The sequence below is a fragment of the Varroa jacobsoni genome, unplaced genomic scaffold, assembly GCF_002532875.2.
Source record: "Varroa jacobsoni isolate VJ856 unplaced genomic scaffold, vjacob_1.0 scaffold_759, whole genome shotgun sequence".
Taxonomy (NCBI): domain Eukaryota; kingdom Metazoa; phylum Arthropoda; class Arachnida; order Mesostigmata; family Varroidae; genus Varroa; species Varroa jacobsoni.
In genome coordinates this window covers 664,835-724,872 of record NW_019213661.1, presented here as the reverse complement: position 1 = coordinate 724,872, position 60,038 = coordinate 664,835, and the positions used below count along the sequence as shown (strand labels likewise).

The window sequence follows — 60,038 nt, the reverse complement described above, 5'->3', positions numbered from 1 at the left end:
ATACGCCTCGTTCTTACTGGTCATTGACAATGAAAGATTTTGATGAGTTAATATTCGCTTCCGTCAACTACCGCACTTTAGTTTGGATGGCATACGTTATTTTTCCGTACATTAATTTTCCTTTTAAATTTTCCGGGTTGATCTCGCCTAGCAATCCAGCTTACTATTCATAATCACTGTGTCAATGCGTACTTCGGGATGAGCACAGTACTTTGGATTTACCTAAATGCTTCTAAATAAGACGCGCAGAAGTCATGGAAACCGCTTTTCACCGATATTTGACGCGCTACAACGACTGGCTTGGGGATTTGCAGTTCGTTCTACAATCATATCTTAAAAAAGGAATCTCAGAATTGTATTGCGGTGTATATTCGCACAAGAATAATGGCGATTCATTTTAAACTGGTTTCCAGTGGCATTTGTTAGGCTTTTACGTGACCTCGTGCTGCTTGGAGTGATGGATTCTTTGATGGGATTGTGGCCACAATGAAGGAGGTGTTAAATGCGTAGGAAAACGCCGAATTGAACCATCGTTTATTTGGAAAAGCTATGCACAGTAGTCTGAGTTTAGAGGGGTTATCAACGAGATACCACTGCTATACGTGAAACGGTGAATTTAGTTAAACCCCGTCCGCTAACCTCAGCTCGTTTTTTAAGAGGCTGATGTTTTAAGACAGATGAGAAAAAAGTCCCTCCATTTCTCTTGATAATTGTGACAGACGAAGGATTGCGTTATGGCCTAGAGGAAAGACCAAGTTATTTCATACTCTTATTAACGCATTGGTACAGAGAATACATTCGGTTAACGTATAGTGCTGTCGCAGTTGTTTAGGTCATAAGTAAGCACACAATGTATACTGTCAAATGAAAACGGCAGAATGGAGCTTTTTGGCTTATATATATATATATATATATATATATATACGCTGGTCGTATATGACTGCGTCTGCCTACCTCAAGATAAGTGTCCGTGAATGATTCCTCTCTCTCATCAGCTAATCCGCCCATGCAGATTTCGTCAATAATGTGAGACCGCACCAGATGTTTCGCTGCTTTGGCGTCGACTTTGAAGGCATAGTATCATCTACTTTGCCGCCAATTTGGACAAAGAGCAACCTTGACTAACTTCTATTATTAACATCTATCTACTGATACGTCGTGCTGTTCCCCTCGTCGAGTGCAAGTTGGTCCACGTAACTGGATATCATCCTTGGATTACTTCCAGCTTTTACTCTTTGGATATTGAATCGTACTGGATCTTAATAGTGAAGTATTACTGCAGCGATCATCTAAAAAGGGGCCCACGGTAAAACTGGGTCGACTGCAGTTTCCTCCCGAAACGCGCGAAAGGCAGGCTTACTTTGCGAAGTGTGAGGCACTTCGCAATGTGAAGTACTATATACCATGTTATTTCCTTTGCTTTTTGACTTCTAGCCGGGGAATTAGTTACCTAATCCTAGTCATCATATTTATACACTAGGCCGTTCGCTACAAAACGTGACAAACACTGCTTTAATCTCAAGATAGTATAAAATTTCGTGACACTTTTTGTTGTATTCATGATGTGCCTTTACTCTAAGATCTCGGAATATTCACTGGACTTGTCATTCGGGCTCTTAACAGTCGAGTTGTAGTGAGCCATGAAAACTTTGACAATTTGGGTGGTTTTGAATTCCATTTTAAAACTACAGCGGTGAAGAAAACCTTGTATTCAGTAAATATACTTCTAGAGACACTGAGCCCTTGGTTCAAAAAATTCCAGAAAAAGAAATTAAACTCGAAAATGAGTCTTGTCAAAAACTCTCCGCAAAGGTTGAGAACTGTGGTTGTGGCTAACCCATCCCAAAATGCACTGAAGTTAGCATTGAGGTTTAGCGTATATGAAGGTACCATATTGGTTTACCTCAGTCAAATTATTATGGGAAAAAATAATTGGGTGCCGTGTAATTCGAGCGAGGATCATAAATAGAAGCAGGGGCGCTTACTCCTCATTTCTCTCACCTTACAACAGTAACTCATTCTTTGAGTTCTGATTCATCGATTTCGGTTGACGTTTACTGTCAGTAGTTGAAAATGGTAATGAAAAAAATCCGCACTAAGCCGTCAAGATTAGTGGAAAGAGCTAAATGAGATCTATTGCATGACGACACTCGATCTCGCACTGCGACAGTTACAGTGGCAAAAATACAGGTGTTATAATTGGAGACTTTTTGTCGTCCATTGTACTTGCCAGAAACTGATCCCACAGATAGCTATTTTCAAAATCCCAGTAATTTTCTTATAGGAAAATTATTAGAGTTGCAATATGATGTCAAAATTCCCTTTCAAGAGGATTAGACTTTCGTACCCCAAACTTCTATAGCAGCAAAAGCTTACAAATAATAATGGCACGTACATCGACTAAAATTAAAGGAGCTGTGCCTGTGAATGAAAATTAAAAAAAAAGTTCAATATGCCACGTTACATACTAAACAACCCAATATATTGTACATTGAACCGATTATAATATAAGATGGGTCATTCAAATTCCGGGGAATTTTAGTGGTCTATTTCTCATAGCCCATAAGTATTTATTTGCTTGCTATTATTAAAACCGCAAAGAAGCTAGTTCTTCCTAGAATAAAATATCAAACCCACCATATTGAAAAGCGGTGCGGTGTTTTCAGTATTTGAGCGAGATAAACCTCAACAAAAATTGTAAACTTTTTTTTTGTCTGCAACCGATACTCTTCATTAACAACGGTTTTCATGCGGCTTCTAAAAAATCCGACAACGATTTCTAGGAAGCAAATCGAAAGGTTCCCAATAGAGTTTAAATTAAAAAGGCTCGAATTTTTTCATTTTATTTTATATTATATAGGATTTTATTAAATAACTTGAATAGTAATTTTTGATACCTTTGAATTTTTTATATAGGAATTTTCGACTTAATTTTTGCGGCTTTAAAATCTGCGATTATTTCGAAGAGCAGGATATCAATAGCCGATTGAACCTTTAACGCTTAGTGACTAATTTTAAATTTTCTGCGCTTTTTTGCATTTTTTATACTTAGCTGTTTTAGATACCTGTATTTTGTAAAATATTTGTTCGTGCTTAGATCCATTCAAATAGCTCATAAGAAAAATCCTATATGTATATATGTAAGCTAGTAGTCGAAAGCTAGTAATTAATTTATCGGTTAGCCGCTAGGGCTTTACCGCGTCCGCTGCTAGCCTTTAAACTACTCACATAAATTCTGCATATCAACAACCGGGATTCTGTATGCATTTTATTTATTTAATCAGCTATCGCAGAGATTACAGGTACAATGCCACAAAAGTCTAACATCTTATTCTGGAGAAACATGAGTATCGTACCGGTTGGATTTGTGATTGTCACCGCTAAATTGCTAACTCCCCACTACTTTTTTTACACATTTGTTACCTAAAAGCTGTCAATGCTTCCATACATTTTTTTCTAGCTTGGCATATCTTAAGATAATCGAGAGTTACTTGATCCGTTATATAACTGATTGACTTTTCATGCCGCATATTGTTACTAACTCATGGCGTACGCATAAATCCAGACTATGTGCAACATGATCGTAAATCACGATCATAAGTAAGCAACATCTAGCAATCCAAAGACCAAGTTACTTCTGTTCAGGGTGAATTGCTTGCGGCATCTGCCTGCTCGTGATAGAATCGCGGAGCGCATGCTTATTTTTACGCCGTCGACCTGCAGCATTGTTTTCTTAGGGGAGATTAAATAAATGAGGATAGTCCGAAGCATAGGGAACGACCCCGCTATATCCAGCGTTAGTAGCTGAAAACTTACGGCATCGATACATTCTGAGTAGAACTTCCTCAGCCATGGTGGCTCACAATTCTGCGATTATGGCACATTGAGTTTGCAAGACAAGGCAAGTTTAAAATCGCAATTTGATTATTGATTAAGTATCCGATGACATTATGCTGGCTAATGCTATCTATAGATCGTTGAGCGCTTAAAAGACAGAGAAGACCTAAAAGCTAAAGAGGCGACACCTCCGGATTGTGCCTTGCTGTAATATATCGCTAATTAACGTGGTGACTATATCTGCTGGTTTAAGGAAAACAACTATTCGAACGTCGCATAGAGTGGATCAAGACAGTTAATGATGGGACCTACCCAACGTCTTTAAACCGGATGTCTGATATTTGAGTCAACCAACCTTGTTTATAATTCGTCTGCATAGGCGCTCTTCTCCTCGGCGTTTGCCCTAAAACACTAGCAACACTATACTGTGATATGTGATACTAAAGAAATGTTCGGATTTAGCGCTCTTAGTTTTAAAATATTATTTCAAGAATTGTTTAATCCCTTTATACTTTGTTCTTAAGAATAATTCACGAGAATATCAACTACATAGCTTAGAACAAATGTTAAATCAACTTTATTTTACTGGATGGGACAGACAGTCGTCTGTCTGACCCTGTTTATTTTCTGACCTTCATCTAGCTTATTAATAGTTGGAGCAATTTTATTCGATTGTTTTAGGCCATATAGTAAGCGTATAAGTCGCAGGACCTTTCCAGGCCTGAAAGTGTACGTGCCCGGCGATTTAATATACAGTCTTTCTTATAATGATACTGTTAAAAATCCGTTTTAACTTGTTTTAGAGGCAGATAATGTGCTGCTGTAATAATTAAAAGAGCCCTTAGTAACCCATAGGTAGACACAGAAACAAATGTATTTAAATATCTTGCACCGGTTTTCTAAGTTTAGCTTTAGGCAACTCATCATATTTTGAATAGATATGTTGCGACTTTTGTAACTTGGAGGTCCGCTTTGTCTTGGCAACTTTTTTACTTAGTGACAACTTTGCCAAACTCCATTTTAATTTTGCTCCATCGACTCTATTTGAGATCTATGGCTTTGTACCATTCATTGACCTTTGGGAACTTATGGCATATTGTACAAGCCTATTTGTGGCTTAGCAACTTTATTCCCCAACTTCCATCAATCTGTGATTCATACCGGCAGTCTCACCCACCTGACGGCCCGCATTGCTTTATCCTTGTTTGTCTCATTTACTTAAAGATTTAGGCCGTACACGTTTTCGTTTGATTAAGTGTTAATGCCCTACCGTGTTGTCAAGTTACTTTGGTGAACATTATTTTACTGAATGAAACTTGAGTTGCATCAGTTGGTCGCTACGCTCATGTTCTGAATTGTTAAATGGTCTTAGATTCAATGGCAGTCAAGTAGAAAAACTACATCAGTAGTTGTTAAGGGGATACCAACGTCGTCCAACGTTTTTCTAGGTTTGGAGTTTTTTCATTTTTCTTCTATTTGCTTTAAATGGCTGTAAATAGTTGACGTGAGGTTCTTAACCGTAAAGTACCTCAAACGGTGATTTAGCAATATCGGGATGTAAGATCGGTTTGTATTTGAGGATGGTAATTTTCCAAGTTCACTATCTCTGTTCAGAGGCATACCAATAAATCTACAGCAATCCGGCTCGTATCAAATTAAAAATTGCTTCACTGATTCGTTTTCTGATTCTGTTTTGTAGCGGTGCATAGGGAGGTGTAATAATAATATTAGCATCTATCTCACTCCGTTTTGTGACGATTTGTGCTTCAGATCTGCCGCACTGGATCATAAGCAATTTTGTGGTTTTCCTTCGCGACTCGAATAATTATGTCATATTTACTAATGGTATTAGCTGTTGCTTCGCATCTCATCTTCCAGCATGATGCGAGAGATCAAAATGAAATAATTTCTCATTCATAACGCGTATTGTACGCCGTTCCTACTTTTTATGCGCAAAGTAAGCTTTTCGACGCCATTTTCTGATAGCCATTAGTTACCATAAATTGTATGTGATCTGTGCTTGGGCACTTAATGTTTAATTTTTTCACAATATCCTAAACCCATTACCCATTTTGAGGGCAATTCTTTAGTTTCTCAGTTAGAGATGCTTCAAAGATCTCAATATTGAGTCTGTTTCGCGTTTATCGCTGGCATATAACATGTAACTTTCATAGGGGAATTAACAGTGACGGGTTTTTTTTGCGATGAAAAAAGATATGTTTTACTTTTTCCTTAGGATACTTCTTGGTGTCTCGTTCGGTCTTTGTTTTCAAATTCTAGTTGGCATCTGTTAGTTTTAGCTTCAAGTATTTTTCATTTCTCGAAATCGTCATTTGGTAAAAAAATCACGCGCTCATTTCTGAGATATTGTCTTAATACTTCTAGGGTGTCTGACCTAAAGAGCGATCGCCAGCCTAATAAACTAAATGCAGGTATCGATTTCTTGAATGGGTCCTAGCTGTTAAAGAGTCCTTTTGGCATTACGCTTACGATAAAATCGTTTGGGAATTCCATATTTAACAAGATCACGTTGTCGACTGTTACCTCGAATCATTTCGATCGAAAGATCAAAAACGTAAGTATAGTTTACTAGATAGTCGTGTGTAGTTTGTGCTAATCCACCTGTTTTAGTTAAGCTCTAGAACTTGATCTTCTCTCAAGTTCTTTGATGAATGGCTCATCAAAATCTGTGTCCTCGTCCACCGTTTGGATAATTGTGGTTACTGGTAATTGAGCCTACCGACCTCTTCTGTGAATTTCTCGGTCTGTTTTTTCTGTTCTGCTGTCAATGTTTGGCCCTTAAGAACGACTTATTTCATCAGTTTGCCTATAAGTATTTTATAAACGTAGGACAGAGTTACCATTATTTTCTTCTATGGAATGTATTATGGTTTCGACCATTTGGCTTAAGTGCAGCAATACAACTGTACCGACCTGTTTGTTACGTGACTTTGTCACTCGGTATCTCTGTCCTGCTGTGTTCCTTGAATAAGCTCGATTGTAGAAGCAATGTCGTTGTACTGAAGGGTAGATTAAACTTGTTGGCGGATGGTCGTAGGCTTAGTTGACTGTTCTACCTCTGATCTTCGCAAAGTCTTTAAACTGATCGGCAGTACTCTAAATGATAACAGAAAGGTGTGCGGTCGGAACCAATAAAAACAACGACTATGCTCTACTAGGTAGGAGTTATATATAAATGGACTGAACAACATTTTATTGTTTTTGTGAGCTCTTGCTGTCTTTTTTGTTTCACCTTTTTTTCTGCTTGTTCAACGCTCATGTGTGTTTTTCGTGTCTTCGGACATGTCTCCTGCCACGTCACCGGTTGCTTTTTTTTTTGACCTTAACGGTTCACATAGTTAATTCAACGCACTCAATTGTCGTGAGCTCATAATGGTAGATGGCAAGAAATAGCAAGTAGCAGAAAAAAGTGAGAATATGTAAATAGGGTTAAACCAATGTGTAAACGCAAAAAATAAGTATCAAGCAAAATAAATATCTTGGCATAATTGTCACCCGGCACCATTATATGTTAGCACACTCTGCACACAAGTAAATTATCAGAAAGGGTTTTTCACCTGTACGGATATCCATAAATATTTACGCAATTCGAAATAATATAAGTTGTAGCGTAATAGTGGAACAGAATACATACCGCCTTATAAATAAATAAAAGAATATAATGTTAAATTAATTTTAATGATTTGCGTCTGCTTATCCCTTTCGTGCGTAATTTTGTTTAAACCTACTTGCTTGCCACTTCTGCGTCAGTTCAGTAAGTTAGCACCTATTTAAAAAAGTCGATTTCTTCGCTTTTCAACTTCAACAATAAGCCTACTCCTTCAAAACCTTAAATGAAAAACCTTAAACTATTTTAGCTTTTACCTCCATGTCTATTTGGCTAGGTCTAGATCTGACAGATTCTAATTCAAAGGCTGGAGCATTTAGTAGCTAAAAAAGGGCCATTAGCAACACAAGTGTTAGCATAGAAGCGCAAAAATCTAACCAGGCAGGTAGAATAAAATCACGTCACAACTACTTTCACAATATTAAACAATAATCAAAATACTTATTCATTTTTTGACACAGTCAGGATCGGAATGAGATCTACAATCTGAGTCAAAAACTGCACATTATTAAGGTATAAACTTATTTCGCGGCGACAGTGGGCGTACAAAAGCAGACAATCTACAGTAGACCGCCTTCGTGATTTTTTGAATGTGATTCCACGTACCATAAATGATAATTTTTCCTTCGGTCTGGTACACACGGATTTCAAGAGTGTTTAAAGCTATGCAGCATAAAACCTTTTTCTCGGTTCTCTTCGATAAGCGTTGGTCCCAAGTTGTAAATTAGATTTTCAACTTCCTTAATAAAAGAGTTTTTAAATTAAAAGTCGACTGATCACTTTCCAATACAACGTTAATAAATTCGGTGTCAACAGGGCAGAGGGCCGATCTACGTTCTTTTAGCTATAAAAATCAGTAATATAACAGAGGGATGAATGCCGTTTGGATAAGCTTATGCTAAATTGGTTAGAATTCCCAAAAACATCACGAATAGCTGCATTCAGTTTGAAATCTTTTTAATAAAATCGCATAAAACCTACATATATAGCTGCTTCTTTATGTATGCGTAATTTGAAATTATTTCTAGTAACTTGCATTTACTCAAAAAAATGTGACAATGGCTTCCCTAAAAGGTTGTACATAGACGTCGTATCGATGGTTATAGGCTTAAAATTGCCCATCTCATAAAAAACGAAGAAAATTTTAAAGAGTTTTTCGAACAATCTTGTGCAAACACACGAAAGGAGTTTAGATCTTACCCTAAACTTGTGATCACGTCAAAATGACCAACCGGTTTTTTATGTGGCGAGCTGTATGTGATAAGGATCAAGGTGAATCGATAATCTCTGCCGACAACTTTCGTGAAAAGTAATAGAACGAGAATATTTGGAAGTTGAGTGACGCGGTAAACTTTCTCACTAACCTGACAAGGGTGTTATTCCAAAGCACGAGCCCTATAAAAAATGTGACATTTGTTCCTGGGAATCTTACCTTATACAAGAATTGTTTCCAAGCTCTTTTACCTTATCCGATTGTTAAGCGAATCGGAGGAGTACAGTAGCTTGTGAAAGAGCGCTGATAATATTTACATACTCATTAGCCGTGACTATCTCAGGGAAAGTAGGATACGTCATTTCATTAATCTGACAGGCAATGTAGAAGCGTTCTCCACTGTATTTGTCCTCTACTTGAGAAGCCTGTTGGAGTTGTCCAGGTCAACCCTCAAGAAGAAACATCTCTAGGTTGAAAAGCGGTCCGTTCATACGCACCTACAATTAGTTCAATTCGGGTTTGTCCGATTCTAACTGATGAATTCTAACGACAGAGTGTTTAAAAAAGGAGGGAAAGTCATAACGAAGTTTTAAGCTTGGCAAGAATATAACATGGAGCAAATTGCCGATAGGATATACTGTGCGTAAAAGCTCTCAGTAGTTTAAACGTATTGTTAGAACGTAGTTCACACTCTTCAAAAAAACAGACTGAGGCCCAATACCAGCTACTGCTCAAGAGACTTGAAATTACCTAAACGACAATACAAGTGGTGCTTGCGAATGGGAAACCACATCATCAACAAAAGTAAGTCGAAGGTATTTTCGGTGTATACTCACTGGAACATTTCAGATTCATTTGCATTTAGAAGAATACACTAAATTTTTTAATGTTCAAATATTTTAGAAATAATTTAAAGCACTATGTACTGATGAATGATCCGTTTTTGATGAATGAGCGTAGAGTAGTCAAATTCTTTGCACGCTGTTGCAACTGAATGTCCAAGATGCTATAAAAGCATAAGCCAAAGAACATTACAGGTAGCGCTTTGCAAGCAATTACAAAATGTATCTCATGAGAATTCTTGCATAATACTACCTGTTTTGTTCTTTGCTGAGTCTATTTGATGAAGAAACATTCAGCTGTTTTTTGGGCTCCATTAATATGTATGTAAATCGACATATTGGGATCATGGACAACCTTTTCTAAACAAATAATATTACAAACTTGCATAAACATTGACCACAGGTGACCAGAAATTACAAACAACACATTATTCGATAAATGCTCTTGATTGAAAAGTTCCAAAAACATGCGAAAAATAAAAAAAGGTTTCCACCCGTATAGTTATAACAAAGTACCTCATAGCTTCTTGCTCTTAAGACTTTTAGGATCCTTCTAAGGAAGCTATGGGATGCACGCGTTCAATGCAGATATTCGCGCATCCACCACATGTGGCTCTTTAGCATTGTTGGCATATTGGTAATATCTTCTTCTCCTAACAGACATCTCTTCTTTTTTCTTCAGCCTTGTAACGACTTATATTTTAGGCCGAGCACATAATTTTTCGTAAATACATTGCTCTGAAAAATGTTACATCTAGAAGTAAAAATCTTGAGATACCATTCAGTGGATAAAGCAGATGACTTATGGGATTTTTGTGTTTTCTCAAACACGTCGGCCCTAACTTGCGGGATTGCTAGGTTATATTGGATTTCAGTATGAAAAACCAATTACAAAAATCTCGCGGTTAATTAGATTAATTAGATCAATAGACATGGAAAACATAATGTGTTAAACCCAGTGATGAGGTAAAAGGCTAACTGAACAAATGGACATCCTGGTAAAATGCCCTTTTCTAAAGCAAACTTGTAGCTTATGAAGAAAACGTAGGATTTAAAGAATCAGTCTTAGTATGTTTTGAAGCTACCGAGGTCTTGGCAGCTTTAAGGCATCTCAAAAATAAAATTCACTCGCCTTAGTCTATGCGAAAGGGCTAAACGCGCTATGAGTATAGTACTGTGAGGGGCTTCAGGTGGCCGATTCCGTTGCACTTAACATACTGTAAAAGGATTGAGTTCTATAATACGCTCACAACAGCATGCTAACCACGGACGACAGTGACGATTGGTTACCAAGAGCAATTTCTGACACGTTGTTGTTAATTACTTGATTCGAGAGGCCCATTATCAAGGAACGCATGGAAGAGTTTCACCTGCCCTTAGTCGGTCAAGGATAGAAGACATCACATAATTTGAGTGCTTGACCAAGCTCAAGCCTATTAAGGAAACAATCCGCAATCCTCTTCTACGAAACTAAATTAGCCCATCCGAACCCTTTGAAGCTCCCGCAGTAGATTTTATAGAATAGATAATCTACATTGTCATCAGGAGCTCAAGCATGAAATGTTGGAAATTACTCAACATCCGTGCTGTCTCACGCGCTGTTCGCTTCGGACAACTAGCTTATCAAGACTTGTTGCCTTTATGATATTGCTGGTTTATCTTTAAGTAAGGAAAGGAAACTGCCGGGTTATAGAATCCAACTTGTGTTTTACATTACCCTGGGCCCCGAGTTATAAAAAGTCCTGAAAAAGATTTACGTGTGGTATAAGTAATTGGAATTGCCAAGATTAAGTAGGAGGATTTATTTGGTGCTCATATTGGGATCGAAGGTAGTGATAGAGGCTCAAGGAGCTTGCAATGTCCCTGCTAACTCCAGCTAGAACTTCCGTATGTAGGTAGATACGTTGGCTGGAGAAATTGTTTTAAGCTATTCAGTAAGTTAGTATTCTCAAATATATTGGCAAGGTGAGCAACTTAAAGACACCTCTTTAACCAGGGAATGATGAAAAACTTACGATTCTTGCTTGAACTTTAAGATTCAACTGTTTGGAAAACCAGGCAGGCTCCGCCGCCTGACAGATGAGACTGCACACAGTTCGCATTAATACGTCTCCAGTAACCCATAACTCCGCAGTCTTGGTCAACTTTGCTCTTAACATAGGTAGCTTCGCAATCATACCTTAGACAAACAACAAATTATATTATCGTTGGATTTAGAATCACTAGAATGTAACTGATTACCTAATAAACTAGGAGATTTATCTTCAGTGAAATATGGATGCGCCCCTAAGATTCAGAGCGGGAAACCCGTTTTCAAGTCTATTTTTCACTAATGTATGCATGCTCAGATTTCAGGTTTACCAATCTCAATGCGATCTTTGTAAACTTATGAGTGCGCCCGATCATTCTTCTAATCTCCGTGTGGAAGAGTAGAAAATAAATAAGTTAAAAACCGTCATTTAATTCGAACCAATTCACATCAACTGCGTTCAGCTTAACGTAATCGAAGCTCAGCCTTGTCTATTTGTCAAGAGAACTTCATGTAATTCAATCAATCACACTTTTTTTTTTAGTTTTTTCCTTAGCCCCAAACAGTTCCTGTATTGCTGACATATAGGTCACTCGACTACGCTCGTTATTGGCATATTTAAAAGATGATACATATACATATCACCTTCATGCAAATTGCTATGGATATCGACCCCACAGGTGTGCTGTATTCTTTTCTCTGCTTCTGTTGCATTAATAATCTTAGAAGAAAAGCGTCAGCCGTGTCTGAAGCACTAGCACCAGTCTAAGAAAAGCCATGTCAAATTAGGACAACTTGGTAAAGCGAGTGTTATCATTCAACGTTGAATTCAAATAATGTTGAATGTGTGCGTGACTGAGTAGTGCCTGACAGATTACCTGAATTAGGGTGTATATCAGTCTTGTGTTTAGTACTTCCTGGCTCCCTCTTAATTTTACTTTCGGAGAGTAAAATCCTAACGGGAGCTCTTCCGTTGATGATTCTCACCCCCTTTAAATCCCATACAACCTTGTATATTTACTCATTTTTAGTGGATTAGCTGACAACAACAATGGATATGCGAATGTTTGAAAGGTCTACTCCAATTTAAAAGAAACGTCAAAGCAATAGCCATACCTTCAGATAGCAATCGACGAATGGTGACTACTTATAATAAATAAAATAGATAGGATTTCTTTGATGTTGATTAAAAAACATGTCGTCATTCACCAACATTAAGTTTTCTTCTATTTGTGTGGAAGCCGACCATCAGACGGAATGCCTAATGGCGATACCAAACATAAAACTCAAAACATAGAGGTCATCAAACCTATTAATGTTTACTACTAGATTGCTTAAATAACTTATTATTGCCGAAACAAAAGCACTACCAGTCTGCGATGAACGAACAAGATAGGCCGTGCTGACGTTGATTGTTTACTTGCTCATAGCGCTGGCAGGTATTCCTGTTGCTCTAATCATGCGACCTGGTTTTGAGCTAAATGCTGATCAACTTTCCAAGGCAAAAGTGATTTTTTTCACTTTTACGCGACGTACCGTTGTTTGCATGATGAAGTTTGCCATTGGCTACTTACGTATTTTTGGCATGCCCCTATCTCTTGGCAATTTAGATTAAATCGACGACGGCTCTTTGAGAGTCCACACTAACTTTTTTGCTAATTCTGTACAGCCAGAACCTTGCGGTGTCATCTGTGCCTGAATTATACCTGCCGCCGTTTCAGTGCAGATCGGCGAAAAATCGAATCTCTTTGGGTTTTGCAAGTCCAGTAACGGCAAGAGGCACAGTTATCAAAATAGCGTTTTAGAATATTTTCTGTCTAAGAAGAAAAGTAGTCAAAAATTAAAAATGAAATTACAGAATCCTTACCGTATTCCTCACTAAATTTGTCAAAAATATATCGATGGCCGATTATCCTGCATATCTTAGAAAAGTCGGTTTCAAAGTGAAGTTGATTAACCTGTAGCCGCATTCGCGAGCTTGTATGGAAAAGCCCTAGTGCAACTTTTGGTGGTCGGGATTTTCTTGGTTAAAAAAAGGCTTTATCCATTGTTTGAAAATTGGTTACAACACTACTGTATTGTAGGGAATTTTAACGCTTATAGCTGTATCGCCCTTTCTTGACAACCGGATGGGGTGATATAAGGAACGAGAGAGCCAAAAATTTCGTATTTTTTTGGCTTGCTTTCTTCGGAGTATTATCATTTATCACTTTGTAGTCTTTGTCGAAGAAGTGGGCGGAAAACACATGGACGTTTGACTCGAAACACGAGATGATTAACGCCTCCGAAAAATTCCCGGCCTTGAGAATGTCTTTTTCAAATTTCATGCATTTATGATAACCCACCTGTAAAAACACCGAAATTGAGCCATCAGTACTATTAATATACTTATCTGCTTCGCACACGAAATTGTCAATGTCCATTTTCGACGCTGCATGAAGAGTCTTGATGTTTTTTTCTAGGAAGAATCTCTTTCAGCCTGAAGCTAAGCGAATGCACGATACTACTGTCAACCGTTAGCGCTGTCTTTCGTGACGATCCGTGCGAAGGTCTTTCGGAAATGTCTTGCATTTGACGGTCAGCCGCCGTCATTGGCTCCACATCTCTCTAACACTGAAAATGGTCAGCGCTGGCTGGAGTCCTCGTACCTGACACATATGTGATCTATTTTGTGTAAAAGCAATGAAGTCGTACAGGTGTCAAGGTCAGAGAAACGAACCCAGTACATTAAACTAAATGAAAGGACTTAGTAGTCCAACTACATATTTTTATCTGTGAAGCGAATTATGGTTGGTATTTACGGACCTAAGTATAAGAGTTTTGGTCTAGTCGACTTAATTTTTTAGAAAGCTTAAAATTACAACTTTACCATAAAGGAAAATCTATATTTTTGTTGCTTGGACTTGTTTTCACCAAGACCACTATCCACTAATTTTCAATCTTTTTGGTCCGTTACTCATTTAATAGTACTATGGGTTGGAGGGAGGATGTGGTTAATGGCCCCCAGTCACTGACCGGGACTACCTTCTTCGGGTTTCCCGTGTTATCAGACAAGAACTTAGTCTTCGATGGAGGGTGTTGCCCGCTTACCCCTTTCATATACCCGACTTTTCAAATCATCTTCTTGTTTAAGTCTTATTATCTCTAATCTCCTCATCTCCTTCTCATAATTCCATCCTTTTCTCTTAGTATCTGTATTGCAATTTTGCTTTTCCAATTCGTATTTTTCTTCAATCGGCATATGTAGCGAACAAAGTTTTTAATATCTCTCCGAAAGCCTCCTTTGAGTTTCTCGTCGAGCTGAATGAGCTCTATTTGTGTATATGACGCGGCACTTCATAACTAACATAATCCGCACAGCACTGCTGAACGGTACACGGCCCTATTAAGTACAACGCACGTACGCGGTTCGTGCACACTTCGTAAACGCTCACAATATGTTTCTGTTTCAAATGAAAAGAACCTATCTGCTTCGCAACGCTTCTCCCGACTCGTAAAGTGTGCACGTCTCTACTCGCCTTCCGGTTTTATTTTTAACATACTGAACAGAAGGACCTCCTAGGCCCTTCTGTTCAGTATGTTAAAAATCGAAGTTGTCTGCCGGTCTACCTATCTGTTCTTGTGTGTACCCGTACAGCTGTGCGGCGTGTAAATGTTTATTATCGAAGTTAGCTATCGGAATCTTCGTGCATTGTGAAATTATAAAGGCAGAAAAGAACATTTTAGTTGTCGCTTCTTTTCTTAAATATATTCTGTGTGACAATATCCAAAACGCCTCCTGTCTGCTCGTCGTACACAGATCACTGCCATCATCATCAACGGCATCCCTGTACAGCGTACACTGTCCATACTGTCCGCTGGGTCCTGCTCCTGTCGGCTCGTCGACCCGCAATAATTTGTTCATTCCCACCATAGTCTTTCAGTTATACGTAGCTCTTGTTCACTCCAAAACATTTCAAGTTCGTAATATCGATACGTAAGTATCCTAAGTGCTATTCACTAAGCTACTACACTGCTGATTTTGGCTAGCAGCGAACGAATCCTTGAATGTGTGATGTGTGAACTGCTGCCGAGCTATGTCATTGAACAGACAGACCAAAAAGACGTCTCGCAGCAGCCTTAGATGTTCAGGCGCAAAAGTCGCAACAACATTAGCAATGGCTGCTACTGTGTCGACGACGGCAGCAAGCCGACTCAACCGTCGCGACTCTTCGGTGCTTCTATCCGCCAAAACGATGTTTGGCCCCGGTGTCGACTTTGCAGTCTCACTTCGCCTCGGAACCTGCTGCTGCTCCGTACCCTCTGGCAATGTGTACCCAATGAGGCCCTATCGCTTCGTTCTTTGAGAAGAGGTGTGAAATTACCTTCATTGTAACGCAGTGTTCATTGGTCTGCGCTATGCGACGACCCCCTAGTCCCCACTGTGCCTTCTCCATCTATACTCTGCATATTACCTTAGTTCGTTACTCTTAGCGCTAACCATGCAATAGCTGTAAAGAAATCGTCAAGATCGCACGCAGGAACACATACGCTGATATCTGCTTGTACAGACACGAAAACATAAAAAAAGATTGACGTGAAGTGGGGCAACCAATAGAATCTGTTACGCACGTCGCCCATGAGGACAAACAAAAGTAAACATCTCATTACTAAGGCCAGGAAAAATAGCATCAGGCGTTTGACTTAATAGAGGCGAACAATTAGCTGAGTGTACATAACTGGCTTAAACGACAAGAAATGCGCATGGACCACCTATAGGAATGAGAGTAGGTTGTGCACGTCCACGGACTTTTAGGGAAAGTTATGTTAAGGCAGCCATCAAGAACCATTTCATGCGAGAATGTGAATCGTCTGGTATCTAGGACCCTTGACGTTTTATCTTCATCAGTCTTATGATTCAGCAACCAGTGGGGAATTCTATTCAAACACGAAGCAACTATTGAATACCCTTCGAGGATGTCAGTAGGTGAGTGAAAAGAGAGTCTGCTCTCTTTGAACCTGTTGGGCAGGTGAACTGTGTGGATGAACATGAGAGTCAGCCATATGTTTTACGAAGTTGAATAGGCAAACGGGCGGCAGAAGGACATGTTTAATTAGCAAAAGCTTTCTGATGGCCATTTTATTCTCTTCGATGAGAGCTCTTCAAATTTTGCCTTACCGTTTAACCCGCGTCTAATGGAGCTCTTCTGCCGGACATTCTTATGTTTTCAGTGATTTCACAAATTCGGCTAGCTGTCAATTGTGCTTCGTCAGATTTGTCGCTCAACACCTAAGAATCCAATAAAAACTGGAAATATTTATATGAAATGTCTGAAGTTAAACTAGTGATAACGGTCAGTTCATACAATAGCTTAATATAGGTATATAAGCTTTATGCGAGAAGGCTATACTCTCAGAGTGTAGTGTTTTGACGGGACATTAACTTTTTATTTGTTCCCAATGCGTGATATTGCAGTGTTGCAAAAGGACAAATTTATTTATATAAAGATTTAGATACTTATAAAAGGTGGATAGACAAAAAAGTGTTAGTAAAATCTTGCAACCCTATAGTGTTCAAAAGACGGACTAAAACCATACGAAAATAATAATTGAAAAGACGCAACCTTACTCACACCCTCAAAACTTTCCGGGTTGCAGAGCCCAGTAACTGAAAAGTAGTTCAAGCAGCATCTTATCTAGGCTTTCGCTTTTAGTTGCATAAAGGGAAAAGCCACTCTGAGCAACAGCTCTTGCGAATATTAGTGAGTGTCCGGATCATTGTTTGGTCAGGCCGTTGCGCCGGCACTACCCGAAAGCCATTCTGAAAGTGTTCGATGTGATTCTGCCTCGAGTTGTTCGTCATCTCCCACGATGCACAGCAGATCACATTGTCGATGGCGGTAAAACTCCCGATGCTTCTTTCAGCGCGACAAATTCGAACATCATTTTTCGGATTGGAATGAGTGGGACAAGATGCGTGCAATAATTGATTATCAGGAGGGCGTAGAGAGCCCTTCGATCCATTTTCAAAAAAACCTATATGGTCTATGCCAATTTGGGAGGAACGTTCCTACGTCTGCATCGGGTGTAGCACGCTGTGCCCTTCTAAGCTTCGATGCCATAGTTGACAGAGCTCACACTGAACATCACCTTTCGAACCTGCGACGTCAGCCCGCTTCTAACAAAAAAGCTCAAGCACGCGTTCTCTGGAAGCCGATGTTCCCAGCCATTTCCCTTTTCAACTACACAGAGTGATGGTTTCTTTTGCTTAGCCTAAATGATAACCACCATGCGTAAGCGAATATCCTCATCTGCTTACTTTGTCCAAATCAAAACCACCGTTCCATGCCAACTGTGCAGTTGGCCGCAACCGGGGGTCCGCGTTGACGTTGGCCATGGCTTTCCTGTGAAGGATTTCGAAGACGCACTTCTGCAGCTATAGGGCCCACCGCTCCAGTTTTTGGGCATAGAATTCTGTAACTTTGTGAACACGTTTAAGAAATCAACCAATATATGGCTAAATACACTTCTAAATGCGTTACAAAGATCACGCGAGCCCATAGGATTGCGTAGCTTTTATGTTGAATGTATTATATTAAAAAATCACGCAACCCATTTTGCGTTTTGCCTTAAGCATCCCTTAATATAATATCGCACGGTGCGCAATTTCAATTGCCATATGTTAGGCGCAATCTTCGAAACCTATTTATTATTAGGAAAACAATTTTGAATCTGAAGACTTTAAAATAAAATAGTAGTTTGTGTGTAGCTAGTTGCATGTATATTTAGTTCAAATGAACTATCGTAATTTCGATCGACCAGAAAGATGGCATACTGTTATCAAAAACATGCTCATATATAACTTGCTCAAGCAAATGAAATAGTGTTTCTACAAGTAAAAGATAGTAAGGAATTATTAGAGCGACTTGTATAACCTAAGGCGAAAAAGTTACGCCAAAAAGAGAACTAAAAGGACTAAGGATTACACATAGGGAGCCACATAAATGCAGTGCCAATTATAATCGGATGCTTATATTCGAAAGTGTTAAACTATTGTTAAAATGAGTATGTGCTTATGGCCTATCATATTATCAATGAAGACCTTAGGTCCAATTTTAAGACATTAAAGTCAAATACATTATATTTGAGGGTACAAAAATGATCCTACTACTTCGTAGATGTTCTCGTTGCCATTAGACTAACTTTATTACAGGTGGCTGGATTGTTCTGTAATAAGTAACGTGAACTGCAGAGAACAGGGCAATTTTACGCTAGCATCCTTTCCTGAAAAGGTTAAAAATTCTTTAAAAAAATCTGTAAGTTGTACCACAATGTCACTGTAGCCCTAACATAATATTGTCGATCCGTATGAGTGATTATTTTTCCTCCTTCGTCCATCCAAACCTTTGTTCAATCTGAGCAGTTAACGAGGACAGTTGCGACAATCGCGACTCCCGCTGTTAGCATATAAGCGGAGAAAAAAGGGTTAAATGAAAGAAAAAAATCCAAGCAACCCAGACGATGAAGAAGTGCATTTTTCAGATCTTAAAAAAAAAACAGTTATAATTATACAAAGTTATTAACTTGCTCTGTTTTGGGCCTGCTACACTACGAAAGAGTACCTTAAGAACGACAAGTTGTGTGCTTGCAGACTCTGCTGTTCCGTTTTTCTGATCTCTAAAATGTATGATAACAGAATAGAGAGATCAACAAAAAAATCTGCTCTATTATTCTGAGAAGTGTATATATCTGAAGCAATTTGTATTTAACATAATATGTCAAAGAAACTCGTTAAGACGTTAATTCATCACATTTAATCTGCCAGCTTTGAAATCTACAATTAAGAGTAAAAAAATGATTAAAGGTTTTGTATTGCGTCAAAAAATCAAGGGGTCTAAAACTAAGACTCTGACATTCCTTTTCATACAACTAAGGCACCAATAAAATTAGCAAAATTTTAAAACAAACTTCAATTGTGACAAGCTAGTATGCAGAATTTCCCGCACAGATAAATATTTTGACAGCATTTTGGACGATGTTTTATTTCCTAGGTAAGGTATCTGGCAACATAAGAGCCAATACTTGAAAAGAGAACCGTTAACCGTGGACACAAGTTAACACAATACTGTTGAAAATAGGCTAGGAAAACGATCCCAAAAGTGTACGATAATGTTTCATGATCGCAGACGTTCGAACCCGAGCATCCCAGGACTCCTACATCTTAAGCGTCTGTAACTCTGAAAATCGCGATCTTGAACATCATTGAGACAATTATCGGATCTTACAACATTTTAATAGCATATCCTTAAAACTATGTAAACGGTTTCTTCTCGTACGGAGGCAATCGTTTGTACGTCAAACAGTAAAAAAGAAACATGCTTATTTAAAGCATACGTTCATAATTGTAACAAATCTTTGAATGAAACCTTTGAAAAAAGTTTCAAATATTTTACAGAAAGCAAATAAAAATGTTACTTATCTCTAGTATAAATAACATCTCTATTTTATAATGATATAAATGTTAGGTAAATAGCACTTTGTGTGCATCAATCAGTGAATTGTTTATTCTGGTCAATGTGAGCACTTGAAATAGCGAAACCTATGTTTATTCAAAAAATTATTAAGTCATATACGAGGTGCTAACGAGAAGGAGAAATGCTTTGTGCGCTCAAATAGACGATAGTTTTTTTATGTCGAACAGACAAGTCGGCAGCCGTACCCCACGTACTCATAAATGCCTTAAGGCTACAGCAGTTTACAGGTTCAAGTTAATTTAAGCTGCGACAACTAATGGCCAAATCCCCGTTTAAAGATAGAAGTGTTCAAGAAGATAGAAGTGGAGCCATTGCAACGCCAAGGTTTGTTCCACGAATGGCAGTAAAAAACATAATCCCAAGAACAGAGGTTTATATAACACACCCCGATAGAAGGCTTACCCAGTATTTTCCGCAGGCAAAATAGAATGAAAGAGCCTGGACCCTCATCACCCGGTAATGTGAGTGTGCCGAGGAAGAAAAGGGTTCTCGTGAGAGAAACTCAAAAACAAGAGGAATGACTCATGAGGTTGCAACTAAGCAAGGTCGGGTACAGGATAAACGATGCTTTTTCGTCAGGTTTAAAAAAAGTGCGGAGAAGACAGGCATCCGTGCAAAACACTAGCTTGCCTGAGAAAGAGAAGAACCTGATCAAGGTAACTCTGACGCATAAAACTGGCAGCGCCAGTCGTTTTCTCATATAATTGAAGATATGGACTAATTTGAAGCGAACCTTTTGAAAGAATTAGTAAGTCTTAGCGGAAACCAGACCAAACGTCAAACTCGGTCCGTATTAGACAGACATTATACTTTGGCAATAGTAGTCATATGTATTATATTATTTAAACTCTATAGGGAATAATATACAAGTCACACAGGATACCAGGAAAATAATTTCCCTCACACTTTACCTCAGCTCAGCATGATGATCGTAGACCATCCGTTTCTTTAAATTTTGCTAAATAAACGAAAAAATCAATCGAGATATTTTCGGAGTGCGAAACGAAAGTATCGCTGGATGAAGAAACCAATTGAGCGCCAGGTATGCAAGACTGTAAGGAATAATTTGCTATACACATATATAGCAACCGTAAAAGAAAATGAAACCAGTTTATTTACACCCACTTTGTAAAATATATATAATCACTAAAATGCTTCAATTCTATCAGAGAACAAATAATTTTATTAGCTAGCATAAATAGCCAGTACATTCACATCATTTTCAGTGTTATAAAATAAAGCGTCGGCAATTCGTTAACAGATGTTTCGTTGACGTTCAAAGGCAGCGACAGTGGGTCCTGAAGTACATTTAAAACTTGGCCCAGTATGAACTAAATTTTGATATGAGCAGTAATTACTCTGAACCAGTAAGTACTAAATATTAGCCCTTCTGCACTTAATCGTGACATTTTTTATCTTGAATGTGGGTTCTTCATTGATCCATTATTATGAAATTTTTGTTCTTGGTAACTTTGATTCTTAAAATAGAACAGCTCACACCAAATTTTAGATGATTTAGAATTCACTAAAGCTTTCCAACCTTTAACAAATAAACTTTTAATGTATTGCCCTTGCTATATAGTGCTCCTGTTAAAATATATTTCGTCCATTGAATATGAACATGGTGCATAAATATGCCTTTTTTGGAATACGCTACCCGAGAATACACGAACCTCTGACAGGACCAGCCAAAATAATAAGGGTTAGAAGCTAAAATTGCCAAATTCATTTGAAGTTCATGAAGATCAACGCATAGCACTAGTTCTTCCTCTTCCAGTGGACGGAAATTGTAGTCAACCAAGAGCTTACAATGGAGTGGACAACTCAAGGTTTATGAGGTAGATGCAGTCTCGAAAACTGAAGACGTCAGTTATGTCCTACGGCAAAGCTACAGGCGGTTTGTTGGCTGCTGAACAGCTACGAATCACCCAGCCTTTCCAGGAGAGTCCAATAGACTGGCAGACTCTGAGCGTGATCTTATGTGACATATTAAATTTTCGATTTCCTTCTGATGGCAGAGGTGGCGCCAGATTGAGTAGTTCCGGAAGGAATGAATCATGTCTTGGTGAGGCATCTTTGTTCAAAAGCTTTACAAAGTAAAACGCTTTTTAAAATTTAACAAAGGCCCGTGATAAGTACGGCATTTCTTTAAGCGTTTCTCTGTAGCGTTTCGCATATGTTACGTCTAACAAGTAGTTCGAGCGTGTTGTTGTATACATCAATCGAGAGCATGCTGTTTAACGTCCGTTTACGCAGCACACATAAATATCTAGTATCGTGTATGCGTTTCATAGATACTCGAGTTTTACGTGGGTTACGTGGATGAAATTATTCTATTAATGCAATTGTTTATTTTTGTTTGAAACATACCTTATCTGTGGATATGGCTGGCATCATCATTTACATTGTAACTTACATACGTGAGACGCCATTACCAACAGAGCTCGTCTTCTACGCTACCACTATGCAAAGCAAAAGAGCCACATATTTATTGAGTTAGAGATACATTCAGATATATCCTTCTGACACATGAGATGAAGTTTTCATACTATTTTACAAAAATATGGAGTGGGACTGCGTTTTCTTCGAATTGCTAGCGATATATGTCACGAAATCATATTATTTTGTTTCTTTTCTTTTGGTCTGTACGTGCAACTTCCGTTTTTGTAACTGACCTGTCGGAATTGAGATTAGTTTCTCAGCTAATGTGAAGATTATAGTATTAATTCTTAAAATTCGACAACACATTCTTATAGTAGTGCGTAGTGCCTGTGAGGTTATGTTTTCCTTTCTAATGATGCATATTTAAGATATTTACTTAATAAACCTGAGATCTGCGTATTCAATAGCGTCACTGTGATTTTTGAGATTTGACATCTAGACCAAATAGTACTGAAGTATTACCATAATAATAAAACGCGCCATGGAAGTTAAACTTATGTTATTTTAGGTGATATTAATAAAAAGCGTTAGATAATGCAATTCTCATCTAAACTATGTGGATAAGCATGCTTACAGGATGTCAAGAATTAAACCTGCATGCCACACTTGATATGGTATATTGGAGTTTGGACAAGGTTCCGAGTCTTGACACCGAAAGCGTAGCACTTTTTTACGTATCTGTACAAGTGAGGGTTTCAATTATTACTGTATGTGCATGTTCTTCTTGTCGTCTGATCTATAGCGTTTTCATATTATGTGAAAGCGTACCATTTAATGCTTAGTTTCGAGCATCTTTTAATAATTACGTTTTTAAAGCGGTGTTTTATTTATATGGCTTTTCTAAAGCTTTCATTGTTGTTGATGCAGTTATGGGACAACATTGTATGGCACTTACTGTGACATTGTAATTATTCTGTGTGAGAATTCAATAATACCTGGACTGCACGTTTTGCTCGAATATGTCCAGAAGCTGTTTCATTGACTCCCTAATTAGTTCTGACATTGCTGTTACTGCTTTCCGTGGGTTATCGAACATCAGAAGATTTATATGGTTTGCTATGTAAATCTCTTTCAATAAATCGATATAAAATTGCATCTATTGAATTTTCTGAAGTCGAGACACATCTGCTACCTCACAGTCCTTCGTGACGCACACGTTTTGAATTACTGTATACATATTATGACCTGCATATTACAAACTCTAATCAGTCTTATTCGGGCTAAACTCTTGTTACTTTTTTAGCTTATGTCTGGGGGAATAGGCGCATAAAGAAATATAGATATTATCTAAGAATCTTTTGATTTTAGTCGACTTCAACTTCATATGACCGTTACTGCCCCTTATCTTTTACTTTGTAGAATTCGTAGGTCTGCATATTTTACGGAATTATTCATAGCGATTTTACTTTAACCAGTTTTTTTTGTCAGTTGATAATGTCTTTGCATATCGCTGTCTCGCTGTTCTGACTTTTTTTCTTATTTCTAAATGAACGAAAAAGTTTCAACATACATTAACCATGTTCGGTGGAAATCTGCCTTTAATCTGAATCCTCGTTGTGGAATGATGCATTTAGAGCGGTGTTTGGCCTACATGGATCGAATTGTCTTATACGCTGTATTATTAGCGTATATAGTTTGCATATGTATAAAGCGGTTACCTTGCTCGTGTGTTTAAATGGTCTATTGGTGGTCAGGCATCGGAAGAACTAAACTGAGCCATTAAGCTTCACGGCGCCGAGTCTAAATCGTACTTCGTCTTAAAATAATGTGTCTTCAGCTTAGTTTTTTTTTCAGTAAAACACGAGCTTGTTAGAAGGATGATTTCATTAGATACCTATAACAATTTGTCCGAGTTTTAAGAGGTGGGAATGTTATGGTAAGGACATCTTCATCCTAAGTGATACCACTTGCTGCTGAGCTTGTTAAATAGGCAATTAGTTTAAACAACTATAGCACTAAAGTCGTGTTAAGTAATTTGATTTCCGGCCACCTTACACTAAACCTAATGCAGTAAAACAGGATTTTGTAACGTAGTTCACACAGTCTGTTTCAAGACACATTCTCAAACTATTTGTCCTTAACAAACACGGCGTGTTTCATCAGAGACAATAATACAATATTTTACTTAGGGAACTGCAGTGTTGACAATGTTGAAGTTTCATCAAAAAAAATGATAAAAAAATACCACCTCGAACAAGACATTTTACACCAGAATTATTACATTATAATAATCTCGCCGTAATTATTACTTAAAACTATGTCTATGCTTATTAATTATCATCATCTTATTTATATGCACCACGATTTCTATCTCATTAATTCTTTTCCTGAGTTGAGTAACTGATAGTCGCGGTAGAAGGAACTGCAGATTGACAAAGGTAAACTGCCAGCGAAAGCAACTTCTCTAGGCATGTTGACAGCAAAGGGAACTTCGAGCGTGTCAACGCGATTCTTGGAGCCGCGGACAACACCAATAAGCGATCTTTGATGGAATGGTAATTGTTGAAAGTAAGTAGGGTGAAACGCGTGCTGTATATTTTATTTATGGAGAGTAGCCAAACAGAAATAAATATTGTTTCCATATGATTGGAGCCTCACGAGACAATAGTAGCTCCTCACATAAAAAGCGCATAACAGAGCACTGGTATTAATGGTGCTTTGTACACAAGAGGGAAGCTTCTTACTAAAAACATACATTATCTTGAGTCTATTCAATGCAATTATAAGACAGCATTTTGATGTTTGAGCTAACAAGAAAGTCTATCATCTCACCAATGCCTAAATTTTTTTAATAGTCTGACGCAAAAAACTTGAGTCTCACCAAATGTAACATGTAATAATACATTGATAAGCTTTTCAGACGAACTTAACAGTTCTAATCCCCCAGTCCGGCATTAACAACAGAAACAAATATTTTGAACGTTTCATCATCAACGACCCTGGTAGGATTGACACATTTCATCGACACAAGCGATTTTTTTACACATGCCATTCACTGAGATTTTTGGAAAAATGCGATTTATTAATATGATAAACATATAGGACTCGAGAACCAAATTTTACGGTGTTCCAATATTGACTTTCTTTCTGGACGTCATCTCCCAGAAAGGTACGACTTGAATCAGTCGATAATGATTGACGCGCCAGACGTTCTAAAATTTGCAGGAAGATCGGGTGGATTGTAGGAAGAAGAGATATGTAGGAATTTGAGCAGTTGAAAATAGTCACAACAACTTATCTGTTTTCAATCGCGCTAACGCTTTTCTACCGAAGGTGTGCCGACGCTAATTATATCTTCCGAGTGTCAAATTCACCATGTGAGCAAGTCTAGCACTTTCAAGATGTCTGTCTAACCTACTAATCATAAGCGTTTCGAAAATTTTGGACAAGCAGTAAATCAAAGATTGAATGGTGGTCAGCAGTCTGGGTACCTTCTAACTTGTTTTAAAACAAGAGTACAATTTTTATTTTGTTCAATCCGGTAGAAAAGGGGCTTGTGTCAATGGATAAGTTAATTAGACTGGATAGAGGATGAGCAAATGATAAAGCGGTATCCTTTAGCATTTGAACATTAGCAGCATTGTGGTTTTCGTGTTCTCGAAAACCATCTGCATCTTGAGCGTACTGATACAATTTGGTTTGAACGATACCACATTTGTCTACCAAATCGATGTTATCTCTCCCCGAACGCCACTATAAATATCAAGGAACAACAGTGGTCGGGCCAATGATTTCGAAGTATCTATTAAATTAACCAGCAATAGGGTAAGGATTATGGAACTACTGTTTGGTGTCAAGATCGAGCGCAGATGGTAGTATATCTTTGAACTTTTTCCTATCACAAAATTCTCCAATATGTCCTCATAGTTTTAAAAAATCAACTTTCATCGTCGGAGGTCGACGTTTGTAAAATGTATATTTAGTGAACCGTAAAGCTGTTCGGTATTTATGGAAACTACTACAATAAACTGTGTTAGATTGGTGTCTAGACGTCTAAATATGCCATTTGCAAACTTGTTGGCATTGTGCCGAAATCGTCGCAGATTAGGTGAGAATTCGAAATTTATGTGAGCTACAGGCAAACTTCGTAGTCTGTTAAGCTACATAACCTAATGCGATTTGAGTTAGGTTAAGCCAGTTCATCACGCAAAGTGTGAGGTTGCTCCATATGATAATAATTTGATAATGGAATAAAAAATCATGCTTGCCATGGTAACAACTCGTATATCTTTATTTACAAACAAACAGTGAATCGACAGTTTGCAGGGTTCCTTTTTTTGCAATGGTGCAACTTGGCTTCGCAGCCCCAGCTTTTCGTGGGCACAATGTCAAACTGGCTCAGTTTATTTTTTGTTTGAATCGTCTTACAAGAACAGCAACTCAGTTTTATTTAATCTTTATTCATTTTAAACGTGTTTTGCTATAGCTTTGTCGGTTTGACGTTTCCTGCTTAATTACATTCGCGCTTCGACACCTCAGTAGCCTCGAGCATTCTTCGATATTCCTCATAAACTCATCCGCTTCTTCTTGTAACGTCAAGAACATACAAGATTACTTAGTTCCAAATTAAATCTAACGATTTCTTCTGTCGTACCACGCAGCGGAGATTACATCGGCATCCCACTAGGCCGCACCTGTAATCTTACCACAAGGGGTGTAATGGGTATGCCTTCACTCATAAGGTAACCCAATTCAGAACAAGACAATGCTATGCGTCTTTCTCTACATATTTTCGTTTCCAAGCATATTAATTCACTTTGGCGCACCGTTTTGTCATATTGATTCATGCATCCAGTTTCGGTAAATATGCTCTTAGTCTGTCCTTGCTTTGGATTAGTAAAGGACTAACTGTTCGGTTGTTGTGCATAGGGCCAGAAAGGTTGCTTTCGATAACTCCAGTTCAGCAACCGTTAGCACTCATCGGCATATGTATCGCTTTTCATCATATCTGTGAAACTTTTCCAAGAACTCTGTTGGTTAATGCTTTTTCTTGCCTTCAAATCAGATACTAATATCTGCACTGCAAAGCGGTGCCATTCTGCTGGCTAGCAGTGTCGACTATTTTCACTCACTAAGAAGTGCCAAACTGGCCAATTTGTCATTATTTTCACCAAGCTCTATTTGTTTATTCATCACCCTATCAATCGATCGTTGCGTAGCTCATTTATTCAATGCGTAGTTTTGGATGGCCTGTCCACTGATATCTCTTTCTCACATTTTTCATCCTTCATTAATTCTCACATATCATCATTATAGTCATTCACCATTCATATCGCCTCACAAGTTTCTGTCACTATGCATCATTTGTGTGTGTCTGTGTGTATATAGGAAACGAGACTAATATTCATTTCCAATAGCACGAGGCAGATGTACTGTAGCATAGAATATTGAACGTCGTCAATTGGTTCACCCAGGTTAGGTTGTGGTCTGGCATTAACAATATATCATTCAGATACTAATGGTTTAATTATTACAGTATGTCCAAAGTTATATTCCCCGACCTGATCCAAGTGGCGGGATCTATGAGCGATGCAGGCCTGGTGCTTAACAGTTATATTTTGACCATCGGCTATTCATGATTTTTCCTCTCATTTCTAACAAAATTTTAGAACCTCTGGTATGGAACACTAATCGTTTTTGGATAGAGTTTGACCTGTTTATTAAGCTGCCGTCATTGAAGCGAGATACAAAATCCGTCGATTGACTATAAAAAAAGGTATTTACTGAACGAACCCAAATACTGATTACAATTAAGGTAGAAATCTGTCTCTGTCAAATAAAAAGAACCCCGTGCAACCACGCAGTTTAGATGATCTGTTCATCTCTCTTAGTTTTTTATGTATAAACTACATAGCTAATTTTGTTCTAACTGCATGGTAAGTTGCACATATATTTTTAAAAAATAGAGCTTGTAAAATAAATATTAGTTACTATAATCTGAAGCTAATTGATCAGGCTCAAAATTTTTGGGAATCAAGCAGCTGCAGCCTATCGATCCTTCGGGCCTAGATTGTGTTGGCATACTACCTGAAGTTTTGGACTATAGGATGCCTTATGACCCGGGAATACATCTATTAAGTGATTCTGTCTAAGCACCGTCTCAAAAAGCGAGTGTATGCTACTCCGTCTAGTTTCTGTTGTTAAATAACTAAAATCGCGGTTTAAGACTTTTCTTTTTAATTTCTAGCCGTTCTCTGTTCTATAGCCTGTGCTCATTCCAGGTAGATTTCTTCGATTATCTTATTTTCAGAAAAGGCTTCACGTTATTGCTTTAACACAAAGATAAATTGTATCTGTTTAGCCTGTATTGTAGCACACAGTCCGAGACAGAAATTGGCGAAATCGGCTCCATACTGGTTTGTCTTAATATCAGGGAACGCAATAAAATAAACTACTAGACTTCAGATATCAACATCTCAAACATTTACATAGTTAGGTTCCATTTTAAGGTGAGAGGGACCTGAGAGTGATGCACTATACACCATATAATCCTACAAATTGAAGGGCATAGTATCCTAAGGTTTTCTGAGTGCAACCTAAACGGTTTTAATAACGGTAGGCGTTAAGGTCAGCCAAGGTAGGCTACACTGGGATTCAGTGACTCTATTGTTAATCTTCTCCTAAAATCTGTTTCAGCTATGTATTCTAAAAATGGCGGTCTTTGTGGATGATTCTGTCCATTTGTGCAAAGCACCTCAAATTTCCATTACTTTTGAGTGGAACTAATCATATTTGTTTACGTATTACCACTATTCGTGAAGGTTATTATTCTTAATAGCACGTTATTATGTGGTATTATCTCCCCCCGTTTCTGCATTTGTGTGTTGATCTGCATAGTTCCAGTAATTTCTTGTTTCGGAATTTGTTGCTAGTTTGATTCTTGAGTTAGATTCCCATTAATTTCATTTTTTGTTATTATGAGTGATGTGTGTATTGTGGTTATTTAGCATCATTTACTAAGTATTACCCTTATTATTTATTAAATTAGAATGATGGCAACGAGTGTATGAGTTGGGGCCAGAGTGGTGGACGATAAGTAAAGGTGCGCGTGGTAAGTAACCAAATCCGACGACAATGGATCACAAACCACACAGCCAACAACAAGGACACATCTGATGTTCTGTCTTTATTCAATCTACTTCTCCTTTTATGACATCTTTTATCTTTCATATTTGCCACTCGTTTCACCAGTAGAAGTGCCTTAATTTCCAATAGAAGGGAAATCCACTTCCCTTTAACCATTAAAAAAATAATGATAACAACTGCATAAAACTAAAATATTGTTTAGCAGCAATTGCTGTGTTAACTCAGCCCTCTTATTTCGTAGAATTCAACTGGTCTTCTTCTTCTTGGTCTACCTCTTATAAGTTGTTCACAATCCGTTGTCTTCATCTCACAGTAGTTCTCCCGCATACAGTGATTTAATATGATGAAATCTGTAAATTTTGACGCTTGAAGCAAGTTGTCTAATTTGATTGCACGTGGGTAAGAAACGCAAGAAAAGAATACATTTTTGGATAATAGACTAGTAATATTTGAGTTTTCGAAGATCAAGCTTTTCTACAAACGAAACATTTTTTAAGCTATGAGTGATTTTCTTTCTGTTCGAAAATCCGTTCCATGGCCACCTCACCTATGAAGCTATACGAGCAGGTGTTGCCTTTTATTGTTGCTTGAAGAGCAAGGTCTACGTAAAACAGACCCATTTATTTTACTTACTAAAAGACCATATTTTGGCAATGACATCTAACTGGTGTCGTTTTCATTTGGGTCATGGGAAGAACCCATAGATAAAGTTATATTTAAAGCATGATAGCAAGATCTATAGCTTGTAATGTGATCTTAATGTCGTGTATACCTAACCAAGTGGAATTTTTACGACCAGTTAAATTTGTTTCACCATGTATGGATAACCTGACCTTTCGTCCTTTGGTGGAATAATAGATTGATGTTTTTATATATTTATCGATCTTTCATACATGCTGTTTTTCTGCTGCTTGTAATCTTAATGTATTAAAAAATCATACTCCACCTAACATATTACAAATGTTCAATGAGTTTGTGTTTCAATTAGATAATTTGTACCTTATTTTAATTTATGCTTTTTCTTTTATTCCATGCTCAAAGACTAGTCCCTTTGGTCGAATGTGGCTGTTTTGATTAATACAATACTATTACCCCATCAAACTCGATAAAATCGAAAACTTATATTTGATATTTTAATGATGATTGGTCATATCTTTTGCCGAAATTAGTTATAATACATTATTACCGCGGTTGATGCAATGGCTTGCACGACCAAGTCTCTGGTTGAACGAATTTAGGCATCATTGCTTCTAGTTCCGTCAAGAACACAAATAAGCAATCTGTGTGAACCAAAAAAGTTATATGTCACCAATTCTTAAGTTTATTTTTTTCTTATCATATATCGTTGGCAATTGGTCTGTCGTTAGTACAATGACTGGCTTATATCTGGCGGCTCCTGTTGGTCCTGTTGTTGCCGTTATTGTGGTTATCCTTATGACTATCATCGCCTCTATTTTTGCTGCTTGATGCCATTTCTGTTGTTGGCACGCTTTTTTCCGATGTCTGCGCTTGTCCCTCTGTTGGCTCCCTACTCGCACTACACTTATTGCCATCTTATTTGTCAGTTCTTGTGGTAGACCCGATAATCACCTCGCTCGGCTCCTGATGAAGGCCGCGATGTCGTCACCTCCACGTAGCACGGATGCCGACCATCCTAAAAACATGAAGTCGTTGCCAACCATAGCAACGTATTTTAGAGTCCAAAAACATTCAAAACAGGAATAACAAACGATAAAAATCAACATTGATAGTCTCACGTTTAAAAGATACTCATCAATTAACCGACATTCCCTACTCATTATGTTAGTGAGTTGTATGGTATCATCAACTGACTGAACTAACCAATGCACGTCGAGCCGACCGACTTTATCGTTTGTTCACACGCGACGATTGGGCAGGCCCGAATTGTTAAATCGTTAATCTTCACGAATTTAACGTTAGATGCGTACCCTACGTGAGGCCTGCTGATGTAGTTGTTGAGTGTTGCGTCCAATAATAATTATCATCTCGTCGAGTCTATCCTTTAACTTCCGGTTCTCTTCTTTATGCATGTTCAGCGCGCACGCTATTGACCGTAAAGCCGTCGCCACTCGACGGTTGCCATCCTAAAAAGAATTAATAAAACCAATAAATACTTAAATATATCATGCTTAGTATTATAAATAGACGTTTGTATACGCGGCTCATTTTCCCTTTATAAAAGATATTTGCATTTAACTACTAGCAAAGGTTAATCCCATTTATACACACCATGAACTATTACTGAGGTTGTTGCAATTTTCTTATTTTAATACATATAGGTGCTACACACCATCACAGTGTCTGCTCTATAATTATGTCTTAGTCATGTTTGTGAGCAATAACTTTTCGATCATAAGGTGTCAAAAGTAAGAAGCGACCATTTATATACTAAGGCACGGGCATATTTTTAAGATCTAACTTAGTGTTAAACGTAATCACATGAAGGAACAGAAGTTCTGCTGAAGTTCAGCTATTTATTACGGTTAGCAACCGGACTCTTTTTTTATTTGCACAGCAGTATACTACATCACGTAGACAAATACCATACAAAAATAAGCTCTCAGCAATGCTTTTTCTCCTGACCTCTCAAGACTTTGGTTTTGAACGCAAAACTTCCCTGCTTAAGCTTGTTAACTGAAAATAAATGAAAGTAATCTATCAAAGCTTTTTAAAAAAAAGGTTTATGGAAACCTACTTTTTGAAAATATTATTATATTTTTAAATAAAAAGTAGGTTATTATTAAGAAGTTTATTATAACTTTTTAATAATGACCTACTTTATGGATAAGTATAGCTATTATTCAAGTATATAATTGGTTAAGGTACGATTCTCTACTTTATTTTGAGTATGAGGATTGCCATGATTTATCTAGTAATGATGTTTAAGGCGCTTGGCAAGTAAATTTCATTTTCGCTGTTGCCTGGATAAGATACGATGTGTATCGTATGACACGACGCAGAACATTGGTATACAATGCTGCAGTTATGTCGTGCGAGCTTCCACTCACAAGGTGAATAATCTTTACGTAAAGCGCACTGTACTCGTAGCGAAATAAATTGGCATCGTCGCCCAGAAAAAAGTCACTGTTTCAGTGTAGCAATAGGCTAGAAAAATAATGCAGCGCATGAAAGAACAATTCCTAGAAAAACAGGTTATTTGCTCTTAGAAAAAAAGGCTCATCTTGAAGACGAATATTATAATTAGGACGCCGCGACCGTACAGTCTAGTAATATCACAAAGAACCACAAAGTGTTCGCAAATAAAGCTCATGTATAGGAACAAGGGAACATGAATAGTAACCATACCTTCTTAACGGCGCTTGCTTACATTGGTAATTGAGTCATATTTGACTATTAAATTGAGCGATTAGTTCTAAAATTTGGCAACTGTGAACAAAATGCTGTTTTTGCTTCTTGAAACATTTACCATTAGAGCCTGAACACAAAATAGCGATCCATTATCCGAAAAAATGGTGAAAACAGCTAATAGAAGAAAGCACTGTCTATTGATATATTTGTATAAACAGCGAAGGAACTAAGAAATGGAAGTGATAATACCTTAAATGGACTTCTTATAGGGGGTGTACTAGCAAAAACCAGAATAGAATTTCGTGCTCTGCACATTCAACACTCTTTAGAATTATTTTAAACAAATCAGTTTTACTTACTACCCCTATAGATCACCGTAACAATTCTTGCGCGAGAGACATCTGGCTAAGGCCTATGAGCCTTGAAAGTGTATTTAACACTTTTAAGTTATTAAATTAAGAAGTATTGTAAAAAAAAGTATTAATAAACTTTTTTTTTATATACTTCTTGTGAATCCCTTTCTATATCAAGAGATATTCCCACTAAAGAAGGATGCTATCAATACCTAACCGATGTATTAAAATAAGTGAAAGTAACTAGCTTCGAAACACGTAAAAACTTTGCCCTTCGATCTTTAATAGCACATCTATAACTAATAATCTAACTAATAACAATTTCGGTACGGAGTTTTTTTTTCTTTGAAAACAACTGTTGTGAACATTGGCTTAATGCGGTAATGACATATTTACGCTTAGGTTCATTAACTGATGTTAAAAACACATTTGGAATTGACACACGCGGATGAAAATCCACAGTGATACCCACAATGACTAATCGCTGTTTACATTATTGTTTTGCTTTTGCTTTGGGCTTTGCGTACGGTGCTATACCTGTAAGTCTTCTGTTGCGCCATTTTTTGGTCACCTTTTACTCTACGTTGTCTGTGTTGGGTGTCACCGAAACAAACGAGACTATTATTATGGATCATGCTTTTGTGTCGATTGCTTATGGTCTTCATAGCAATAATTCGATAGTGTAATTTTTGCATCTTAACAGGGCTTAATAAAATTGATTCTTCATTGGTGCGTACATTCCTCCTATCTTTAGCACGACAGTTTATTTAGCGGGAGAACGTCCTTGAACACATATGACAGTCATCATATCTGCGGTAAGACTAAATATCGTTTTGGTTTCCGATAATGAACCCTCCAATAATCGAACATGACTAGAAAGATCTCTTCGATACTGTATATGTTTACCTGTATATTCCTTACAAACTTCCACTGTGATTACAATAGACTTTAGTTTTTGCTTAATAGAATTAATCATTTATGCAAACGCATCCGATAGAGAGGCATTTTATAATTTGAAAGTTATGTCTCGATTTTAGCGAATACTTGCCCTTAAATTTGTTCGTTTGCCTCTAGTATGGTCAGGACCTAACAATGAGTCGATATTAAGCCTCTCAAGTGGAAACACTTTATGATACTTGGCCGCTAGAGCATGTTGTCGTTCTACGTTTTCGCACATCGATTTCCTCCCATATCTTCAGTGACACGCATATACAAAAACCTAATAAAAAAAATTAAAATAATTAAAACTAGATCGGACAGATAAATTATTCGATATATAGGTAAAACAGCTCGTTTTTGGTGGTTTGACAGCATATTTTGGCGTCACCAAGAAATGTTAGTGAGAAAAGCAGGATTATTTGCCGTAATTGAAGCGCTTTCCTGGACGAAATCACAGCAAAAGCGGGTGATTTGTTAGTTATCTTGTGGAAATAAACAATGAACCCCTTTTGTGAGCAAATTTATGAGAACTCAAGTTCAAATTTAGGAAATACTTTTATTGGAGTTCGTATTAAATTTAGAGATACAAATATATCAATTTACATTATAAATTTGTTGATGAAGAAATTTTGCTTAGAGTACAACGGCAAGCCGGAATCAATCTTGAAGAGTATCCTTTCATTAAAGTTACCCCTGCAGCTCGAGGAGGTGTATTAGAGTCCATCAGAACGAGTCTTTTGCACTCTATGGGTAAAGTATGCAAGGGTGAAAAGTGGATTCTACATTAGCTGACCTCCAAAAGTTGGCAGCTTGCATTTCGTTGCTTCGGTCCCGACGTTTAATGTTATATAGAATTACCACAGGGGACGAATACGTTTGGTTTGACGATCAAACGCATCAATAATATTGTGTAACAAAGGGTACACCCTCTCAAACGCACCTACAGCAATAAACTAACACAGATATATGTTAACTACAGAGACAGACGTTATCGTTCTATAGGGCAAAGCTTAGGTGGCCCGAGACGCTACTACACTGCGCCAGTAGGAATTTATTATGTACTCATCATATTCAACTATGTTGCATTTTTCGACTACTATCTATTCTAGAATCAGCAAAACGTTTTCGATAATTAAATAGAAAATGCCATACTTTTTAGGATGACATTAGGATGACTTTTTTTTGATGACATGGAGGTTATTCGTTTCGTATCCGCTGACGGAGACGTGCTTCTGCCGACTATTTTTGCTGTATAAAAAAATCAGATGCGCGCAACTTTAAAAAGCTATGTTTCACGCGCCAACAATCACCAAAAACTTTCTGTGGCACTCGTTAATTAGGTTAATTTTTAAATGAAAAAAAAACTTAGTTTTTAATTTAGACGTCTCGGTCTCTTGCATTGTCTTTTGCTGCTAATATGCTTACCTTAACAATATTGGTTAACTGATCTAACTGTACATTCAAGTGCGCGATCTCCTCCTGCTGATCTCGGTTTGTCATAGCGATGTCTCGGAACCTCTGGTTAATTAGGGTGACCTGCGGAAAAAGATTAACACCCTTCAAATTAATCATGCTCTTGACAGTTTAGCTTTTGCGTTTTGGGTATCAGTAAATTCTTTTCGGAACAAATGAAGCAATACTGGGTGCATCTACATTGAACCTGGCATAAAATGAGCGTTAGCATAAACTTGGCGTATTTTACGTTAGCGATATCTTGGCCCCCCAAATTAATTTAGTGGCCTTTCGCTTCTTTCGCTTTCGATAGGGCTTCATGTAGATAATAAATTTAACAAGATTAAATATTAATTTCTTATATTTTACTTCTAGATACCCATATATATACATTAGCTCATATAGAATTCGGTTAATGAAGCAAGTCGTAATACCAAAAATATTCCTCATAGAGAAGAAGTACATTGCACATTTGCCAGTCTTTTGAGTATTGACAGTGATGCTGTGGCCAATTAGATAATAGACTTCCGGTAAACTGTGCAACGAGGCATATACATTCATACTTCGCGCTAAAGACGAAAGTTAACGAAACTTTTGTTTTTCGTTATTATAATATATTTTATAATATAAATTATTATGATATAATATATCATAATAAGGAATATCAAGAAATGGATATTGCCCGCTTGCAAGAATAAGCTACAGATATCAGGCCCGTGGGCCAATTATTTGTCCTTTAGATAACTGCGACATGTCATGTTACGGTTGCCAACGTAACTTTTTCACTCAAACTGTATAATATTGTCAAATATTTTATTCGAACGTTTCTGCCGTAAGATCTCACTAATGTCGATACATGTTAGGTTTGCCATATGAAAATCCATTATATTACCGACCAGATATTGCTAAACTAAAATTACAGAGGCAAGCGGTACCGCATCAATTCCATGGTAGTACAGTGCTCTCTAGCACTTTTGTACACCTCTTCGCTTAACTTTTTGTTCTTAATGCGTATAGGTTTTTGCATACTTTCATAGTTAATTTAATGTTGTTACAGAAGGTATTTTCGTTGAATCTTAATAGATTGGCAGGCACTAAGAGAATTACATAGATGCGAAGCTGTGTAGACACTATTTAGTTTTATATAGGATATAGCGTAACAACTTACGTGGTCCTCAAACGTAAGATGTTCAAGAAGCTCTTTGCAGGTTCCTTTAAATGGGCATCCGAACTCGGATAACGTGCAGGACCAGGGCCTGAGTGTACAGGCGTCTAGGTGAGCATCCATCTAAAATAAACATCGCATGTCGTGAGTTCATGTTGATCCACCTTTTTATCTTTATATTTGTAATTACAAACGGGCTCTAATTACATGAGAGTATTAAGAATTTGTCCTATTAGTTTAAACGTTTTGGTGGTATTTTTAAGCTACCTTAATTTTACATGTACGAAGTTGCAGTTCTACTGAGAGCGCTGTTTGCAAAGACAGGCACTTACGTCTTTAGCAAGTACATCCTTTACATGGCAGTATTCGCAGTCAATCTTTCGCATAGGGCACTCGTTCATATGTTCCTGCAGAAGTTCTCTAAAACGGAAAGCATTCATAAATTGGTTGCGCTGTCTTTTTGGTAAAAAATAAGTGATATTAACTACAGACCACCCGTAGCTACAATATAGTGGGTCGACTTGAAAATATTACAAAGCGAAAATGTAGGAAAAAATAGAAATTTGCATAACCCTTGATTGTTTACCTGTGAAAATTAAAAGTACATAGTGGGCAACTTAGTGGCCGTTTAGCGCATTTTGAACCCAGATGGTCGAATAGGTCTTTCGAAAGGCATTCTTCCTGACAGAGCGGACACGTCTTTTTATGATACGGGCAGCTTGACTGATGATTCTGTCAAATCATGGAAATGCGAAATGATCGAAATCAGTATCAAACAATATTTGTTATCTGTAATCAGTTACTATAAAAGATTATTATATATACTTTTTTTAAAAAGTCATAATAAAAAAAAATCGTAAATAGTTTAATCTAAAGCTTTCCTTATTTACGCATGAAAAAATATTGCGCCTTTTTTGCTTGGGACCGCTTTATAAGATTTGCATCATAGAGTCCTGTCACATGGTCTAACATGTCTTGTTAGCTTTACTGCTTATTGCACTAAGGTGCAAACTTCATAGGATAGCCTATTATTATAAAATGTTTGAGTTGACGAAGTCACACAGTAAGATCATTCTACACCTTAATTATTTTATGTCCGTATATACACATGTGGTGGCAGTAAGACACTTGAGTTCCAACTCCAATATATTCGATAATTTCCATGGATGACCCTGAAATTCACACATGATCAAACACGAAAAACTCCTAAAGTCTACCGATTCTGCCCGTCCATTCCCTTAACGGCGACTTATGAAAAAATCAAGCGAAACGTTGTTTTTGAAGGATTTAATTTTCTAGTTTTCTCTAATACGCTGTGATTCCATGTATGTACAGTATATTATCTTCTCGTTTTTTTTTTTTACAATTTTCGCATCCGATTTTCGGTCACCTTAATAATCAGAAATCGTTTCTTTCTCTTATTTTTCCACAGAATCGCTTCCAACAAGCTACCTTAATAAAGCTGAAAAGCTGCTCTGTAATCTTTCAATGTAGAGTCCTTGTTTTTCAATTAGTCCTTCTAAAAGTATTAGTAGATCCTAATGTAGTGAACAATTAAACGTTGATCAAAATCGTCTAACTCATTGTATTACATGGCATTTAAATTTTGATTGAAAATTAAGATTTTTCGTATTGCATTTTTGAAGTATTTAGAGTTCAATCATAATATATGCACATCGCGCTTTGATTGATGACATCAGTTTTTTAGGACAAGTGGGTAGAAGTTTATAACCAATCTTTCAGATTTTTTATTTTTTAAAAGCAACCTCTTGTTCGCAGGAACATTCGATTGAAGTGACAGAACTTTGATACCAGCAATTTTAGAATGACCACTTTAACATATAAAGCGACAACGAGGACTTTCCACTTCATGGAGAGCACCTAGATTTGGCATAACAAGGGTAAAAGGAACTTTCGAACCTAAGGTACTATTGGTTGCTATTGTTATTTTTCTTCAGCGTGGAATATAAAATGAATTTAAAAAAGCACGAATAAAGCGATTCGAGGGAAATAACGCATACCATAAAACTAGTCCAATCAAAACACGTGTGTCTGGTTCTTCATCTAAAAAAAAAGATGTGTAGTGTTTTTTTCTGAGGCAACTTGTTCCCATCCATATGCTGCTGAATTTAGATACGTAAACGTGAATATAAGCTAAATTTTTAGCTTCTCAGTGCGCTCCCGTCAAATATGTCCTTAAAAGATATGACCTGAAAAGTAAATTTTTTTGACTTCCTTGCTTCAGTTTATACGCAAAAATGCTCTCACAAAATGATCTGCACATATACAATTTTATTAGATGAAGGGTCGTCCTTTCTGATTCAGTAACTAAAAAAATTAAATTCAACTAAAAATAAGACGCTAAAATGGTACAAACCTGTTATAATCTGGAATAATGTATACTTATGCACTTGTTTGTAAAAAAGAACTATTTATGCGTTCTAAATTATTATACTTATGTCCAGGATTACTACTACGATTCGATGCTAATTTGTTAGATCTTAAAGTTGCCTATCAAATAAATGAAATTACATTTATTCTTGCCTATCATTCTTATAAAAATTGAACGCCACAGTCACGCATATGATACATAAAAGGCCGCTTAATCGTTGTTAGAAAAATTGAAAGCCACAGTCACGCACGTTGTACCTAAAAGGCCGCTTAAAAAAATGTGTATACAGTTCGCTCACTAATCAGGACAACACATTGAGTTTTTTTTACCTTTCTAATATATTTATATATTCGATATATCACTACCTACAAAACTCATAAATGTTCAATTCTTCCAATCTAGAAGCTTCTTTTAGTATTTCCACACTTCGTGCAAAGCTTACTATAAGACTAAAAATGAATGAAAACGATGTAATAAAGCTCTCTCAAACTCAAGAAAAATATGATATAGGTAAAAAATATTTTTTTCAGAAAATCTATTATTTGGAATCGCTTAAGATAAAACCTATACACCACAAATATTTGTTTTAGGCGAGAGAGTTGTATCGCAAAGAATAGACTGGTTGTCCAAGACAATAAACGATTATGCTAAATGTATGTATGTAAATGTAAATATGCGTATGTACTCCTCCGTTACTATACTTACTAAACTAGTGAAAAACACTCAATCACAGATATTTTCTAATTTCAATTTATAAAGAAATAATTATAAAAAAATTAGACGTCCTCTATCAAAAGCAGCACTGAAAAAAATGTTTGAGTACTAAATCTGTTGGTTCATCGCAGAGTTAATCACAGATTCATAGACATAAAAGAGAAACTACATTTTCATGTAATCAAGTATTTTAAATGTTACAAATTTAAATTAAATGTTTAATTGAAATAAATAAAAGGTTATGAACTCACCGCAGCGAACTCCTCAAGCGTGTCCAGGAATCCACAACCGAGTGCCGAATAGTTGCATCGCACCCTATCGAAAACAATTACTTTCATTTATAGTGTTATTTTATATTAGTCCGCACCAGCTGACCTACATTATGGGGTATGTTTTTTCGTTGAAAATTAAGTACACTAAATTCAAGTTTTACAATCAATGTAAGATCTGCCTTATTGATCGCATGCCATTTACGATTAGATGTATGCTTTAAACAATGATTGTTATATATGAATGCAGCTTGGTTGCTACTCTAATTACGTGTAGTCTTAGAGAGTCGTCCTGGTTAGTTATACGCTATTTCTTTTTAATTTTGTTGCGAATCAACTGACCCTATCTTCATAAATTCCGTTGCGTTACAAATTCATGAAACTCCCTTATCTGAAGTCTGTTGAAACCCTTACCGAAAATATTCGCAAAGAGTCTGAGTATATGATTTTTAACTAGCATTAAACTTCAAAAGCAGAAGCACATGGTTTTCTCTTTGTAAAGAATAAAAGCAAATTACGTGGACGCCCATATGAGTGGCAACAGTGCCAAGTTTATCGATTTCCACTACCGCCTTATACGAAAACACGCAGTATGAGAAAATATGTGCAGCACTTCAGTTGCTTACATAAATATAATTAATGATGGGTAATACTTGATAGAGGAACTTACACAGAGGGCTCAAATCGAACATTGAAAATTAAAAACTAATTTAAATACTTTCTTTTGTTGATTTTATTTTCCCATGACTGCATGACACCTTTCTCTCACCCGATAATTAGTCATGTCTTTGAAAAGCGGAATTGCTTCTAATCGTTACGAAGAGGGAATGCTTTAAGTAAAGCTAGAAAATAGTTTTGGAATTAATATTGATATGTATATGTTTTCATGTATATGTATGCAGAACAAATAATAAAAAGCAGCGAATACATACCGAAAATCTTTCACAATGTTCCATACGTTGAGATCCTTGTACATTTTCTCCGCCCAGCTTTCTATTCCGTCTATTGGACAAAGAAACATCGTACGATTTGATGGTAGGAGTTGAAGGCGGCATTGGCCACAAAAACTGTGGGAACATCCAGCTCTATAATGTAAAACATCATAGGTTCGTTGTTCATTCATTTGACTATGTCATAAGATACTAAATATACTGAAGCAGGGGTTAAAATGCGCTAAAGATTTGCACAAATGCACGCGTCTAGACTACAAACAGAGATGGAATCAACCAAAAAAGAATATAGGAATTTTTCATGTACGGTTTACGCCATTGTTTAATATTCTGTTGCATTGCGTATAATATTGCAAAACTGGGTGACAAAACGTAAACGTCACACCTTAACTTTCCATGGAAACTACACTTACATCGATATCAACTTAGCGGTATAATACTGATCAATAATGTTGCGAAATGCACTAGAATCAAACACTCAGCATCTTTGGTTTTAATTTGTCAAGATACTAGAAATTTATCGAGTGTTGGTAAAGCCCAGAATTTTAGATGCCATTTCGCAAAAAACAAGCTAGTTTTTCCATCTCTGGCAAAACCTGGTGAAGTTACCAAAATGCACTAATTCACCTCTAAAACATATAATAGGTAGTTTAGTCATTTCGTTTAAGCCGTTTTTAAGCGAGCCTATTAACCAGTTCTGCTGCTCCATTGTATTTAATGAGAAAAGTGAGTATAGTAAATTCCGTGATATTTCTACTCTGTAACCTGTTAAAAATGTCTTATTGCCATTTGTTTTAATCCTACAAAAATTGGGAGCGCACGTTTTTAACGATGGACCTCAATTTCTCTGCTCTTTCCGGTACTTACGTGATTTGCCTGATAGGGTAAACATATTACTAGAACTATATGCAATAGGTGCCTATGCCTTATACGAGCGAGCATCGCAACAACAAAAAAATTCCTCACAAAGATGTAGATATATCAAATTATACATTTTTTAAACTACTAACCGAATTAAATATTGATTTAGAATAGGTCTTCGCCTATAAATACTATTTAGCAAGGTAATACGTTTCCTTCAAAAACAAACTAAACCCTTTTAATATTCAGCGGCCCAAGAAAAAAATATATAAATCTCAAAACACCTGAAACCATTAAGCTTCCTAGAAAACTGCAAAAGTGGCACTGATGAATTGGATTTCCTAAAAGATCTACAACAAGTATTACAGTAGCAGAGATGTTGAATAATTTAGCATTAAAATACACAAATATTTTTCTATCTCTACGTGTAATATTTTTTAATCGCATGGATTGAGGATTTAAAATTTGGCTACTGCACAAAAGTCGCTCACAATTTTCATAGTTAGGGATCACTTTTTATTTATTTTTTAGAAGAGATTCCTTAATCGTGTGCTCTTGTGTTATCCATGTTTTTTGTGTCGTTCCTATTACGCGCAGTTGTGGGACACAAACTAAGTAATGGCAATGCACTTAATCCTTTTTTAAGGAGACCTTCGGTGATCAACAAACTCTTTGTTCAAAACATGCGCATAATTAATTTGAGGTTACTAAACGTTATTTATGGTCTATATGCTTTTTCAAAACAGATTCATTCAAAGTAGAAAGGGGAGGCGAGTTTTCATTCTTGTAGATACTCACCTGAAGAGAACCGGGGAAACGGATTGACAAATCACGCAAGTAAGGTTTCGAGGCAACGGCAATTCGAACTCTAAGAGAACCTCACCAGGCAAGCGAGGAAACGAGCGCAGGATGTGCTGGTACGTCATTGTGCACCTTATTTTTTTTTCTTAATAATAAGAATTAAGCAATCTATTTGATTTTTACTACAAGTACTTGCAATAATAAGATCCAATAATATTAACAACAACAGGAGGGCAAATGGTTGGGTGACGTCTGTTATCTACTCTTCTTATTTTTTTTTGACGATTAACGTATCCAATGAAGAAAAACCTTGTCGGATAGAAGTGATTTGATTTCTATTCCTGCAGTAGTACGTCGATTGGAGCATAATCAAGCCAGCCTTGTTATTTCTAATTGTACTTGAGCAAGACCTCAGGATCACGGAGGTCACGGTATGTTCGTTGGTTGACACCTTTCGTTTTAGTATAATGCTTTCTTGTTTATTGTCTCGAGTGTCTAGCTTCCACGCTTTGGGCAGGTTTTGCCGTAGATTTTTGGCAGTGAGATTTTTAACCCTTCGCAAATCGACTAGCACTTTAGTCACCGTTCGTGCATTTCTTTTTTTGCATTTCACTTCAAATTTCGTACGAAACACCGAATATTGTTGGCCTTTTTTAACCCAGCAACTCCAGCAAATAGAAGTAAATGGGAATGAATGGTTATAACATTCTCGAGCATCTGCCTTTTTTCCTCTCCACTTTCTATCTCAGTTAAGTCAACACCATTCCTTGGACCTAATAGGCAGTGTGATCTCTTCTTCTACGCTGACTGTGACTGACGAATGCACTGCACCATTTCTGCCGAATAGCGCGAGACTTTGCACTCGCGGATTTCCTTCCTTGTTTATTATCTATTGAGCAACATGTGTTCACATTCAACGATGTGCAAATAACGACGTTCGCCGTATGGAGAGCTTTGATTTGCAGTCGCAGAGCCCTTTAGCGGGGGTCACACGATATACTGCTAGACTGGCTCACTGGTTTGATCATCATACCTAGTAAAAGAATATGGCAGTGCAGTGGTAGCTGGGCTGGTTAAGTCGCTATATCGCCTGCCTGCTATGGCAGTGAAACTTGTCTATGCACTACGTTTGGTTCTGTGCGCCCGCTAACGATTTTTGGAGGCTTACGGCGTGCACACACCACACCGTAGTGCACTGATCGTGCGTTGTTGCAATACACAAATGCAACGCCCGTTCGTCCGCCTGCCCGCTGCACTCACTGATAAGGCTGGGTGGCTTAGCCTCTTTGGCCCTCCCTGGCCACCTGCCTCCTGGTCTGGAACTGGAACTGGTGCTGGCTCGGGGCCCTGCGCCCTGCAGAGCCGGTGGCAGCGTCAGCGGCGGCCTCGCGAACGGCCTCGGGCCATCTCGCGTCTCTCGCCGCCCTGTAGCCGTGGGCGCTGAGCTGCCGCTCTCACAGCGAGCAGCTAGGGCGTCAGGCGACCAAGTTGACCCACTCACTCACTCTTTCACCCTACACGTACAGACAGTGCAGTCAGAGTTGTACATTTATACACAGAGGGGTTCGAATGAGGACAGGGAGGCGAAAGAGCGGAGGACCAAGCACCTGGGATGAAAGCGTCGCATCTCGTACCACAGATCTGGGAGGCTCAATTGAGGATTAGTCGCCCGTCGGCCTGGTACTTAATGATTTTATTTCAACCCGATTAATTCATTAAATGTTTGCGCTTGCGATAGAGTGTGCATTTGTTGTAAAAGTTTCACAGTGGTGACATACGTATTTAAAAATAATGCGAATCTCACTAACAAAACGGTGACGTGTTCTGTAGAGCATACGAGCTATGCAAGGTGCTACATAGATACGCATCCAGGATCTCAGCTAAGAAATTGCAGCCACTCGGCGAGAAGCGGGCTGATCAACAATAGGAGACCGCGGGTCGTAGAATCAATGTTCGAATTTTTGGTGTTGATACCGTTGTTATCTGTTTCCCAATCATTCTAAAGCCTTTAATATGACCTGTATTAAATACACTAGAAATAACTGCCGACATATGATGGTGACTTCATTTATTTATCGAATCTGCCAAGTGGTATAGGTCTTATACATAATATAAGTGTATCTTGAAACAACCATTTATAGATGCTTTCTCTAATTTAAATTCACCTTAAAAAATAACAATGCTTTTAGTTTTAAGTTAATTTGAACTCATTGAAAGTGCTATATGTAGATCAACCAAGGTTAAAACACATTGTATGCGCCAATTTGCTTGTTGAGGCGTCAAAATTATCCATCAGATCATTATTAGAGATTATGGAGTCTACATTCTCGATTCCTCAGTCAAACTTTGCTGTCTGCATTGAATAGATTGTACAATGGAGGAATCAACTAACTTTCGGGCTGATGGTCGAAATGAAAGGATGCAGTAACAATTAATATGGGTTTTTATTTTGCGGTGTGAATGCAAGCTCGGCACTTAAAACAGAAATAAAAGTTTTTATATTAAAATGTTTAAATTAATAACTACTAATAATTAAGAAATATTCACATCATGTAGCATTTGAGACAAACAACTTAAAAGCAACTTGCTTGTGAACTTTACCTATTTTGTCAACACTCAGCGTTTCTGCAAACAGCTGCGAACGCCATTTACGCATGATTATTATTATTGTTATTATTAATATCATTATTACTACTATTGATTTTAATAGTTTAGATTTAAAACCTAATTCCCAAAAATGCATCTCGTATAAATTCTTTAATTATTCTAAATGATAGCCAATTTGTAGCATATGATGAAATAAATCAAGAAAAATTACTGAGCAAAAAAATCCAATTTACACTAAACTTCGTGCAGGACTTCTATGAACTCTAATAATATAAAACGAATTTTGAGCAATTTATATTAGAAAATGAATGTAGGTTAAGGAAATACTTTTTAGTGCTGCAATGAAATAGCTGTATACAAGTTACTCCAATAAATGCTGCGGGTTTGAGTTTTTTTTTCACACAGATTATTGTTGCGGGACGTATGGAAAATGGTATTATGTTGTAATTTATATATGTAAGGATGAAGTTTATATAACCAAATATTTTTTACTATTATCTACATACTGAGATGAACAGTACATTGCCGCTTATCCACTAAGCGGTACTATCAAGGTGTCTTACTTCTAAAAGTTCAAAACTGGGTACGTAAAAGGTCAGTAAAAATTCATGTGCTTTAACAAAATTGCCTTTGAGTTCTAGATGAGGCGCAGTTTTTAAGTTAAGAAACCAAGCAAATGAAAATAAGAGGTACTGTTATGAGTAACCGTTAAGGTGTCTCTTTTGAGCTAAACATAGTGAAACTAAACTGCACGTTTGTACTAAGTTTATAAGATAGGAGCACGTATTACAGGTCTTTTAATCAAAAAATCGTCAATATCAAGCTTTTCTTATTTACTTAATAAGTGTTTTAAGTATTTTATAGTATTTATTCGTCTTTTTATTACTAATGATGTTGCTCGCGCGATAAATTTTTGCATGAGATTTTGGTTAGCATGAGATCTGGGTTACACGCGTATGTCTTTGATACGCCTTACTGTCTCTTACAATCTGCTCAGGGTTTAGGTAGATGTGCCTCATTTGGCGCGTTCACAAAATCCTAATGAAGTTCCATATTACAATATCTATTTTTCTATCATATCCATATACATTTTAATAAATCGTTACAAATAATTTAGTGCTAAACATATAGTTATAATTTGGTGAATAACTTAGCCTTTAGTAAAAAAACATTATAGATCTAATATATGTTTACCAGCAAGTGAAGTTTAGTTGTGTCCTTCATAAAAGGATATGTTGCCACTGAATATTCGTCTTCGAATACTAATATGATCCTCATATACCTACTTTTTCAGTTCGCTATGCTCGTCAACGTTAGTAATTGATACTATATGCGCGTTCCACTTCCGGTGCGAGCCATGCGATACCGCAAAGGAGATCGAGTTTAGCCATGATATTTTAAGAAATATTAAATTTGGCAATTCGATCCTATTTTTAAAAAAGTTTTTAAAAATTATTAAATTGACTTTCTAAAGTCAGCAGCTTCATACAACTTCCTTAAGAATATAACAGAATTTTTTCAGCTAATACCGTTCACTTTATATGTTTACTTAATACTTTATGTTAATATTAACTTTATGAGATTGAGGACTACAGATGAATACAGCTAAGGAAATACATACTCGGAAGACAGACAAAATGTATAATTACATATGTTTTTACTTGAATTAAAAAGGCCTTGATTTAATTCGAGAAGATGGTTTCAAGCAAGGTGTGATTGACAACTCGGACATATCTTTACGTACACGTGGTATCTATAAATCAGGATATGCGATATGTTATTACTATTATACCTGAGAGGGCTTGCGAAGGGCCCATGCTCTGCAAATTTGCAAAACAGGTGATTTTTTTAACAGCTCAGAATTGTATAACAATAAATACTGTAAAACAGAGCTTGGGTTTACAGATTTGAAAGATATAGTGATGACGAAGCTCCAATGACTATGTGAGTGTTGTTTCAGGTATTCCATATATTGCTCAAAAAGTGTCGATATTAAGGTTTAGGAAGTGCCTATAGCGTACCTATAACCAGTAGACCAAGCTTGTACAGTAGGAAGTAAATAAAAGCGGTAGCGTTTGGTAAGCGAAAAAATCTGTAATGAAACATTAATGCATCAACTTGGATAATGAACCAACAATACACAGATACTTGTGAAGAACTCTATCAAGAAATGAATCTCGAGAATATTTTGACCAAATCACAAAGCTCAGCTAAATTGGTCTATATATATCGGATTAAATTCGAGAATATCATTTTCGATGTGTTACATGGTGTGTTATTTTCTCAAAAAGGGCCATCAGATAATGACCAGCATGGTTTCATGAACAGGCTTCGCATAGCTGGTACATATGCAGGATTGGGCACTGTATTTAAATAAAAAGGAAAGCTTCGATTGCGATATACTTTACTTAAATTTTTTTTAAGGTTTATGTTAAAATTTTAGACCGATAGCAAAACTATAATTTAGATGAATAGTTACCTCAAGGAGCGTTATTTTAGACCAGAAGTGAATGACAACTTTTATTTGCTAAGATTAAACAAATAAGAAAAGTACCGCAACAATCTTTTGTAGGTTCACTCTGATTTTGCATACTCTTGACACTAACGTGATTTCGTAAGGCACAGTTTACAAACTATACACGAATAATCCAGAATTGTGTTATCCCTGTTTAGGTTCAATAGAAAAAAGTTATTGTGCTTTTTGATTGGCACGATATCAAGATGCTGTGATGACAATTAAATGTTAATCTCGATGCTTAAATTCTATTATCTAGCCCACGCAATTTTGTATGTCTTTTAATGGCTCTACTATCTGCATATCGGAAATAATTCGTGACCCAAGCTTCGTTGTAAAGTCGTTATGTAAATTGTGAAGTTTAGCAAAGATATTACCCGAGTTATTGAACTTCAAATCTATTTGTAATTCAATCTTTATTGGTTACGTTGTCAAAAAAGTTGATTTATATGTTTTTATATATATAATATTTTAATGTTAGCTTGATTGAATATATCGTTCAGAAATATACTTTTAAAAACACATCGATAGCTCGGCATGGTGCGGAAAAATTTATTTGGTGCTTTCAGAATTTATCGCGCTAATATTTGTAAGTACAGAAAGTTATGTAACAAATCTCAAAATGTTTCAAAAACCGAAAAAACGCAGGACAATAAGTAAATTCTGATTTTTCACTACAACGACGTATGCAGCGACAGTAGAAGCAGCCTTAACAGCTTTTCTTGAAAGAGGCCAATGCCTTTACCAAAATAAAAGACTACGTACTTTCAATAATGTTAATAATGCACATGTGTAATGATGCGTCTAATGTAAATGTTTCCAATAGTCTCCCTCTGCTAAAAATAATAAAATTTTTCATCGCATTTTAGAGAGTGAGCAAAAATCACAATGCTCCTACTTGGGAGTTTGACCGACGTGGGACTTCAATAGCAAGGTCTTAAATAATGCCGGAATTTGTAAAGTATTTATATATAATTTAAGTGATTCAGCAAGTACTGCTATAACTGTGTTTGCGATATAGATATTAAAAACACTCGTATATTCAGTTATTCTAGAAGCAATATTCCTGTACACAGTTATGCTAAAGTGATAGTGCTTTGAAGGAAATAAGAACATAGTTGCATATTATTAAGATACATTCTTAGAGCAGAACAATTCTCTTGACAGAATTGTGGTGCAGAAATGATAGCCCTGCGGTAAGGTTAATTTCAAAAACCCAACATATCAAAAAAGTCTACTTTTAGCCTATCTTCTGCTACGAGGACAGGTTTACGGTTTCTGGCTCTTGAGACTTTTAAGACTCTGCTACAAAAGGTGCCATAAGGTACGTGCCTGGCCTTTTTCTTCTAGAAGACATCTCATTCCTCTACCGAACTAATTTCTCTGGTCGTGCTTATTATTTTTCGGACAGATAACTGCAGAGCCATTGATAGCACTTCCGGGTCGCCATTGAAGACGTGATGTTCGTTGTCTCATTTTATGCGTATTGTTTTGCAAGGTTTATGATTCCATCCGTCTAGAAAACACCGCCCATACTCTCAACATCTTTTCCTTTATACCTTTTGATATAATGTGTAATGTGATATTTAAGGAATCAAATAGGTGTTCACGGTGTATTGTCAATACAGCACGAAACGACAGATGGCGGTCGATGTATAACGTATCTATAGCGATGCACACATGCTAGACGGTAGGTGAGATAGGACGTTTCGACCAGAATTCAGTATTTTTCTCTAAGGGGTAGAAGATATGAGAAAAGACAATTTCAATACATAGCCGTTCGTAATTTGTGCTATACGTTCGTAAAATTCTCTAGTCTTTCAAATTAAATTATTTTTAACCTTGCCTTTCACTATTTGCAGCCATGATAATTTGCCACATGAAAGAAAACTTCCATTAATTAACACTATTAGAATCATACCAAATCTATATCTTGTGCAGAGAGATGTACCCCTTGGCAAATAAATCTTCACTATTTTACATACGCTACAATGAAACACACGTACTGCAAAACGTGTAAGTATGTGCCGGTACGTTGTGCCCGGCCTTTTTCAGGCTAATCATGGTTATCGTAAGTAAGAATCTATCTCCGCCACCTTTCTCTTTCACGTAACTTCAAATAGGCAGAACTGATGGGCAGCTTCAGCTGCGCTTTAGATTTTCTATAAATAGTGGTGTGTTATTTGGAAGGTACGCGTATTTGTTTGATGATGAATAATATAGGCCAATTACAAACTTTAAATACGAATGTATGACACTGTTAAGTTTTTTCAAGTTGCACTGATGAAAAGTAACTCCAGTCAATTTGGGTTCCGTAAAATTCAGTCGAGACCTCCTTTATTTTGAACAAAACTAGCGCTCTGCGCAACGATAGTCTCAGTAACGTACGTATTCCCACACTCGCAACAATCGCTCGTCGCATCCTGTCTGTAATGTGCCTTTCGGGGTGGGTCCATTCGTGGGCAAAACGGCCCTTATTGAAGGTATAAATTTACTTCAATGTTGTTCGGTCTGCCATCGAAGGCGGAGCTTTATAATCTTTGCCTTGTCCAAGTTGATCAACAGTCGAGGCTCACGACAGTCTTGAAAAGGCTTGCTGGACATTAAATCAACTTTCCAAATATAACAAAATTGTCTATGCAAAGCTATGCTTTTAGCGGTGAGCTTAAACATGAAATGCCAGAACATTTAACAACAGAGAGCAAAGGGCTTAGGTTGTAACCAAATCCAAGGTCAGCTAATTAGGCGAAGGGCTTCAAAGCCGGGTTACTCTGTTTTCTATGCTCATTGAAGTTTCTTGCAAGTCCTGATAAAATGTAGAATGTTCTGTTGGACTCCGCATTTTACGACATTTAGTAAAATTGTGTATCTAAGAGTCATATCAAGCGTTAACTCATAATCCACGAACTCGGCGAAGAGGACCTGTTATGGTTTGCGACAGACCTGATGTACTTTTTGGCGCAGTATCTTTCATGCGGTTAGTGCAGAACGTCCTGCGTGTAACCCTGTGCTGTTCAGTTCGAATACATGGATAAACTTCCAGGAATTTTATGAGTCGGCATGTAATGAGATGAGCTATAAGCTTTTAATAGCTACTTTTTTAGATCGTGTGGGTCACCTTTTTTGTATGTTACGCTTAGGAGGGCTTTACTGCAGCATATCGATAGGCATCAATACCGTAGGTATATATTGAATAAACCCGCCCAGTAAAGGAACGGGTCATACGCATTTCTCCAAGTGCTTATTGTGGAAAAAATCCAGTCCAGCCGCCCTGTTCGATTGGAGTTATTTTAGAAAGCTCAGTACCTTAATTACCGAGAACACAGCCTTCAGCCCTTTGGGCATCATTACAGTTTATTTGTTTCATGGGATCACGCACACTCGTGGGATATTGTTCGTCGCCGCAAAGATACTTCTGAAGTGCTCTATTAGCTCTGAGGAGTTTACAAGGCATGACTTTTTATTTTTACGTACTTAATAACATATACAAATGAATTGTAGGTGCGTGTATGGAAATCGATCGTCCTTCCCCTGGAGTTTGTTTTTTAGAGAATAACCGCTAATAATTTAATTCATAAGAATTAAATCAAACAGAAATTCAAAGTGAAGGCAAGTGAGAACTCGATGTAAACTAACGTTGAATACAATGAAGCAAGTCAAACTAATTTTGGATTAAAGAGGCTGTTTTGAAGTACGGCAGTAATTTTAACTACAATATATCTTGTAAGTTTAGTTAAAAATACAATGCAGGAATAATATAACGAACAAGTACTCGTGCGTCGTGTTTTTTTAGCTTGAGTGTATCGAATTAACCTTTCTCGGGACCCATACCCGCCCCATTTCACATAACCTTACACAAAATAAATATCAGTATTGTTATGTAAAGTAATGTCACAATTATCAGGTTTATACGTATCATATGTAGTATCGGGAGCGAATGTCTCTCGCCACTTTACTTATTTTTTTAACAAACACTGCACATGTGCTCACTTTAGCCTGTGAATACCAAGACTCATAAATTTAAACTGACTCATTTCTGGTACATCATCTACACTGCGATCTACTCGCGGGTACAGACCTAATCGATCTAAATAGGACTTCCAAACTCCAGCCGGTTACGGTTATCTTATTCACCATTCTGTCCTACCCCCTTTCTCACAATCCAGCTGTCCTGATGGTTTTATAGTAATTTTCTCTTTGCGGTTTCCTCGTCATTCTATATTAATATCTGCATCTACTAGCACACCGAATGGCCCTAGCTATTCCATCACTTCACTGAAGTATGCAATTATTCTGCTTATTTGATCACATTGTTTTGATGATTCCTTTATTTTGTTTCGATTATACATGTACTTGGCTTACCCGTTTTAGTATAGGATCCAGGGTCGGGTTGGCGAGTGTCCCACAGTACCATATCAATACTTTAACAGAAAAATCTGGTGTGCGTAATGCATTTATTTATATTAATTTTAATTATTTGTCATTCACCTTTGATGGCAAAAAAATAACTAAGCTAATTGGAGCCTTCCCACTGAGAAGCATCATGTGACTCACGGTACTACGTGCTCCCAGTACATGTTTTCAAATAGGCTCGAATTTACGATTTAGGAGATATGAACAAGGAAGCTTATAGCGAATCCACCACAAAAAAGTTAGATGCACGAGAAAACTATGACCCGTGAGTGCACACGGTTACCTCGCTGAATGTTCCCTCAAAACTAGCTCTTTGTAGTCATGTGCCATTTTCAACTCCGCTTAATCATGGCTTTGCTGACATGTACCGGGTTCAAGGTCCAGAAATTTAGGATTTCTTCTCAGTAAAGAAATTTAAAAATTGTGGACGAACTACTCAAGGACTCAAGCTACACACTTCAAGACCACGAGTGTCATAAACACTGCATATTTTAGCAAGTTGTTTTAAAGTACAACCAGCTTTTGTTTGTAAAATATCCATGATTCAACTGCTTAATAGGTAATGGCACAGTCACATGCAGCAATGTTTCCTTCGTGCTTCTTGCGCATTATATCTAGGGCCGGTTCAGTGCACCCATTCCAAGGTGCGCTCCATTCATGCTTCTGGTGTCACCATAAAGCAGAAGCGCAAATAATATTATTTTACTCTATATTTTATTTTGAAATATACGAACATTGCACGCCTTACTTAATTATTCCAAATCATTTTTGTCATAGTGGCGACCAGTTAATAATTATAAATGTAACACACGTTGTGAGCAGTTGGTTATGAGGGTACACTCTGATTTTACCGTCGTGTTAGGGCAATCTGAAATAGCTCAATAATGGTGCATTACTATGCGACAGCATTAACGAGAATTTTTAGTTGCACCCTCAATGTGTGAACTACGATATGCCAAACATATATATTCGTTTGTATGACTCACTTATCCAAGTATCATTTGTGTATTCGTCGGTTAGTGTTTTTACCTAGTGAGAACTGGCTTGAAAAAATGCTAAACTATCATTGAAAGAGTACAAAAAAAGTGTTCCAAAATTTTGGTGTTGTTTTCTAAATACTAGTGCTGCGCATTCGCCTCCTCCTCTTAGAAGTTTAGAGAGCTCGAACTCTGTGACAACCACAGAGAACTATTCTTAAAAAAGTTTTTTTTTGATCGGGTCGAATAATGTGAGGAAAGGTCTTTACGTTTTTGAAAATGTTTGTTTGTAAAATAACCGTCGCGTATTACTGTCGGTTCAATTTATCAAAAACGAACGGCAACTGTTAAGAAGGTTGTTGTCTTTCATCATACACTTGTAATGTGACGAAAAATTGCTGTAATATTCTTGATGAGATAACAAAAATACCTAGTTGCAGGGCAGCAAATGGCACATGGTTAGTACAAAGATGTCCGTAGTTTGCATTTAGTAGCCGCGGGTAAGAGCAAGAGTGCCTTCAAGGCATTACGTTTCGTGCAGTACAGTTGATATGCACGTTATAATATCTCTTTCAAACATTTCGAAAAATCTTTAATTTCCGCTTTTTCTTTTAAAGAGACAAGCAATACAACTGAACCTTAGGTAAGAACTAAGCTTCTGTAAAGGCAAAACATTAGTATTTCTGATCGTAATATGAACGTTCGGAAATGAAAAAAAAAGAAAAAACATTAATTACTGTCGAAATGTTTTTTTTTAAATAGAAACTTCCAAACGTGGCTTTCACTGTTGTTTGTGAATGTTGTTTTATTGCTTCAAACGACGTCTTTGCTGTACCAACGTATCTTGGGTCCAAACAGCCATCCGAGACCGTACGAATGAAATCGTTAGACGTGTTCAAGTTTTAGTCATTTCTTTTAGGTTTAAGTAACCTTAACCGAAGTTTTTATGACAAAAAATTGTTAATAAAGACAACATTTTGTCTTAAATAAGACAAGACTTGTGAAATTTCGAGGGTTACCCAAACACTGACGTTCAAAGGTTCCTTTATTGTAGGCCTTCTCCATCAGCAAGAAAAGTTTGATTTACCATACAACAGAAAAACAACATTTTTAACAAAAACAAACATTTCAATTCCAGATAAAATATATTTATTTTTATTTAATTACCAAATTTTAATTTCATAAAGTAAATAGGTGGGATTTACACACAGAATAACAAATATAGTAAATACGCTCTTAGACCTTACTGGTACATCTGCGTTTTTATGAAATTTTTCACCTTTGCTTCTTTTTCAAAACTTGGGTGGTCATGGGCCTGTTGACATAGACTTTTGACTTCAAAAAACGTCGGAAAAAATTCGAGAGCCCTGAAATACAATGGCATAAATTATCTTGTGCCTTAATGTAATCATTGCACGTGATACTTAAAATGTAAAATCGTCCTATTAAGGCATATTAAGGCTTAGTCCCCGTCAACCGATTACATATCTGTGAAATATCATTTCATAAAACACATGTGGGTTTTTATTAATCCAAATGCTACAGTTCTGATCATTGGTCCCAACCTCACAAACCTCTATGGTACATACATCTGTTGAACGAACAAGACGAGCACACGTTGATGCTTTGTCATCTATAATTAGTCTAGTCCCCTCGAATTTTTCTCTCTAATAGTCTATTACACTTTATGCATTTTGAGCGGTTTGTTTACCTTGACCGCAATCCTGGCCTTTAAACTTAACATAATAAGGACATGCTGTTATGCTGAGTAACAATTCATTATTAATGGTGACAAAATATCTAGCATCTGTCAAATCACAGTAGCAAAAATGGCTCGAAATTTAACTTTCTGGTATCGCTGAGGCATTCTATATCAATGTATAAAAACGTGTGTTTACTAATTTCCTCTTGCGACCTGTAATTTTCACAGAGCCAGAACACAAAACAGATAACAACAGTTTTGTAGAACAAAGAATTCAATTATTCTGTATGTATATATGTACATATATATGTATAACAATTCAAATTTGAAATCTGTTCATAGCTGGCAGCTTAAGCGACTTTGGGTTTGTGTTGTAAAAAGCGGGTAAGCAATAATTTAAGCACCACTCAACGATACGCACCTTTCTCACCACATCAATATACTATATGATAACAAAAGCTACAGAAAAGCACTATGACGATAATGGAATTTAAACAAATTATTATTTTATTGACGACTCAAGTAGGTTTTTGAGTAATGTGCGCACTCGCCGTCCGGTATTCTCTAATATGGTGCAGAAAGTCCGTTTCTTCACTGACACTAACTTTGGTCGCTTGAATTGTCGGCAAAAGTGCATTACAACCGGATATCAAAATGTCGAAACGTGCGTACAACAATGTCTATGTGGTTGCGGCCGTTTCATCACAACATTAAACAAGTAAGGGGTAGACCTTACCAAGAGAAGAATGGCAAGGATAAAATCTATGATAAATATGGATTTATGGGAACTTCATTGTTAGGTGACATACATAAACGATAACATAAATTATGGATGACCTAAAAAAACGTTCGGACTTGGTACATCAGTCATTCAACAGTAAAGTTTTGAAGAATTCGTATAGCTTTTTGGACAATAACTTAATAGACAAACAAGCTATCATACACTGCACAGGTCTAGGCGTAGTACAACGATATAAACTATATGTTCAGTTCATTTAGTTTTCCACTTGTATTGCTTGTAGATATTTCTGCCGCGATAAACAAATACTACGATAGAATAAAATAATACTACTATTAACGCTTCTCTCAAAGTGTAACTCCTTATCAGCAGCGTAGACTCCAGTCGATAGCGCGATATTAACTAGCCTTATATCGTCCCTCACTTCTCTGCATGGATTTCTACATCTTTCGAGGCAGTTTTTAAAAGGCAGAAATGTTAATTCATCTTTTTGTATTTGCAGATTGTTCTAATAACAAAAACGCTTGTATGTGACACAATTTGTATTACCGGTCACCCTCTGGTTATCGCTTTCAGAACTAGAACTTTCCCTGTGCATGTTCCATGGTGTTATAATAGCCCACTGGATTATTTCTATGACCCCTAGAAACTCAGTTTAGCTATACATCGATCTTTAGCTCCACCGTTAACAAAATGGCAGAAATAATACTGAATTACGCGCACGGCTCCCGCCTTTTCATTCATTTCGGGCTGTGAGAAAAATCAGACTAAGGGATTTTTTTATTCAAAAATTAGAATTTAGACTTACTTAGGCTAGAAAATCAAGTTCTAATGACTCATATTTATTTATAATTTAATGATATGAATCAAACAAATGCAGTTGCTTTGTTGGTGTAGAATTAATGATATAAACGAAATATATATATATATATATATATATATATATATATTGAAAATAAGGAATTTAATGTTAACTTGATACTATTTTCAATTAATATCGAGGGACGTGTTTTATTTACACGACAGCGAAACCGTATATCATTGACGCACGCGCATGTTATTTAAATCTCTGTAAAAGTGTGTAAAGACCCAAATGTTGTGTGCCGTACTAGGTGCTTGCACTCATTACTTCTTGACGTCTTCACAACGTTCTACAAGTTTATACACTAATCTTTAAATGTTGCGGACGCCCTTTCAACTGCGACACAATGGAACCGGTTTAAAAAACAACATTCATTATTTACAAAGATGTAGTCGTAGGCCCAGACTTATTACGATCACGGCCCAAAATGTGTATTTTCTAATTGTAATCTTATGCTTAAGATTGGTGATGAATTGGTAAATAAAAAATAAATATAAACATATTAACCTGAACTGCTCAGCGATACATCCTAAAAGACGATATCCGGTGCCGAATGATTGACAGTATAGGCAAACATAGTTTATCTCGACCACTTAATGGTACCAACTGCGGATATACATTTTGTGGCAGACACCATGCATGTATAACTATAGTAATTCCGACATTATTTCAAGGCGATTGCAGTTGCCTGACGTGGAGGCCGCTGTATCTAAATGAAATTCTCCGCATAATGGTGAAATGTGTTAAGTTTGGTAAAGGCTGAACTTTTCTAATGTAAAAAGAGATAAGTCTCGCAAGACACAGGTCAATTTGTTTATTACGGGACGTCCTTTAAACTCCCAACACTTAAGGAATTACCTATTTAGTCGACTGAACTTGACCGAGTAAAACCATCTTTGATTCTATACGATGCGTCGCAACTTATCTTTAGATAAAATATTAGAGTGCCAACCGCAGATTTTGGCCCGCGATTGTTTTGCTATTAGGATATTGCTCTGAGCAGAGGAAAAAGGCTAATTATACTCATCATGAGTAATACCGCCCAACGGCCGGCTGTTCTCTGATCGCCATAACCTATAAACTTCTTTCAAAATATAGTTAAAACACAGTTGTTCACGTAACGCGCGTTAAGCGCACTTATTCATGCAACACAAGCTGATCACGGAACACAATTTTTACACTAATGATATATCAGCACGAAATACACTGGTAGTTGTCTTTGTGTTTGTAAATGCTAGTACAGCATTGTTATCAGATGTAGAAAATGAGAAAAAAAGTTGCTAATGTCGGTTTATGACCAACTAAATTAACCCTACGCTTTACTGGAAAAATCAAAATTTTCCCTCAAGCGGAAGAATAATTTGGCCAGTCGGCTTTGTGTTCCACGCAGATCTTCCCGAAATGAATGTAGCTCTAGCAGTCCACGAAAAATCAGCCCGATTCGACCGTTTAAGGGGTCATTTGAAGTCCGACAAACAAGCAGTAAGACACGGATTTTAGAAGTACGAGTAGAGTAGATAAGGCCGACCTGTGGGTCTCACTTGCGTCTATTTAGCTGTTAAACACATCTGACTTTATCTGTGTAGAAATAAAAGACTAATTGTATTAACAATAGAGGTAATGTTGAATAACTTCCATACAGGGAACTGACGTCGTCAAAATGGGAATTAATCGTTTTCTGATAGATTGAGAGTAACTCTTGAAAGCGCAATGACGTGGTTTTAGCAAAGACCACTTATCACCGTAATAAGATTGTTGAATAAACCACAAACGACTCTCCTGGTGCCGTTCCAACGTTTGGGATGATCCAAGTTTCTCAAAAGAATGATTGGCAGACCTTTTTTTGACTTCAAATTGTGAGACAACAGTCCAAGTATCTAAAAACGGATAAGGACTAAAGGAGATGCGTAGTGTCAGCATCCATTACTCCATTGGACAAACGATATTCATTAAGATATGCACAATGGTTTAATGGAAGTATTGATTATATTGCGGGCCAGTCTATCCACAGAAACTAACGTGCATGTTTTGGTGAAAGCTTCTCTAGGATATCTGAATGATTCTGATGAGCAGTTCAGCCGATACATTACGAAATAGAATCTCGGTTTAACATAATGTTTCTTACCACTATAAATTTCGTTATTTGCATTTTTAAGGAGGCTAACAGAAGCTGAAAGTACTGGGGGAGCGTCAGTCTCGTTTAATCGCACATTGCTGGTTAAGTCGTAAGTGCCCCCATAGGTGCGACTTTTTGATGCAAGCGTCTTCAATACCAGGATCGCTACATCCTTGACTACTGGATCATGAATTGTCTAAACATATGTAACAATTAAAGTTCCATTAAAAGGTTCATATTTACTACATTTATTATTAAGCGTTTCATCAACGACTTGAAAGGCCTTTCGTCTAATCATGTGGCATTCTTTCCATAGAATAAGTGTTGTTGTGCGGAATAAATCGGTCGTTACTTTCTGATTCTTCACCATGTTGCGTACTGCGCCCTCCTCGAAGCGAATGGAAACCTTGAATTGGGGGCACGCAGTTTGGTCTTCAAAAATCGAGGTTGCTGCAGTTCCTGGTGATGCCACCGCAGCGCCACCTTTCCATCTATCTTTACTTGGGCTAAAATTAAATTGATCATAAAGCTTTTACCGGTTTTCTCTGGCGCGTCGATCATCAATAATGTTAAACGTCGTAGTAGAGTTCTTTAATGCTTACTTGAACGTGATTCGTAAACGTTCAAAATTTCGAACTGTTTGATAATGTGTAATGAAATCACTATTGAATGTTACTGTCTTCGTTTTGTGGTGTTGGTATTGAGGAGCTAGCCGACTGAAGTTATCTAATTTTTTTTTAAATTCTTTGATTGACCTTAACGATAGAAAGAATTTATATTTTTCTTGGATAGATCATTTTCACGGGGACAGTCTTGAGTCGTTGCATTGCCTCAAGTCATTGCTTGAAATTCCGTAGCTTTAATGGGTTGGCCACTTCTGTCGTCATTAATGTAGTCACAACGACACTAAAAGTCGCTTGAGACATTTAGGTTTATTCGGTGACCCACACAGTCTCTTGCCAAAAGTAATTTGTTAAGTAATTAAGCTTCTTTAAATGTTTTCAGTAAATTAAACAAACTGGATCCATGAACATTGTCAAGTGGTATTCTTACATAATAGATTTTCGTCCCATATGAACTTGCTATGTGAGCATACGCGAGCCCATATTTTTGTTGTAAACACATACATTTAAAACTTCCACGCTTTCTTTCCTTTTCTTCCACTTATTATTGGTTCAGATGTGCAAATCGAGCACATCAGCGTAGACCAATGTATTTACGAATTTATCGCAGTTGAAGCTGTAGCTACCGTTAACTGTGTTAACTTCTCGCTTTTCCAACCAGCACTGCA

The 60,038-nt window shown here is 37.1% G+C and overlaps 1 protein-coding gene across 3 annotated transcripts; it reads right to left on the bottom strand.

Annotated features, from left to right (window-relative positions):
- Positions 1-29,603: 29,603 nt before the first annotated feature.
- On the bottom strand, positions 29,604-43,651 carry LOC111263367 (TNF receptor-associated factor 6). 3 transcript variants are annotated; one of them, XR_002682181.2, is made up of 9 exons: positions 42,814-43,627; positions 41,137-41,289; positions 40,187-40,250; positions 37,416-37,561; positions 37,162-37,249; positions 36,833-36,952; positions 35,638-35,748; positions 31,433-31,695; positions 29,604-31,244 (listed from the first exon to the last, which is right to left on the bottom strand). XR_002682181.2 is itself a non-coding variant. In XM_022838369.2 (9 exons), the coding sequence occupies exons 1-9, from the start codon at positions 42,939-42,941 to the stop codon at positions 31,152-31,154; spliced, it is 1,059 nt and encodes a 352-aa protein (XP_022694104.1). In that variant the 5' UTR covers positions 42,942-43,622; the 3' UTR covers positions 29,604-31,151. The 3 variants fall into 3 exon arrangements, 1 of the variants encoding a protein (XP_022694104.1); XM_022838369.2 differs by having other exon boundaries at positions 31,540-31,695; positions 42,814-43,622; XR_015312251.1 differs by lacking the exon at positions 29,604-31,244 and adding an exon at positions 34,322-34,492 and having other exon boundaries at positions 31,560-31,695; positions 42,814-43,651.
- Positions 43,652-60,038: the final 16,387 nt, after the last annotated feature.

What these genes read in the sequence shown, in the direction of transcription:
- LOC111263367 (XM_022838369.2), bottom strand. Translation starts at nt 42,941, where the DNA reads ATGACGTACCAGCACATCCTGCGCTCGTTTCCTCGCTTGCCTGGTGAG. An exon ending in AACATTGTGAAAGATTTTCG is followed by an intron (nt 40,251 to 41,136) that starts GTATGTATTCGC and finishes TGTTTTCGATAG; the next exon opens with GGTGCGATGCAACTATTCGG. An exon ending in CGCTTGAGGAGTTCGCTGCG is followed by an intron (nt 37,562 to 40,186) that starts GTGAGTTCATAA and finishes ATGATTTGACAG; the next exon opens with AATCATCAGTCAAGCTGCCC.